Source organism: Rhamphochromis longiceps, linkage group LG10 (assembly GCF_057381845.1).
Source record: "Rhamphochromis longiceps isolate RC_006_pf linkage group LG10, R_longiceps_female_GT1.1, whole genome shotgun sequence".
Taxonomy (NCBI): Eukaryota; Metazoa; Chordata; class Actinopteri; order Cichliformes; family Cichlidae; genus Rhamphochromis; species Rhamphochromis longiceps.
This window is the reverse complement of record NC_140566.1, coordinates 21527995-21596520: the sequence shown is the minus strand read 5'-3', so window position 1 is coordinate 21596520 and position 68526 is coordinate 21527995. Positions and strand designations below refer to the sequence as shown.

General features: G+C 40.6%; 6 protein-coding genes across 7 annotated transcripts; 1 reads left to right on the top strand and 5 right to left on the bottom strand.

Moving 5' to 3' along the window:
* Nucleotides 1–17993: 17993 nt before the first annotated feature.
* On the bottom strand, nucleotides 17994–22238 carry LOC146660878 (uncharacterized). Its single transcript, XM_085419647.1, has 5 exons — nucleotides 21598–22238; nucleotides 21365–21499; nucleotides 20005–20244; nucleotides 19627–19903; nucleotides 17994–18676 (listed from the first exon to the last, which is right to left on the bottom strand). Exons 1-5 carry the CDS (start codon nucleotides 21791–21793, stop codon nucleotides 18436–18438), a joined length of 1089 nt encoding a protein of 362 aa, XP_085275773.1. The 5' UTR covers nucleotides 21794–22238; the 3' UTR covers nucleotides 17994–18435.
* A 1316-nt stretch (nucleotides 22239–23554) lies between these two features.
* On the bottom strand, nucleotides 23555–34461 carry LOC146660877 (clathrin interactor 1-like). Its single transcript, XM_085420915.1, has 12 exons — nucleotides 34220–34461; nucleotides 31681–31785; nucleotides 31467–31563; nucleotides 30944–31052; nucleotides 30519–30695; nucleotides 29963–30131; nucleotides 29453–29669; nucleotides 29287–29368; nucleotides 29134–29211; nucleotides 27235–27557; nucleotides 26883–27066; nucleotides 23555–25853 (listed from the first exon to the last, which is right to left on the bottom strand). Exons 1-12 carry the CDS (start codon nucleotides 34258–34260, stop codon nucleotides 25453–25455), a joined length of 1983 nt encoding a protein of 660 aa, XP_085277041.1. The 5' UTR covers nucleotides 34261–34461; the 3' UTR covers nucleotides 23555–25452.
* A 1643-nt stretch (nucleotides 34462–36104) lies between these two features.
* Nucleotides 36105–42269, top strand: LOC146660876 (pinopsin-like). Its single transcript, XM_085420913.1, has 6 exons — nucleotides 36105–36152; nucleotides 38181–38484; nucleotides 38794–38962; nucleotides 40183–40354; nucleotides 40458–40691; nucleotides 41909–42269. The coding sequence occupies exons 1-6, from the start codon at nucleotides 36105–36107 to the stop codon at nucleotides 42101–42103; spliced, it is 1122 nt and encodes a 373-aa protein (XP_085277039.1). The 3' UTR covers nucleotides 42104–42269.
* Nucleotides 42270–42271: 2 nt separating this feature from the next.
* tpst1l (tyrosylprotein sulfotransferase 1, like) lies at nucleotides 42272–55930 on the bottom strand. Of its 2 annotated transcripts, none has more exons than XM_085420911.1 (6): nucleotides 55672–55930; nucleotides 51155–51833; nucleotides 49836–49994; nucleotides 49429–49682; nucleotides 44230–44431; nucleotides 42272–42801 (listed from the first exon to the last, which is right to left on the bottom strand). In XM_085420911.1, exons 2-6 carry the CDS (start codon nucleotides 51560–51562, stop codon nucleotides 42766–42768), a joined length of 1059 nt encoding a protein of 352 aa, XP_085277037.1. In that variant the 5' UTR covers nucleotides 51563–51833; nucleotides 55672–55930; the 3' UTR covers nucleotides 42272–42765. The 2 variants fall into 2 exon arrangements, with proteins under 2 accessions (XP_085277037.1, XP_085277038.1); XM_085420912.1 differs by having other exon boundaries at nucleotides 51155–51829.
* Nucleotides 55931–57255: 1325 nt separating this feature from the next.
* Nucleotides 57256–61230, bottom strand: crcp (calcitonin gene-related peptide-receptor component protein). The gene is made up of 6 exons (XM_085420914.1): nucleotides 61136–61230; nucleotides 60093–60129; nucleotides 59893–59991; nucleotides 59710–59804; nucleotides 59535–59592; nucleotides 57256–58538 (listed from the first exon to the last, which is right to left on the bottom strand). The coding sequence occupies exons 1-6, from the start codon at nucleotides 61141–61143 to the stop codon at nucleotides 58392–58394; spliced, it is 444 nt and encodes a 147-aa protein (XP_085277040.1). The 5' UTR covers nucleotides 61144–61230; the 3' UTR covers nucleotides 57256–58391.
* Nucleotides 61231–62691: 1461 nt separating this feature from the next.
* LOC146660873 (E3 SUMO-protein ligase ZBED1-like) lies at nucleotides 62692–65003 on the bottom strand. Its single transcript, XM_085420910.1, has 2 exons — nucleotides 63863–65003; nucleotides 62692–63745 (listed from the first exon to the last, which is right to left on the bottom strand). The coding sequence occupies exons 1-2, from the start codon at nucleotides 64930–64932 to the stop codon at nucleotides 63088–63090; spliced, it is 1728 nt and encodes a 575-aa protein (XP_085277036.1). The 5' UTR covers nucleotides 64933–65003; the 3' UTR covers nucleotides 62692–63087.
* Between the last annotated feature and the right edge of the window lie 3523 nt (nucleotides 65004–68526).

Genomic DNA, 68526 nt, shown 5'->3' with positions numbered 1-68526 from the left:
ATAAAATAGTGATTTCATTTAATAATTATAATAAGGTTTGTAAAGCGATACCCACACCGTTGTTAAATCTTATCGTAAATACTTTAAAGTATTCATTAATAAGAACATGCTTACCTTCACTGACGATAGGTAATACCTCAATAAAGGACAAACAATTTAATAATAAGTTCATCTCTAATACCTTTAAGCAAATAGTATTCTGCAACTACAATGTCAATGTCAGACATGACCTTGATAGCATATTGAAAGACAAGTCATTTTCTTTTTACTTAAAATACCCACTTGCGCCTAAAATGAAAGAAACACACTTCAGAATCATATCAGGCATTTATCCAGTTGGAGAATTCCTGCATAAAAGGTTTAATTTTGAGGCCGACTCTTGTGCTTTCTGTTCTTCCGATCCAGAAACACTAGAGCATCTATTTTTCACTTGTCAGTATGTTAATGCTTTCTGGTTTGAAATACACTGTTGGGTTTCACTCAGAATTTCCAATGTACCTGCCTTCACATCTAAGGATATTCTTTACTTTATGGACAATCTGGATTCTGAAATCTCAGATGTTGTCAATTTTGTAATAGTGCTATGTAAGTTTTTCATTCATTTATGTAAGTGGAAGAATGCCTCTCCTATGTTTACCGTCTTCTTGAATTACTTTTGTCAATACTTTAAGTCACTTAAGCTTATTTCAAATATGAACAAAAAAACTGCTGTACTATACTGTAAAATCAAAAAATACTTGCTCTTCTAATTTTCTTGCCTGTGTCAAAAGGTCTATGTTCCTTATTTCTTTACTCTAGAAACTTTTATTTTCTCCCTGTAAAGTTATGATGACTTGCTTCACCATCTTTATAATGTAAATTGTTACAATTCTGGTCTGTTTCCTTGACTTGTTTTGTATATGGAAATTTGTTTCAATAAAAAAAAAAAAAAAAAAAAAAAAAAAACCTAAAAGTGCATGATATCATCTTAAAATCACTAGTAAATATTATCAACATATTTTTACGGCCAACGATTTGTTTCTCTCACATGTGCTATTATCATTCTGCGGATCCATTGGTAATTAATAATTATCAGCCTATTTCTAATCATTATTTGCTCAGCAATATATATATATATATATATATATATATATATATATATATATATATTTTTTTTTAAAGAAATAACTCAATGAAGACCTTTCATCTCACAGTATTAATAAGTGCCAATCAGGTTTCAGAGCCAGAAACAGCTCTGACTAAAGTTATCAATCTGACCTGAAGATCAATAGTGCTTGGTGCAGTGTCTCAATGTTGGAGAATTTTCAGATTTCCAATGTAGCAGAATACATTTTTTCACTGCAGTACTCGCAAGTAAAATAAAATATTTCTTATGATAATTCACATTAATAGAACCTGTGTCACCTAGAATCCATAGTTTGGATCCAGTTCGATTTGGATCCCCATTACCCTTGAGATTATTTCAATGGCCCGTCTCCAGAACTCCTCTATCACTGGGCAATTCCACAGCATGTGCAGGAGATGACCATCTGCCACCTTACATCTCAAACATTTGGGGGAATAATTATTATCAATTTTATGTAACCTATAAGGGGTGTTATATATCCTATGAAATATATTAAATTGCATTTGCCTGTGTTTTGTAGAAATTAACATGGTCTGTGCCTGTTCCAATAAATGGTGCCATTCTACCTCTTCATAGACATGGCCCAGGTCTGTCTCCCATTTTCTTTTTATCGACGCTTTGTTATGGTCAGATAACTTTTCATTGGTAATAGCATATATAGAAGATGCTATTCCTTTTATTGACTTCCATGGTTTGGTGCAAAGATGTGTTTCAAGAGGAGTTTCTTTTGGTATCTCGGGGAATAACCCTTTGGATTTCTCTTTGACCCAATCTCTTATTTGTAGGAATTTGAAGAAACTTTGTCCTGGGAGTTTGAATTTTTCCTTTAGTTGTTGAACGTCAATAAATGTATCATTATTGTATAAGTCGGCAACAGTTCGAATATTTCTGTCCTTCCATCCCCGCAATATTGGGTCAGCAATATGATGAGAGAGATCAGGGTTGCCCCATAGGGGTGTCCTTCTAAGAAAAGAGATATTTATTTTCAGAAGTGAGTGGGATTCGTGCCAGGCACAGAAGGTGTTTAATATTATCAAATTGTTTGTGAGCTTGGATAGACATTTTTTTGTACCTAAAAATAGAACATCTTTTAATAGTATGGGGTTCACCTCATGTTGTTCTATTGGAACCCATCGAACCTCACTCCTCTGCATGTAGCCAGATCCAAATTGATCGATACTGGGAGGCAAGATAATAGTTTGGTACTTTAGCAATCAGAAGTATTGTCTGAAGGCCAAGAAAGATGCCCAATGAATTAATTTTACCAAGTGGATCATTATGGTAACTTGATTGACCTTTGTTATTATTGTTTATTTATTTTTTATTTTATTTATTACAGACTGGACAGACATGACTGGGGGATGGGAAAGGGAGAAAGAAAGGGAGGGAAAGAAAAACAGAGAGGATGAGGGACAGTGAGAGAAGAGAAAAAAGAAGAAAACAAGCAAAAAGAGAGCAAAACAATATGGAGACCACAGCAATAACCTAGACAAGTGTAAGTAACAATAAATACTAAATAGTGAATGTTATTTTGCAGCACGCAAGACCGACAGCGCATGATGTGCTTTGAGGTAGCAGCCAAGAAAGATATAGTTTGTCTGTGATCACCCGTGTGTATACCTGTGTGCACACCTGTGTAGATGAGTGCGCTTGTATTCAAAAGGTTTCTCCATGTGAATTTCTGCTAGAGGTTGTGGGGAGCCATAGCTCTGCCCCCCAGGCCCCAGACATCCAGAAGCCCCCAGAGCACGAGAGCCCAAGGAGGACCATCGGAGGGGCAGCCGCGCCACCCTCCCGGAAAGAGCTGAGGAGAGCCCGAGATGTGGGGTCACCAAGCAGGCACGGTGCAGAAGCCACAGGGAGCTGCAGTGACGTGTCCGTGGGCTCCGCCAGCATCCAGAGCAGACTGAGGCCTGAGACTGAGCACCCTCCCACCCCCCAGAAGGGACCCAACTGAGCCACAGGCACCAGCCCCTGCCAAGCAGGCACCGGTAGTGAACCGGTACATACCTGAGCGCCCAGTCCTGGGCAGCAAGAACCATCAATGCACCGACGTCTGAGGGCACCTGAGCTGTTCCCAGATCGTCTAAGACCCCACCTGACACAGACACACACATACAGTGGGGCAAAAAAGTATTTAGTCAGCCACCGATTGTGCAAGTTCCCCCACCTAAAATGATGACAGAGGTCAGTAATTTGCGCCAGAGGTTGTTGGGGGAAAACTCTGTAAAAAACCCAGGAGAAATAAAGACACAATGAGACAAAGTTACTTTCTTTGCTAAACGTGTACACGGGTGAGCTGCTGAGAACAACTCACATCGTGAACAGAGGCTTGGCACTTTTTATAGGAAAGACAGTGAGAACAGGATAAGAAAATAATAAACAGATAAAATAAACAACTCCCAGCTCTCGTCAGCAGAGAGCTGGGAGAAAGCTGTGAGAGATAAAACAATCTAAAACAATATGTCCCAAAACAATATGTCTGCTGGGAAAGTCTAAAAGGATAATTCTAAACTAATCTAACCATAGACAAAGGGCATCTTTGTACATTTAAAAGAAGGTAAAGAAACATAGAATCATTTTTCCTGTAACATATTCCCTCCTGTTTTAACTTATTTTAAATGTATACAACAATTGTCTGTAAAGGTTATTTATTAAGTATCTTTAGCAATTTTTTAATTGTCAAAATGTCAGCATAGCAGAAATGTAAATCATGTGGGCTAAAGAATGAAACAAATAAAAGAATTAAGGAAAATACAGTAAAAGAAAGTATAAAAGTAATAATGAAGAAAAATAATAAAACTAAAACTACAAAAAATAAAAGAAAATAAAAGAATAAGAAAACCTTATGTTGTACCTGTATAAACTACTAATGTGTTAATCAGTGCATGATCACTTGACAAGTCATTTTTAATCACCACGTCATTTATTAGCAGCTATTACAAGTTCCTCTAACAGAATCGCAACGGGATGCTGTTCTTCTTGAGGCACGGCAACATAAGCAGTCATTGTAGTTGTTATCATCTTTGAAAATCATTACTCTTAGACATGGCAACACACACAACACTAATATGAGCAGTGCTATCATGATGAGACCTAGAAGGACAAACGGCTTTGCTACAGCAGCCAGCCATGAACCGCCGAACAGCCAGTCCAGCCAGTCCAGCCAGCCTTGTGCTGTAGCTGCTCCAGGTGTGTGGTCAGTGACATATTTTTGCAGAACGGTCAAATTCTGCAAAGCTTCATAAATGTCTCCTCCAGCTTCGTATCCATCAGGGATAAACTCCTCCTTGTGATGCTGTTAGCAGGTCTAGTGTCAGTCTGTTCTGCAGCACCATCGTTCTGATGGCCTGCTGTTCTCCTGCCAAGGCCGTTCCCAGGGCCTTAGTTAAGTTGATGTGTCGTAGCAGAGCATATCGGTTGATTTCCACGTGATCCCGCACCTCGGCAACTCCAATGCCGGGGATCAAGTTCTGTAAGAATTTCACTCCTCCTCAGATGCGAAACTCTGGTTCCTTTACTGCTTGGTGCCGTCCGTGCACATCCTGTCTGGTACTGAGTCTTTGTTTGTAGTATCATCCGGTAGATAGGTGAGTAGGCAGCTCCCCCACTGCCCGCGATCCATTGTTCATCACACATACTGGCAGTTGCGCTGCGTTCAGTCTGTTTAGTAGAATTACATCAGGCAGTGGGTCTGAGGCTTGGGGCCAGGTCAGTAGGTAGGTCTGTCCGGAACAGTTCACATTTGTGGGTGATTATGACCTCCAGGTTGCTTTTGCTGGGATGCTGTAGTTGGCCTTGGACCAAAGAGTACCGTAGCCTGGATGTGTTGCCAGGCCCAACAGGCACCAACTGCGATCTTCAGGTATGCTGTATGGCCACAGGCCAGACGTCTGTGAGGATAGGGGCATATGGGTACATGAATAATAAAACTGACTGCTATGCAAGTGAGCTGTAGTGTTCATAAACTGCCACCAGAAGTTAGTGGCGTAGCCATGGGGAAACTTGGTGTACTTTCCTTTGTCATACAGTGTCTGCCTTTTCTTCATATAGCGTGACTTGTTGTCCCTCACGGAAGCAAAGATGAGGAGCCCGGCCAGGGTCAGGGCCGCTGCAGTTATTAGGAGCCACCACCTCATGACAACAGGACACACCCTCCTGTCGTGAGTAGACCCCCCCGGCCAGAAAGGCTGTTCCCTCCACCGGGCGAGATCACAACAGTTGGGCGAGCCTGTGTCGACTGAGTTTAGATGGCCTCACTTACTCGCCTGCAGTGACTCTGATGGATCCAGGATGGTCGTTCCGCAATTTTGCAAGCGGTGGGCGTGGTGAGGAGAACCTGATGTGGTCCCTCCCACCTGGGTGCGCTCCAGTTTTTTCTTTGGAGCACCTTTATCAGAACCCAGTCACCGGGCTGTAATCTGCAAGACACTTGATAGACATCATTACATTCTTCGTTATTTACAATCTCCTCTTTATTTTTCTACAACTTAGACATACATTTTGCTACTGAAATTGTATCTGCCTTTTTCACTGGGTAGATTTCTGGCCACTTTGAGAATACATCTATAACCACTAGGGCGTATTTTTACCCTTGGCATTCATTTAGCTCAATAAAGTCCATATGAATTGTGTGAAAAGGGTGAGGTTTTTGACACGTCATGCACGTTCTGACAAATTGTTTTGCTGAAGTTTCAAAATTTACAGTGTAGAATTTACAGTGTAGAAATGAGAGTTGACAATACAGGTCATTCCCCCCGATGACAAATGCGTACAGCCATGAGTCACTAATGCCGCCATCTTGTGGAGAGATTTTGGCAACACTGGCTTGCCATAACACATCATTAAGTTGTTTGTCAGAACTGCACCGTGTTTTAGCCATTTTGCCTGCTCAGCTGTGCTTGCTGCTTTTTGTTCATTTTGCAACACATCCAGTGGAATCTGATGTGTGTTTACTGCCATCAATGTGATGTTTGTCATTTGTGCCGCCTGTTTTGCTGCTCTGTCAGCAAAGTTATTGCCTGTAGTTATGAAAGAGCCATCAGTTTTGTGTGCTGCACATTTACACAATGCGAGTTGTTGTGGTAAATGTATTACAGTCAGTAGGCGTTGTAGCAGGCTGGCATGCTGAACCGGTTTTCCGGTTGGTCTAATCATTCCTCTGTTTTGCCAAATTTTTTGCAAAATGATGCACAGCAGAGAAAACATACTGGCTGTCTGTATAAATGTTTATTTGTTTATCTTTGTGTATTTCACATGCGCGAATCACAGCTATCAGCTCAGCGCAGAATATGAAGAAGAAAGTGGTTTTGCTTCTATTATCCTACTATCTGTGGTTACTGCGTAACCTACACAATTTCGGCCTGTGCTGTAAGGTCAAATGCTGTTCTCCTAGCTTCCACACTTGCTGATCATAAGGTGGATCTGGGCCTGGAGTTTGTTTAAATCTCAGAATGTTATGATACTCGGTCGGTTTCTGGAAAGTGGATGTGGCGGGTGTCATTTAGCATGCACTCAGCAGTTAATTGTTGTACAGTTGTGTGGCCTGCAGCTGACTGTACAACTAATTTGTCCTTTGAAACCTGTAAGTTCGTAAGTGGCTGCCTCAAAACTGTTTTGCATTATTTCTCTGTGGCCTACTCCTACAATCTCGTGTGAAGTGACCTTCCTCTCCACGGTTGTAGCAGGCGTTGTCTCCATGTTATCTGCTGTTTCTGCGTGGCTGTCTGCAGCCTTGGTGTTTGTGACTTTGCTCGCCTCTCTGTTCCTGATAGCCACCTGCGAATTAGTGTTTTAGTCTATTGTCAACACGTCAGCCTTATTTTTAAGTTACAGAAAGCTTCTTCTTTTTTTGTCTTGGTTTGGGAGAATAGATGCAACACTACATTTTCACTTAAGGCATTTTTAGATAATTTCTAGTTTTTCAAACAAGTCATGGATCTCACACATTTCAAACTTTCAAGTTAGGGTTGTTTCCCATTTATACATATATATATTTAACTTTGCATTGCTCACAGCTCATAGCTCACAGCTCTAAACCTAGGCATTTTTCAATCATATGCCTAATCACTATGTGTCACTGTGACTCTCAAGTATTGTCACAAGTTCGTTTAAATTCGTTTCCAAAACCAACAAAATAATCAAACAAAAACAAAAACATAAACGTGTCAGGACACAAAAGAAAAAAGAAAAAAAATGCTGCCACCCGAACAAGGCAGAAGTCTGCATATGTTGGCTTTTAATAGCATGCAGCTTGTAACATGGTAGACTAATGTGCCTGTGTTAATTCAGCTCCATATTATTGTGTGAAGTTGCACTGGGTTGGGAGTGGTTTTGTGTGTGTCACATTTTTGGTGAGCCAATGGCTGGAATGGGGTTGGACTAATTAGAGGCAAGTGTACTTGATTGCACTGATACACTGGTCTACTTATAGCCCACACTACAAACACTGCTGTGTCGTTTTGTCTCTCTGTGCAGGTATGTAATGTGATGAAATCAGATATGTTTGGGATGGATGGGTTTTGCGCTATGAATTTTATATTAAGTGTGTCGTTTTGTCTTTCTGTGCAGTCCAGGGCCTATTATATGCCACAGCCTAAAGGCAGCAGAGTTGCAGAGGCTTGAGTGACCACTGACTATATGCTTGCAGGGTGGTGGGTCTCCAAGGACAACTTCTAACCCTGTTAAAGGCAACATGTGGAGTGCAACTTGGCCATGTGGCATAGCTGGCTCTGGCCTTGGGACTGTGTGTTTTTATACAATTCATAAGTGGGACACTGGACTGTTTTATTTTTTTATCTCTTGATATATTTTTCGTCAATAAATTATCTTTTAGAATTTTATTGACTGTCATCTTTTTGCCCACGACTGAGACGGTTGGTCAGACCTAGAGTCTTTCTTTGGGTGTGTTACAGCAGCTTCTGCTCTAAAAGAAACAAAAAAGAAAAAGAACATGTGGAACATGCTCATCAGCTTAGCAGTGTCTACATATTTAATTCAGCTTCTCAATCCTGTAGTTGTAGCTGTTGTCTACAGGGTTTTGCTTATTGGTTGTTATTATAGGTGTGCTCTATATCTCAGCAATGTGTCATTCTAGGATGATAGGTTTCAAGCTGGTCAAGTGCCGCTATGCACTTCATTAGTTTAGTTATTCTCTGTATTGTCTTCATCTCACATGTCATTACACTGAGTTTCAGCAAACCTTAAGCTTGATGCAGACTACTGCTTAACAATTATCCACCTTACATCATAACCGACTAAGGTGCCTCTTCATATTAATATTATGTCATTGTTAATATTATCCTCTTTGTCTTATATAACAGCAATAGCATATTATAATATTCTATTAGTGTGTACCACTATACTACTCCTGAGCCAATTTGTTAGTTAGGATCATCTTATTCAGCAAACAAATAATTTAGAATTCATCCAATCTGCGGTCACATTTGTTCTCTCTGTTGCATGGCGGACCAGGCAGTTCTATTATAATATATTATTTATTTTGTATCCATCAAGGGCTTCAGATGACCTGCAGTATCATCCTTTTCCCAGGATGGAGACAGTTACCTTTTCACACACTGTCCTTGGCTGAACAGTGACACAGCCTTAATATACTTTATTTATGTCATTAAAATATTCGTGTGACTTATTTGCTTTATATTCATTTTATACATTGTGGGCATGGTCATCATGCCAACTGTGTTTCATTTCATTGATAATATCACTTTACAGGTTGTTATCCTTGCTATTATTAATTTCAAATACTCTAAAGATAATTTCTACTGTAATTTTCCCTTTGTTTATCTTTATTTCGTACTTTTTATATTTATATCTACTCAGTGGGGTCTGTTTTCAACCCTTTTAAACTACTTCAAACTACTTTGATCTCTAGTTTTCACTTAATAAGGGATTATTATGTTCTTCCTGATATGGGTGTTGCTGCAGATGCGGCTGCAGGAATGAGTGTTGGTTTACTAAAAGGATTGTGGGCACTGCACAGTGTCTCGTCTTCTCTCTCAATTTACAGACTGTTTTGTCCGGCCCCTGGACTTTTCTTTTCTCACCACTGCTCGTCAGCAGGAGTGAGTTTCAATTTCACTTGCTTGATTACCCATCTTATTTATGTATTTACTTATTTTTGTTTAAGTAATATATACACGATACAGCTGCTATCACCTTCGCTGGTATTAGAGACGAGAGTGGTTGTTCACACGCCCTTCGACTTTCGGACTAGTTCCGAAAGCGGTGTGAACTTTACGAGACGGAACTCGACCGTTCTCTCAACTCACCAGCACGTCAGTGAATAGCAGTAAAAGAAAAACACAGTAGGAGCAGCTCAGTCTCTTATTGGACCGTGAAAATTCAGCTTGTTCCGTTAATTAAAACAACACACACACACACACACACAGCTTCGACGCGCGCGCGACCGGAACCCTTATGATAAGGGGAGCTCCCAGAGCTACTTACTCCCTAGACCCAGTCTAGACCCAGCTGGGGGAGCTACCCAGAGCTCCAAAGCTACCAGTCGACGAGCTCCCAGAGCTTCCAGTCGACGAGCTACGCTACCAGTCGACGAGCTCCCAGAGCTACCAGTCGACGAGCTACTTCCGCTATTTTAAATTCCCTGAATTTAAAATGCGCTTTTACGCAAGATTGTGTCAGTGTGTCTGTATCTACCTGGTCAGTGTCGCCGGGTCCGGTCCACCTCGATCGGGTCCCACCACCGTGGGTCACTTTCTAAGACGTTGGCCAAGACCCGAATTTAACGCTCTTGGTCTTTTTCCACACACCTGGTGTGTGGGCTGTCGACAGGCGAACAACGTGGACTGGTCACGGAGATGGGACACGATGGAGGTGCTCCGGCTCCGAAGGACCAAGAAATGTTGGGGGAAAACTCTGTAAAAAACCCAGGAGAAATAAAGACACAATGAGACAAAGTTACTTTCTTTGCTAAACGTGTACACGGGTGAGCTGCTGAGAACAACTCACATCGTGAACAGAGGCTTGGCACTTTTTATAGGAAAGACAGTGAGAACAGGATAAGAAAATAATAAACAGATAAAATAAACAACTCCCAGCTCTCGTCAGCAGAGAGCTGGGAGAAAGCTGTGAGAGATAAAACAATCTAAAACAATATGTCCCAAAACAATATGTCTGCTGGGAAAGTCTAAAAGGATAATTCTAAACTAATCTAACCATAGACAAAGGGCATCTTTGTACATTTAAAAGGAGGTAAAGAAACATAGAATCATTTTTCCTGTAACAGAGGTACACTTCAACTGTGAGAGACAGAATGTGAAAAAAAAAAAAAAAATCCATGAATCCACATGGTAGGATTTGTAAAGAATTTATTCGTAAATCAGGGTGGAAAATAAGTATTTGGTCAATAACAAAAATACAACTCAATACTTTGTAACATAACCTTTGTTGGCAATAACAGAGGTCAAACGTTTACTATGGGTCTTTACCAGGTTTGCACACACAGTAGCTGGTATTTTGGCCCATTCCTCCATGCAGATCTTCTCGAGAGCAGTGATGTTTTGGGGCTGTCGCCGAGCAACACGGACTTTCAACTCCCGCCACAGATTTTCTATGGGGTTGAGGTCTGGAGACTGGCTAGGCCACTCCAGGACTTTCAAATGCTTCTTACGGAGCCACTCCTTTGTTGCCCGGGCGGTGTGTTTTGGATCATTGTCATGTTGGAAGACCCAGCCTCGTTTCATCTTCAAAGTTCTCACTGATGGAAGGAGGTTTTGGCTCAAAATCTCACGATACATGGCCCCATTCATTCTGTCCTTAACACGGATCAGTCGTCCTGTCCCCTTGGCAGAAAAACAGCCCCATAGCATGATGTTTCCACCCCCATGCTTCACAGTAGGTATGGTGTTCTTGGGATGCAACTCAGTATTCTTCTTCCTCCAAACACGACGAGTTGAGTTTATACCAAAAAGTTCTACTTTGGTTTCATCTGACCACATGACATTCTCCCAATCCTCTGCTGTATCATCCATGTGCTCTCTGGCAAACTTCAGACGGGCCTGGACATGCACTGGCTTCAGCAGCGGAACACGTCTGGCACTGCGGGATTTGATTCCCTGCCGTTGTAGTGTGTTACTGATGGTGACCTTTGTTACTTTGGTCCCAGCTCTCTGCAGGTCATTCACCAGGTCCCCCCGTGTGGTTCTGGGATCTTTGCTCACCGTTCTCATGATCATTTTGACCCCACGGGATGAGATCTTGCGTGGAGCCCCAGATCGAGGGAGATTATCAGTGGTCTTGTATGTCTTCCATTTTCTGATGATTGCTCCCACAGTTGATTTGCAGTTGCTAATATATATTGTAATATATCTATATCACTAAAGCACTTCTGGATGGATGCAAACTGCATTTCGTTGCCCTGTACCTGTGCATGTGCAATGACAATAAAGTTGAATTCTATTCTATTCTATTTTTTCACACCAAGCTGCTTGCCTATTGTAGATTCACTCTTCCCAGTCTGGTGCAGGTCTACAATACTTTTCCTGGTGTCCTTCGAAAGCTCTTTGGTCTTGGCCATGGCGGAGTTTGGAGTCTGACTGTTTGAGGCTGTGGACAGGTGTCTTTTATACAGATGATGAGTTCAAACAGGTGCCATTCATACAGGTAACGAGTGGGGGACAGAAAAGCTTCTTACAGAAGACGTTACACGTCTGTGAGAGCCAGAGATTTTCCTTGTTTGAGGTGACCAAATACTTATTTTCCACCCTAATTTACGAATAAATTCTTTACAAATCCTACCATGTGAATTCATGGATTTTTTTTTCACATTCTGTCTCTCACAGTTGAAGTGTACCTCTGGTGCAAATTACTGACCTCTGTCATCATTTTAGGTGGGGGAACTTGCACAATCGGTGGCTGACTAAATACTTTTTTGCCCCACTGTACACAAACATGCATTCCCACCCTCATGCACACATATATAAATACTCGACAATCGCCCAACATGGAGACAAACAGAAATGGACACTGTACTCACACTCCCCACACATACTCTATACCCCAGGAGATGTTATCCTTTTCCCTGGGGAAGAGAAAAACAGTCCTGCAGCACCCGGGAGGCCCAGCATCCCAGACTCCGACCAGAAGGCCCCTGCCCCGACTAGCAAACAGCAAGTCTGCTAGTCTGCAGCATTTAGATCCACCCCAAAAATCGTTCAGTGCTCAGAGAAACTGCACTACCCAAGAGCTGCATCTGAGACCGAAGTGGAGGTTTGGCCATAATACACAGCAGTACCTTCAGCAAGAATCAAACACCTCAAACCAAATGTCAACTATGCTGGTTCAAGGGTGGTGATTTTTTCAAAAAGAGCTTGTTCTGCAGCCACAAGAGATAGTCACCTTGCAGCTGACAAACTCCTCTGCATGACAAAGTTTTCTAGAGTCAAATGTGAGGCTGTTTGTCTGACAGCTAAAGCTACTCCTAAATTAGGCCATGCAACAGGATAATGACCCCAAGTACAGAAGCAAATGTAATACTAAAGAGTATATATTTTCATTATAGTCAACAAAAATTGGGACTAAAATCTGGATTTAGTTACATGGAAACATCTTGTTTATTTTGTGCCATGTACTGTCACATATGCTAAGCCTAATTACACAATGATTGCCTGAGCCTGTTCTTGTTAAATGATGAAAAACTCAAAGGCACTTTTGGGCAGTGGATCTGTGTGAAATCAGCAGCTTGCAAAACTAAATCAAAATGTGTGCTATTGATTCTAAAAATAGAAATCACAATAAAGTTCAACATTTACTAAAACCGCCATTCAATCATCTGAGAATCTTTACTCATGAAATTATAATGGTTAGATGAATTTATATGCAGTGATTTACTGATCAATGATAAAAGGGGAGATTTATGCAATAACGAAGACTGTCATGAAAAGTATTTGGCATCTGATCTCCTGTAACCTGCAGAGCTAAGCTGTTTTACCAGCTCTGCTCTCTGATTTTTCTTTTTTCTTTTATGAAAAAACATAAGTTGTCAAAGTTATTTGTTTGCAAATGTATTTCAGAAATATCGACATACTTTTTTTTAATCAGCAGAAACTTTATGTCAGTAGTGCAAAATCCTGCACTGATCTGACCTAATTTCTTCCTCATCCTGATTCCTGACCTGGGAAGGGAGAGAAATATTTGTTTTTGTTTGTCTTCTTGTTTTATTTAATTCCTTGTGGGATTTGGATCCAACACGTAAAGTATGTATATTATGCACACACACAAACACACACACATTTCTTGTATTCTTGAATAAAGACATTGATTTGACACATTTAATTAGCAGCCAATTGTTTTTATTGTTCAATTATTAATAAAAAAGAAAAGGTGGGGGTGGGGGGATGTAAAGAAGAGCGTAAAGTTGGAAAATTAAGCTGGAACAGAGGTGGGGGAAGAAGAGATGGCATCGACAGTAGTGAAAGAAGGAGTGTTCTTCCTCCAGAAGAAGCGGAAGCGTTTTTTCTTTTTCTCCAGCTGCTTTTCCACGAGCACCTTTTTCTCGAGGATGAGGATTTTCAACTCCTCGATTGTTTCTGTGTTTTGCTTCTGCAGCTTATTGAGAATGTAGAATGTAGACCAATAGTACTTTAAGGTTGGTCAGGTTCTTGACAGGTTGTTGTCATACCTAAAGGGTAAAAGTTTTTATGTTTCAATTAGTAATTTTAGAGCTGCAGAATGAAACCAGGTGTTCCTCAAGGGTCAATTCTGGGTCCAGTACTCTTTACACATCCCAAACCAGACAGGAAAAATGGATGCCCCTCCTTGATCCTGCTTCTGCTGGAGGTTTCTTCCTGTTAGAAGGGAGTTTTTCTTTCTTACTGTTGCAAAGTGCTTGCTCATGGAGGGGTCATCTGATTGTTGTGGTTTTCTGTGTATTATTGTAGGTTCTTGACCTTATAATATAGAGCACCTTGAAGCAAATGCTTTTGTGAATTCGGTGCCTCAAGGCACTTTCAAAAACTGTGAAATCATATAAAACAATATATAAATCAGGTTATGACTATTCCTCTATTTGCAGGATCACCCGAATCATCAGTGGGCCCACACACACACACACACACACACACACACACACACACACACACACACACACACACACACACACACACACACACACACACAGAAATTTTAAATTTTACCATATTTCTGCAATACTGAAGCCACTTCACAGGCTCTCGATGTAGAATTACCTTTAAAATACTTCTATTACTTCATGAAGCAGCTTTCAGTGGTTTGGCTCCCCTCACAACATCTCTAATTTGATCATTGTCTATAACCTGATTAGACTTCTCAGGCTATTGGGTGCAGAGCTTTTACAGTTTTTTACAGATGCTAGGACACATTTCTCAATACTTAGGTCACTTTTGCAAAACTCCTCACACAGTGAGCACAACAGAAGTCTATGTGGGCTAAACTGAGGATCAGTTATCATTGTTTTGGCACAAAATGCATTCAATGACTAAATCTCTCAAATTTCATGAATTATTTTCTCACTCAGACACAACTGCCAAAAATCTTTGTACATACAGGACATTTTGCATATACTTACATACTGTTTTCAAAACTGTTAAACTTATGGCCAAAACAATAACACAATGCAAAACTGAATAAGACAGCAAAATCCAACAGCAATATTTTATTGAAACATATTTTAAATCTAAAAATGCAGTTTAACCAGCCACAGCTGATTCTCATTGTAGATGAACATCTACACAGGTGTTACTCCTTCAATTTTTCAACTCCTTCAATTCTGGCATCCCAGAAGATTATTTCCTAGGTGTATTGCCCTAGATGACATAAGATGTGATGTGGATGGGAACCTGTGGCCAAATGGAGGAGACCGAGTAGATTAGCATTACTATTGTATAGTATCAGTGGATGGTGTGTATACAAATTCTTATATTTTGGGATTACTTAGTGCAAAAAAATAAAAATACATAAACCAATATTACAGTTTTTGCCCGTTGCCTGAACACATTTTGCAAAACTTTGCTCATTGTGCCAAAACCCTAAACACAAGTAAACATGACACAACACTGGGAAATATACCATTCACATCTGCACCAAATTGAAACTCTACTCTCAAAACCTAAACTCTGCTATCAAAACCTAACATTCCTAACAGTCAAAATGTAACTCTGTTGACAAAATGACACATACTTGCATCATATGCAAACACCTACAGAGCAGGGGGAACACACTAGTCTACTTTATATAAAGCACTGCAGTCTTTGATTTCCATTGTTCATTCAGAAGGCATATTTTCAGGAGACACATTTGCAAACAACCAAAAAAGCAAATAGGCCTACTCAATATTGTACATTGCAGTACCATGAATTCAGATAAAGAAAAAAAAAAACAAAAAAAAAACAACCCATAATACAGTAATAGAAAAAACACTATACTGTAAACAAAAAATCATGACAATTGTGCATACGTGGGCTCATGGATCCCGCCGTCTGTTGGGGTCTGGCCACAGGACCTCATCAACATCGCAAGCAATGTCTTCTCCCGCTAGGCACCGGGGAAAATATCCTCTTCCATGTCAAAACCATCCATGGATTGCTGTCACCTGAATGTCGCCGCAGGCCTGTTCCATTGCCTGCAGAAGAGGCATGCAGGCATGTAGTTGGCGGTCATATACACGCCATCTCCAAGCCGAAAATAATTCCTCTATAGGGTTTAAAAATGGTGAGTAAGGGGGCAAGCATACCACTTCAAGTTGACTGTGGTTGGCGAACCAGGCCTGGACCAGAGCAGCCCGATGGAAACTGACATTATCCCATATCACCACAAACCTGGGCTGATCTGGTCTATTCTGTACAACTATATCATGGAGATCTAGAAATGTGAGTATATGTTGGCTATTGTATGGACCTAGTTTTGCATGATGATGCAGAAGCCGTCGAAGGCTTATGGCGGCACACAATGTGATATTTGAGGCTGTGCAGCTCCATCCATGGCCAAGATTCTCTGTAAAAAAAAAAAAAAAAAAAAAAAAAAAAAAGAGAGAACATATTACTGTACTACAGTGCTACACATACAGAACCCTCACCCCATCACACGGGTACCTGTGTAGCTCTCAGAATGTATTCATGTGGTACTGATATGGTACATATTCAGCTCGAAGTCCTTTGACCCTGTCACTGTTCCTCTCAAATGGTACTCTGTAGAGTTGCTTCATGGTGATGCTGTGTTTTCCCAAGATGCGTCTGATGGTGGTGATGCTCACATGGTTTATGTTGTTGAACACTTGCCTGTCTGCAAGTATTTGCTTTCGTAGCTGGTGGAGATGGATAGCATTGTCTGCCCTCACTAGGTCCACAACGGCAAGTTCCTGCCGTTGTGTGAACAGGCGTTGGCGTCCTCCCCCAGAAGGTCTTCGAGTCATTCTAGAGAAATACAACCACATATTGTCATTGGTTTGCTTATTTTTCTTACAGTACTTTACTGTATATACTGTATCATCCACTGTACAACACTGTACTTCAATATAAGTAATCATGGTATGTTTCACAGAAACTACCACTTTGGCTGCAAAAGGAGCATTAGCACCCTGCAATACCCTGTACACTTGATATGGTAACTGTAGAACAGTACTATAAAAACCATCTGAGTAGAGTAGAAGGCAGTGAGATGAAGACAGACCTGTTTTCTAGTCGGAATTTTCTTATTACAGATGCCACTGTGAAACGGCTTAGATGTGGGTGGACTCTCTGCCCAGCTTCCCTCATAGTCAGGCCGTGGTTGATGACATGGTCCACCAAAGTTGCTCTTATATCATCAGAAATATGGGTCCGTGCATGGCCTCTTTGACCTCCTCCTCCTCTTCCTCTTGCTCTCCCTCCATCCATGCTTGCAAAGTTCTTGAAATGGCTAAACTGAGGGCTTTTTGTGGTTGGCTAATTGGTGTTCAGTTTTGCAAGTAAGTGCCTTCAGGTGTATATTTGAGTGGTTGCAATTACCCGATGTGTTTTGTATTTTGGATACATGTGTTTTCTAAATGGCACCCTGAAATTTCATTTTTGAACGAAGTGTCTTATGTATGAAATAGAGTGTAGTATGCAGGACCATGTGTGTTGCATAAAGGAGTAAGTGTGTTGCATAATTGCAACCAGAGTGCAAAGCAGCACTTTTGTTTAAGGTATGGGTACATGTGTTTGAGGTATGGTAACAAAAGCTTCAAGTTGTGTTACTTTAGTATAAGCATGGGTTTATAGTGTTCAAGCTACGAGCAAAAACTGTAACGAATTCTGCATGATGTCTGATTCATTCCAGTAACATATCGTTAGCTTCATAGCATAAGTGCCTAAGTCATTTTTTGGTCAAATTGAGATTTTTGCCTAACTTTACTCCCCTACCACTGCTGCATCATCCTGTCCGTCTGCCTATGTCATTGGCCAAAAATGACTTAGGCAATTATGCTATCAAGCTAACGATATATTGAAATTATAAACAGAGATGTGTCCTTGTTTTACACAAGAAAACACTGTGTAATGCTACATGTTTTTAGTGTTTTTTAGGTCATTGTTTTGTGGGTGACAAAGTGTGTTTGTCGGCTGTCAACCTTTGCTAGTGTTCTGGAAGAATGAGTTTATTTGAGACCTGAATAAAGTGTTTTGGTAGTTGTAGTGCATTTTGAATGTGAAATGAACTGCTTTGCCAAGCTGAAGGTCAGTTAGGAGAATTGTGTGAAGAGTTTTGCGAAAGTGACCTAAGTATTGTGAAATGTGTCCTAGCGGCTGTAAAAAACTAACTGTTTCCAGAATCACATCCAGGTATGCCAAGAGGGCTTTCAGTTATTGTGGTCCCATTCCTTGGAACAAGCTGCCTGACCTGAGGTCCATTATAACAGCTGTGTGTTTATGTGTGACCGTTAAGATTATTTTTTTGTAAAGTGGTTTTACTTTTATTATTTGGAATGCCTTAAGACATTGTAGTTTTTATCTTCTATGTTAAGCACATTGAGCTTTCATGTAATGAAATAGGTATATAATGAAATGTTTCAAGAAGAATTGCTGATTTACTAATTGCAGCAGATTACACTGCTGTTTGAAGCATGTGTGCAGTCAACATCATTCATTCTGTGTTTCTGCTGTTAGTTTACATCAGTAGCAATAAAAAAAAGCACAATTTCTTTTTGTGTTGTGGAGTGCTCTAAATACATGACAACAGCTAAACAAAAAGTAGAATAAAAATGAATAAACTATTAATATGCGAAAAATGTATATTTGATTTGCTCAAATGCAAATCAGCCAGTGTGTGCTGAACATCTCCTAGAACAGTCCAACCACGTCGATGTCCCCCTCAGATTTGTTCGCCTCGTTTCTGTTTGAAGACAGCTGCTGATTGGTGAGGATGCTGGGCTGTGTGTGGCTCTCTAATGTGAATGAACCACTGAGGACTTTCTCAGTGCTGTTAGGCTGCTGCGCTGTTTCCCCGCTGAGGGAGGCTGGAACAATCTGGCCTGTCTGCAGGTGAATGCAGTGGTGAGCCCTCCCTTCTTCCATGGAGCTCCTTGGATTTGGACATATAGAGAAAAGCCATACATAAAGACATGGAAAAGTAATTATTAGAAAATGTGACAGTGAAATAAAATGTCCAGTAACTGCCAACTATGAGAATCTTTACATTCTGTTAAAGCTCTAATATTACATTTATGCACCATCTATTGCCCAAAGAGCCCTGACCTGTCCAGAGCAATGATAACGGACCTGCTGGGTGACCTGGGGTGTCTGGATGAGTAACACTAACTGCAGCTTGTTTGCGAGCAGCTTTTGCACACACTACCATTGTCTCTTACTAGGATGGTAAAAGTGGTGACTGGTTTGGGTGAGGGTGCTTGATCAGGTTGGGCTATGGGGAGTTGCTACATGTCAAAACTACATTCAGACAGATGCAAGGGATCAAACTTCATCTGTCCGTGCGTCTTTTGTTGTGGCTGCTTGGTGTAACACTAATGTACAATATGTTGATTAAAAATAAATAAATTGCCTGACATAAGAACTCCTGACTGATATAAGACTTAATCAAGTCGAAACCCTATAGTGCTGAAAAATGAAGGCAAAAAAATGCATTTCCTTTAGTGGTAACTAGGGGTTGCTTCCAAAAGCAAGTTGATGGCCATAGACAGCCATGTTAAAATATCCAACTAAGCGACATTAAAAAGCATATTTACAGCCTCATAGAAAAACTGGCTTATGATCTAAGGATCGATTTGTGGGAACTTTTTGATAACTCAGGATACAGGAGTTAGCGGCATGGTCGCTTTGATCGACAGGCCTGCTGCCATGATTAACGATTTCCACGTGTCTCCGAGGTCTCAACTCAATAAACGGTGTCACTGAATTGGACTTCTCTGTGACGTTTATGCTGTTGGTGTATTGCCGCAAGATTAATGTGTTCGTGAGTTATGTAGTGCTTAAAAGTCTGAGTTTTCTGTGTCATGAAAGTGGCTCTCTCTTTACCTGGCTAAATCAATATGGTAACTCAGACTGGACACATAGGGGACAGGTAGTAGGTAGTAGGGATTATAGTACACTTTGTAGGAGACAGCGGGTGCCGAAGATATGATGGGGACCGGGCATGTGGGCTGAACTGAACACAGTGTTGTCTTTTCTTGTGGGAAAAAGGGGGGAAAACTAGACTGGTGCTCCCCCCTGTCCTGTGTAGCTTCCTGTCCTGTGTATTTCACTGGGTTGAAATATTCTCTGTGCTTCCTCTTTCTGGGTTGATACCCGTAATCTGGCATGATGAAACAAAGACAAGTGTTAATGGAAAACAGATCCACTTTTACTCTGCAATAAATGTTTACAATCATGTAGTCTAGGGTTTTTGCTTCATACCAGGAAATTGGTGACTATGGATGTTTTTCAGTTTATGAGCCACTTGAAAGTAGGGCTCCTTCTGTTCCTTGCTAAGCTTGGACCACTCCAACCCGAGCTGAATGCTAATGTTTTTAAAACTGCCTCTTGTCATGGTTTTCTGCAGGACCTTGCGGTGTATGCGAGTCCACACCATGAAAGCATTCAGTGGCCGTTTAATGTGTCCAGTTGCGTCTCTGCCAGTCTGCATTTGCTTTATGTCTGTGGGAGACATAAACGTTGTGTAACTATATTACTGGCAATTTTTGTTAATTTTCTCTTGAATTTTTTATAAATATTTTTAGAATGTTTTTTTTTAACCTTTAAACACACTCCCAATAGAGTAAAAGCATACCTGGATAGAAAAACACACAGTCAAACACTTTAATTGATGGACTGGCCTCCCTACACCCGCTTCGGATGTTCACTAGCACCCAGATGTCAGTATTATTGAAGCAGTGTAGGATCATTTGACAGAGAACTAAACAGGCAGCCAACATCCAAAGAGGGCCTTTGGATGTCCATCAAGATGCCTGAACTATTCCCAAAGACTACTTAAAGAAATTATATGAAAAGCTTGGCTATGAGAGTTCAGGCTGTGTTGCAGAATAAAGGTGGTCATACCAAATATCGACTTTTAAGCTCACTGAAATTGTACAAACTCAGTTTTTCCCTTATGTAGTTCCATGTATGTCTGCACGTTTCAATAAATTGCTGCACCTAATTTCCTTTTTTCTGGCAAAATATAATAAAAATGAGGGATGACTAAAGACTTTTGCATCATACTGTAATAACATGCAGAAAGGCCAGGAGTTTGTGATTTTGATTTCATAAATGATTCCTGTTTTCACTTAAAAAGTTAAGATCTTGAAATTCTTCCATACATACCGTTACTTTTCACCTAGTATATCATAATTGAGGTTAATTCCTTGTTGGGTTGTTAATATAGATTCTACCTACCACTATACTTAAAGTGACATTTACATTAATGGATCAATAATTATGATCCAACAATATCATGGACATGGGTCTGTATAATAAATGGTGGTACTTTTACTTTAGATAGTTCAAGTACATTCTGATACTAAAACAGTTTGTATTATTACTTAGTACTTGTATTATTACTGTTTGTAGTATTAGTAATACTTTCACTTAAAAGTTATAAATACTTGTTTCACTACTTTTTAAAACAGTTATTCATTTTTTTTTATTCATAAGAAGACACGCAATACCTTGTGCTGGTCCATCACATTGAAAAAGTCCTGAAAACACTCCTGCATACACGTTTATTTAATACAAATACGATTTAGCAGGCTATGTTAACAGCTACTACGTATGATACCTTCCTCTGTTGGTTGGATGGTAAAACAGACAGCCGGAATATCATCTCCCTGTGTGGGCGAGGTTCGGGCGAAGTGGTCGGGTTCCTCCTTCAAATATCCACCAACTCCACAACCCTGAAACATCCCATTGTTACCTGAAAAGGGATCATTCGTTCACCACCTTTTCTAACCTAGCCCCGTCATAATTTTTGATACTCATTTGGAGGTGGATACTTTTTCTCTCGTAACTTACCTTTTTCAACTGAGGCCAAACTGGTCTTGTTTCTGGGAGTAGTTGGCCCGCTGATCCCGCTCTGGTGTCCCTCTTTTTTGACTGGACAATCCCGAAAGGTCTCTTGACCCGGGCTGACACTTAGCCACGGGTGTCTAGAACTACCTTCTTCAGCCTCTTCTTCCTCTTGTTTTATCCTTTTGGAGTTGGTTTCCATTGTGAGACTGTTGTAGCGATTATTTTTGGAAGAGTCTCTGTGTGTTGTGCGTGTTTTTAATTGCGTGTGAACGAATTCAAAACCGTTAGTTGCCAAACGGGGACGTTACGCAGCGCGAGATCTGAACGTTGAATGCTAATGTGTTTGTAAAATGGGTTTTAAGAGTTTTACAGAGAGAAAGATGATGCGATAATTAAAAATAGCTACTTTTACACCATTCTGCAAGTTATAAGGTTAAAAACTATTTCAAACATGTCTGGAAATGTACAGAACTATGAAAAAGTCTCGAGGGACCCTTGATTCCTTTATTTATTTAATTTTCAGGAAAATTGGAAACAGGTGTAACGAATTACTGCAACATGTGCTAACATGCATGGAAATACCGTTTTAAGGGGGGAAAACAGAGTTTGTACAATTTTAATGAGCTTCAAAGTGAATATTTGGACCGACCGTGCACCTTTATTCTTTGTTACAGACTGAACTCTCTTTTCCGAACTTCTTGAAGGAAATTCAAAGCGCTTCTTTGGATGTTGACTGGCTTTTGTTCTGTTCTCTGTCCATGCGATCCCACACCGTTTCAGTAATGTTGAGGTCTGGGCTCTGGGGAGGCCAATTTATGACTGATATTGCTCTATTATGTTTTTTTTCTATTCAGATATGCTTTTACTGCAGGGACAGTGTTTGAGATCAAAGTCATGTTAAAAAAAATGTAGTTGTTGCCAATCAGATGCTTTACAGATTGTTAGGTGGACCTAAATCTGATGGTACATTTCTGTGTTCATAATTCCCTCAATTCCCTCCTTTCTCTGTACATATTGATGATTTGGACATCAAATTTCAAATTTTGAGTCAACACACCATAACGCCTTCAGGCGACTTTTGTTGTGATTTGGCGCTATATAAATAAAATTGAATTGAATTAAAATCTTTTCTTATAGCACTATGTAAGAACCAGTTCACTTACCACTGAAACCATTTCTGATGAGGCTTCAGTGAACAGTAGACAGATCAATGAAATCCATCTCTGGATATGGTTCTGTCTGAGGTTTTTACTGGATTTTATTAGGCACAACATTTCTTTGGTTCCCAACTTTTCCTCAAATCTTAAGAACTCACCGTTTACCATACTGAGGTATGCCAAGTTGTTGGTTTTTAGCTCTTTGGGAATCACCTTGTTGGTGCAAAAAACAAACAAACAAACAAAAAAAAACATTCTATGTCTGTCAAACTGTTATTGTCAGTATTTTTTTGTCACTTGTCCTTTGCTAAGCTGTCTGCTATGCATAGACACTGGTTCATTTCTTGAGTTAGTTGCCTTTTTATGCTTGAATGATTCATGGGTCAGTGTTCCAAAGTTTTAGAATGATCTGCCCTTGCACGTTAGGCAGGCCTCTTCTCTTTCTGAGCATAAAACTCCTCTTAAGACACATTTATTTGCTAAAGCATTTGGCTGTCTTTTAAGGGGTTGACTCAATTTGACCTTTTTAAAAAAAACAAAAACAAAAAACAACAAAACAAAACAAAAAAACTCTGGTTTTATGTTAAAGTGCTTTATGAATAAAGATGGTATGGTAGTGTTTACTGGCTTAACAAAAACAAAACATAAAAAGCTCAAGAAAAAACAAAACTACTGCTGAAGACTGCTCAAGTTCACCAATGTCCCCCATAGATACCAAATCTAAATACCAAAAATGTGTTTTTAAAAAGACAAAGAGAAACTAGCCTATAATAAGTACACAAAGAAGGAAACTCTCGGTTCATGTTGTCATTTAATTTATTGTTGAATGAATTACAGAAAATATAGGGTACAATCAAATTAAATGAGCTGTACTGAGAAAAAAAATAAAATAAAATCATGATTTCAGTTAACTAAATTACATCATCAGTAGCTCTCCCATATGAACATAAAATTACAACTAATAAAATATTAAACTAATAGCTATGGTGTTATTCTTTTAAGAGTAACAAAATAAAGATTTGGTCTTTTGGAGTGCAGTGCCTCAAAAACATGACAAGAGGTTCTGCTGAGCTGTGTCTGCACATCAAACAGAAAACTACACACACACACACACACACACACACACACACACACACACACACACACACACACACACAAGATCCCCAAACCTTCCATAACCATTTATGATAACTAAGCAGATGAAGTATCAAAAGGTGAGGCCAGATTTTTTCTTAGCAACCAAGAGACCCCCACCCCCAAGTGAAGTGTGAGTTGACAAAAATACTTTCTAAATAAATGTACCAGGCAGCCGTCTCAAAAAATTCAGCATTGTCTCACTCAAACAAAAATGTTGCAGATTGTGTTTTCAGTTTTGTAAATATTGGCCCCGCCCTTTCCCGCAATCAATACATATATGGTGTCCATACGCAAAGCAGAAGAGACCTAACAGAAATATGTAGAAAGAAATGACACAATCACAAGGAGGTCTAAGGGAAAATAGGAGTGGAAAATACTCTGAATAAAATACTGACAGCCTTTTAATGAGGCTTGTAGATGTCAGATGCACCTACAATAAAATATAAATACAGGGCAAGTGCCACTTTTAACAGTAACTGACTGTTATGAACTTTAAATTTCCTCCGAGTATTTTACAGTAGATATATTAGTTTATGTTGTCTTTTGAAGGGCATGTTATTCACATACTGAGCATCCATTATAGAGAAAAGCTACAAGCCTGATAAAAAGAGAAAAAACATGAAAGCAATTAATCCACGCTCATATGGCTCAAGAATAAGTATAAGCATCAAGTGGTACCTCAACATGTTCAGGTTTCTACCCTTTGATGGGCGAGATTAAGAATTGTCTACACTCCAGAGGTACAAGTGCCTCTCTTCTGCAGACGAGTGCAGGTACTGATGCACAAAGAAATAAAAAAAAAATAAAGACTGCTGCAGCTGTCCAAAAAAAGAAAAAAAAAAAAGAAAAAGAAAAAAAATTGTCTGTGTTTTTTTAAAACAACTTCTGTTACATAACACTGTAATATTCGCTTCTTTAACCTGTTGAAATCTGGGCTGGTTCTCAAGTCACTGAGGCAGGATTAGCAGTGCGCTCACACAGCATCAGTGTGAAAGAGATGAAGGAAAAATGTATCTCTTGGCATGATGGAACAGATTCTATTCTGCTACTGAATTTGGTTGAAACCACACAGAACATGATTTCACAGGTATAAAAAGTTAAGGCAGTAATGCCATTTTTATTGGAGTCCACTGCAGTGATTAATTTCTCTGAGCAGATACAGATGGAAGGATTTTGCAGTGTTTCTGTACTGAAGAGAGATACACCGTGAATAATACTGTATATGAAACCGTTAAAGACGAAGACTTTACCCCCTACAAGGAGGTAATGACTAGAGGCTTTGTGATGACACCTTCTCTCCATTTCCGAGAATTTCATACATCTAATTACCGCTGGATGAGGAGCACCAGTGGGTGCTTTCCCCTGCGTCCCCCTGTATCAGCAGACTGGGGTGACGAATGATTACTTCACCAAAGGAAGCAGAAGCAGAAAAAGAGACTCATGCAAGGTTGTCTTCGAGTACAGCAGTCCTTTCATAATTCACTCCCTCATCAAGTCAGACATGCACACCCGCACACAACTCTCTCTCACTCAAACACACACATACGCACACAAACACAAACCTTTATTTCCCAAAACTGCCAAAGTTAGCAAAGGCATCTTGTTTGGGTGGGACCACAGCTGGGGTGATGGAGTGTGGTAGGCCCATCCCTACTGCTGGAACTCCCATTCCAGCCATACTGCCCATCATCACCGGAGCAGACATGCCCATATTCATGTTCATGTTCATTCCCATCATGCTTTGGTTTACAGGAATCCCACCCTGTAAACCTGCGGTCATTGAAGCTGGCATACCTGTGGCCAGGGAGCCAGGCATGCCAGTTGTCATTGTTGCAGGCATGCCCATTGTCATGGGGTTGCCTACCATCATAGGATTAGCTGGTGGTCTTATTGATGCCGCATGGGGCGGAGAGCTGAGGTTCAGTCCTCCGAAGTTCTGGGCCAACAGGTTGACGGGAGGCACGCCTACATGGACACATATGGAGAGTTACTCAATATTCTCTGGTGTACAACTTATAAAGTATTATAACATCTAATAACTGGATCATTAGATGGCCCATTCTAAACAATATACATTACAGCACAAAAGCTTAGGGCAGTTGGCAGAAAATTAAACATCCCTACATACAGAGTAACAATTATTTTCAGCAACAAGGACGACACCTGCAACAGATCCTTGTCTCACAGAGCCATGCTGTCAGTATCACAGGGATAATGAGGAGACAGAAGCAACTATGACACATTCCTGAAGATATCCAGAACAATAACAGCCAGCATCAAAGTAGTGTGAGGTCACTCAAAGGTTAATGAAGCCCAGTTAGGAAGCCTTGAGCTGAGCGTTTCAATGGTTGCCATCTTTGTGTTTTACACCAAATGGGATGAGCACAGCGTGGATCTGACTGAAGACTTACACTATCTGAGTAATAATTTGATTGGTAAGTTGTTAGACTATGAGCATACCTGGGATAAACTGCCTTTCTGACTCTTAGAATGACAAACAACATAAGACAGTTACATGAGGCTTCATGTTTTATTCTGGATGAACCGAAACTATCGACTAAGCCCATAAAGTCATCAGAAATTAGGTTTACTGAGCTCACAGAGTGAGGGAGCTGAGGGCTTTTCCTCCCATTGACTGCTCTAGAACTAAAAGTCAACCCCTGCTGGCCATTAAAAGGAATGCAGACAATTTCTAACCCTTAAAGCCACATGCATCTTTCATACCATCAACAGGAGCAACCTCTCTGGAACGCCAAGTACTTTCAATAAATGAGTGCAAGTCTATGGACGAACACCAACTTTGTAACGTTCTGTTTATTGCACATTAACTCTTCATGCAGGGGATTATTATTTAAAAACATCTTCACTTTACTTAAACTTTTCTACAGTATTGAATATCCAAAAGGTCTTTTGACTTTGCCATTACACTAAATCTGTAATGTGCATCAATTAAAATCCTTATTTGTTTCCTCATACTGTGTAATACACACATACCTTGCTGCTGGATGATATTGTTGAGTGTGGGTGGCGTCTTAGTGGGGTTGAAGCCTGCTGAAAGGAAGTCCAAGCTGATGTTGACAGAGGGGTCAGACCAGGTTGACCCTAATGTTCCCTGACCTCCAACGCCAACCTTCTGCTGTTGTCCTATGGGTGGCTGAGATGACATGGCTCCCAAACTCTGAAAAACAAATAAAAATGTTTTCTTTACACAATACAAAAATAAATATAGTGATATGTATAATAATTGAAAATGTACATTCTCAACTGAAGTGCCCTCCCCCAATTTTTATTTATTTAGTTATTTTATTTCATGAGAAAAATGAGACCACCTTGTTACTGCACCTACCTGTTGAGAACGAGAGAGGGGCATGGTGGGTAAACCACCAGAAGCACCGGGTGTCACCCCTCCCAGAGAGAACGTCAGGCTCTGAGAGGCACTAAGTGTTGTATGTGGACTGGTTATTTGATTGTTAACTCCACTCATCAAGTCCAAAAGCTCAGCAGAAGGTGGAATAGAGGTGGTACTGGAGGTCGGGGCTGTGGGTGACTGAACGCTGCCAAACAAGTCAGCGACAGGTTGGGAGGGACCAGAACTAGATGATGCTGGAGGACTGGCAGAGAAGGCATTCCAGTCCCCAAATTCTCCATTTCCATTGGATGATGCAGCAGCTGCCAATTGGACGGCAAAGGTACGTTTAGTTGTAACATATTGACAGGAGCTGCTCCACTCCTTTACTGCATCCTTCTTTAAAAATGTGTTACTAAATATACATTCTCAAAAAAAGAAAAAAGTCTACATAAAAGTATAGTCCAAAGTTTACATCCACTCAAGGGCACAAATATCACAGTAATTTTGGGCTTATAATGATTTCTTTGACAGTCCGTTTTACCTCGCAATGGGCAGTGGCTGTTAACTAAGAAAAAAGCCCCTGCTCCAAAATCGACACCTTCAAGCTCAAGTGAAATTTCCAGCTGCCTACATGACCAAGCCAAAAGCCTAGAAAAAGGTTTTATGGACATGAAGTACAGATTGGCCATAACAGAAAGAGTTATGTTTGGAGGAGTAAACGTTAGGCTTTCAGACCCAAGAACACTGTACCAACTGTTAAGCATGGTGGTGGTAGCATCATGCTCTGGGGCTGTTTGGGTGGTACATTGCAAAAACTGAACTAAGAGAGGAGGACTACCTGCAAATTCTTCAACTTCACCTCAAATCCATAGATGGATGGTTAAAACATAGACACAGTTGGTTGTTCCAACAAGACAATGATCCCAAACCAAATGTGGGAATTAATGAAGTACAAATACTTCATTACCGTCCTTAAGTGGAATTTTCAGGTATCCATACTTTACTTGAGTATTTGTATTTCTGACAAATGTTTACTTTTATACCAACTTTGCATTATTCAAACATTGCATGAAAATACTGGGTAGTTTTGTGCAGGATAAATAAGTTAGCCTGCAGCAAGCTTACAGCTTGTACCTGTGGTGAATTCTAAGTTGCACTGGTGCACAGTGGCTACGGTGCGGATGTCGGTATTCGGCTACATAAAGCATAATAGATCAATCTACATTTAAGCTGTACAAGCTTCAATTAATTCACTGAATACCAACTGTATATGGTCTAGTTAAAAGATAATCTACAGTATAGTGTCACAGTAGGAAATGTAAAGCCGCCGAGTTAGCATATGAGACATTTGCTTACATATTGTTAAATTCAGTTTTGTAAATCCACAAAGAGCAGCAGGTGAGCTGATCACAGCCTGCAAACTTTAAAAAAATAAATAAATACATAATTAAATATGTAAATAAATCCAGTAAATAAATAATTTACTAGAGCTCACAACAAAAATTGAGTTGTGATTCTTTTTGCCATGCTAAGTGACTACAACAGATCTTAGTGTTCCCCCACCTCCTGAATCCCACAACTGTACTCATTTTTCTGTTTAGGTGTATGAGTTGGGGTGTATGGATATATTTGTGCTTGTGCATATAACTTTTGATCCTGTTTATATTAGAGAAAATTCTAAATTAATTTAACTCGTGCACCCAGCTCCTGTTTTTTTTCCAGTCATTAAAGATGATTGGTTTAAAATAATTTCACCCTGGAAAAAGAACAGTTCAAAGAACAAGAAAAATAAATAAAAATAAAAAAATTACCAAGACATTTATGCCTATGATAAGTGGTAGTAAACGTCAAGAGTATTATTCTACAGTATGAAGCCAGCACTAAAATAAGGTTTACCGGTGGAGGTCGGGAGGCTGGCAGAAGCTGCAGGAGATGAGAAGTCTGCAAAACCACCAATGAGGTTTGAACTGCCACCTGGAGATATCAACACAAAAACTGACTCATACAAAATTCTAGAAAAAAAAAGTGACAAAAGCAGTTTTCATTTACCTGTTGTAGTGCTCTGATTGGATAAAGGGTCGATCACAAGCAGGTCAGCCAGGCCACTGCTGGAAGACTGCCTGCTTGATGGCTAGAGAGAATGCAGGAGGAAAGTGTCCACATGTGCAAGTACACTGAAACTCTAACACATCTGGTAAGGAGCATGTGCAAATACCTTCTCCTCTGGGCTCTTGTCTCCAGTATAGTTGGCTGCAGCACCCAGGTCCAGGGTCTTGTTGGTTGCTGCCACGGTGCGCTTCCGTGTGGTGGTGGTGGTGGTTTCAGTTGCTTGTGTGATCTGAATGCTCTTTGTTGTGACTGTTTCCTCCTCATCCTTGAACTCGAGTGCTTCCTGCCTACCGTTTCTTGATGCTCGGTCCTCCTCATTGTCACTATGGCAACCACAAGAAGGATGTATAAGCGCTCAGGAGATTTTTCTTTGGTTTCGTTGTTATTGTGCTATAACTGTATGTCGGTGCACATTATTGGTTGGATGAGTAATCCAGGTCCCGGTGGTTTAAACATTAAACCATTTGATGTTCAATGTGTGGGTGACCATGCATTCATTTTTGTTTATTTATTATGAGCACTCAGTTGGCTACTGTGATAACATCTTCTGCAGCTTAAACCCCGCAATCATGCACAGATCAGTTTTCATTATTATTATTCCAGAATGCATGTTTACCTAATTCTGTCAGGCGAGTCATCTCGTTCCTTCTTCCTGAACTTGTTCAGAGTGTCATCAATGGTGCTGCCAATCTTATCACTGATCTCTCCGAGCTTCTCACTAAAAGGGAAAGATCCTCTGCTTTTATCCCAGTCTTCATCCCACTTATTCCGATCCAACTCATTAGCTGAAGGGAAAGATGACAGAACTGGAGATGATTCAGTTTCATACGAATCAAACAAAGGATGAACAGTCTTTGGTACCACTAGTATAAACCTAACTGCACATGCATAGTATCTATACTATTTATATGAGATATAGAAGTAGATAGGTGTATAGTATCTACCTAATCAATAAAAGACAAACTCAAATACAAGTTAATGAATTAATTAACAGCAATAAAAAATAAATAAATAAAAAAAAAAAACATAATACAGGTAACGCTGGTTTAACATTTTCATAAATAAAATAAAATCAAGTCTACTGTGCTTTGTACAATCTCCTTACAAATTTTTGGATGGGGAAAGTTATGTTATTAGTTGGGCTGTCAAAGAAAACCCAGCACATTACTTACAGTTCTTAAAGCTGCCCCCTCCTCCGCCCATACTGTCAGAGGAGACGCCAATGTATTTATCCTTGTTCTTCTTGGCCTTCTTCCTCTCTTCTCTTAATCTGTCATCATCCTGGATGAACTCCACCATCTCCTTCACCTTTTGACGCACATTAATACCCTGATCTTTACCACTCTCATCTGGACACAGAAGACACATGCAACACAGAAATGAAAACAAGACAATTACCTGGACAGCTGTGACATTTATTATCAACAGTACTTTGAGCAACACTGTAACCTTTCTTCCAGAGTCAGCCACCCGGGTCAATGTCTTGGAAGCTAAATGCTAGATTTCTTTTAGACATAACCACATCACAGCTCAAATTCACAGAACATTAAGAAGACTTTGGACCACAAAGAACAATTAAATTCATTTAGACACACACCAATGAAGTGGTAGTTTTCTAGAGATCTCAGGTCGTAAATGTGTTCTCTGGCACTGGTGACGACCCTTTCAGAGCCATTCCTGATCAGGTAGGCCAGCAGCAGTAAGGCCTGGTAAAAAAAAAAAAAAGAAAAAAAAAAAAAAAAGAGAGATAGAAGTAAGCGAAAACAGGATGAAAATTTTATTTTTTCTTAAATAAAAATTAAGAGTCAGATTTGGTTGATGTTAGTGAGAAATAATGTTTCCTAAAAATGCTCAAATTCAGAGTGTGTTAAAGTTCCCTTTCCTCTTTCTAAAAATCTTAAACACAAACTAATCTCCACAGCTGCGTGACTGAGGCTTAAGTTCATTTTCTTCATATGAAGTCTGACAGCAGACAGTGTTCAAAAATATAAGTAAACCAGTATGTCAGATTTAAAACAAACAAACAAACAAACAAACAAACAAACAAAAAAAACCACCTATAGGACATGAGACCAAAATTGCCTCAGTCAGGTTTGTACACAACAATAATCCAACAGTACCTTGTAGACTCGTCTCCAGTTCTTTTTGTTGTCCTTCAGCATCCTGGTCCACAGCATGTTCATCACCTCTGGGAACTGCTCATACATGAAGGTAGATCTACAAATACAAAAAACAATAAACAGCATTAAAAAGCTTAGAAACCAAATGCAGGCAAGTCATTTACACAGATTACACTACACATACGCTCACTCTCTGAGTGAATACATGACCTACTTGGCTATTTCTCCCATTAGTTGTCCAGAGGGTCCCCAGGGGTCATCATTGGTGGCCTCTCTCACCTTGGACTCGATTTCTGAGTAGTTCATCACCACATTGGTGCTGTTGACACAAATATATGGCACATCATCTTCATGAGCAATTGATAAATCATTTTCAAGCACAGGTGAATCAACAAAAAGAAACAAGAACAACAAATTAAATGGCTAAAGTCATGCATATATTCATGCAGGATACAAGAGAGTTAAATAGAATGAAACAAATGTTTCTCTGATAACAAGAATCCCAGTTCACTGAATAATGAATGAACTTTGTAAAAGCCTGACCGCTGCACTTCAGATTCTCGAGACAAAAAGGGAGATGTGGGAAAGTAAAGTTTGTGTGTGTGTGTGTGTGTGTGTGTGTGTGTGTGTGTGTGTGTGTGTGTGTGTGTGCGTGAAGAAAAAAAAAAAAAAAAAAAGGCAAAACAATGCCTGTTTCCTGCCCTCTTTGTATTTCAGGGCTCACCTGCTGCTGTGGTTGTTTGAACTGTTGTGCTTGTGTGCATGTGTGTATGTTGCATTTTTAATGGACACAGCTTGGTTTTGCAAATAAACACAGACAAAGAACATCAGCTTAAAGCACCACTCATTCTCTTCCTTATCATAGTCTTTATTTCCTGCTTCCTGATCTTCAACACTCTTATCGCTTCTCGATTCCTAAGCAGCTGCTTGTTTTCTCTTCTTCTTCTTTTTTTTTTTTTAACCTTTCCTCTATCTCTGCCTTCATAGCTCAGCCACTTTCCCAGCTAGAGGAAGATTCAGCTGTAATATTGTCAGTAGATGCGATACAGACAGACAGCAAGAGTTATAGGTCACCCTGACTTTTAAAAGGAAAGCCACAACTGCCAGCTCTATTGAGGCAGATCAATAAAGGCCATTCACTATGCCCAGCCAGGTACAACCAACAGCTGGTGGGAGCTGTTGTCCATCTCTCCATCTAAAGCTCTGCTGAAATTTCTGCCTAGGCTGCTTCTTTATATCTGCTCTTCTTAAAATCTTCTTAAAAATTAGAATTATCCAGATGCCACTTTGGCCTTGACATTTAGCTCCTTTTGTATAATTTTTAACCTTATGAGACAATTTTTTGACAATTGTATTTACTTTATTTAGGCTGGTTTATTATAGGTTCTGTTTAGATCTGCGATCCATCTCAAATCACTGTGGGCCTTCAGCTTGACCACAGATTTACCTCCAATTTTATCATCTACTGTTTGGAGATAATAATGGTTGAATGTGAAATCTTACCTTCACATTTGAAAGACTTTTGAAATATGTCTTGTAAAGTATAATAGTCAACCCAATCCACCATGTTTTTCTTCCCTCACTTTGAAATTAGTATTTACCAACAAATATATCAAAAACTATTAAATATAAACAGCTGAAGTTTTCACTATCTTACCATAAAATAACGGATCAGGATAATTTTTTTTGGGATGGATATATAAAAGATATCCAAGTATTGGCTAATTAAGATATAGAGATAAAATTCGAGCTTTCGTGTAATTTAAGCCAAATTAGCGGTGGTTGAGCAGAAAATGTTCTGAAAATATGATGATTTGAGAATAAGCCAAAGATGAATGAAAGGACCTTTTCAAAAAAGTTGGTTTACTCTCTGACCTACATAATCTCAGTAAACTTGAAACTCAATTTTCGTTTACAGATTTGAGGCAGTGTGGGTAACTCGCTAAAGCTAACCCAGTTTCTTTGTGAGACCTGAGGTGACAGGAAGCTGTTGTTCTTGCAGTGCAGAGACTGTACACATTATGCAGCACATTGTGCATACAACAATAGACACCACAAAGAAGCATGCGTAATCTACTGTTCAAACAGTACAATGTGGCAGGCTGCAGCACCAGCATTAGGTCCTGGATCATGTCGTTTTAGTGGCTAACAAGCTTTGTTGTTTGGACCACGGGGACATGGGCCTCCTCAGACTGATGTAGCTTCTCGAGGCAATGGAAAAATTTACTGCCCACATACATTTATTCGACCAGTTACATGCCCATGATTACTGCTTAGCTTTCTCTATATATTATATTGAATCATGAAGGCCCATTAAGGATAGCGGGCACTACTGTAGGGTGGGACAGGGCGTGATTCTGCAGCAGCACGCATAGAAACATTCATAACATACCCGACCTGGGCTTAGCGATGCTAGCAAAATTAGCTAATAGGATAGCATTTTCTCTGGATGTGAGACAAATACATCTCCGGTTTATAGCACCGCGCTTTTCCCCTCCTGACTTTAGTTATTTTTAAGCAACGTGGGTAGAGACAGAGCTTTAAAAAAGAAACAAAAAAAAACACATCTATATTTAAAGCATCAATGTTAGAGATTGGCAGCTAGCCAGCTAGTCGACGCTAACAGCTGAGGGCTACCGCCGTGACGTCACAGCACTAAAAGCTGCTGATGCTGCCCGGCACGAGCCGCCCGGCTAACCGCTTAGCTCAGAAGCCACTTAGCGGTTTAACTCCACCTGCTCATCGGTACTCACGCTTTGTCCACCAGCTCTCTGACTTTCCACATGTTCAGCATCTCCGCGCACAGCTGCGGGCTTCGCCGCCTCGATACTACGTCGCCCCCGTGTCTCTACACCCCCCCCGCCGCGAGCCAGAGGTGGGTGTCCGGTTACCGACGACACTCTTCCCCCCCAGTCACTCCTCGATCAGCTCCGGTTGTAAGCGACCGCTGCAGTTATAACGGACCGGCCCCAGTTGCTACGGAAACGTCGTTCTCTGTCGACGTCACCGGCGCGTCGGGATCCACGCATCGCTTGCGGATTGAATCACGTGCTTTTTATGTCAAACGAGAACGGAAGACTCGTTTTATTTGTTTGCTTTTGTTTTTCTGCATATAGTAAACAGACAGTGCCTTGCTATAGGACACTTCAGCCTGGGGATGTTTGGCCTGTGCGGGATAATTCGGGTTTAGCTGATGGTATAAATAATGTATTTCTCATTTATTCGTATTTTCATATGTTAAACGGCATTTTTATATAAGAAAAAACGAGTCAAGTATTTTTTTTATTAGTAAGTAATTTATTCAAAATTGTGTATTCCTTTTTGATGAAAAAACACAAAAATATTCAGTTATTTAATGTCTTATGAATTATATCTTTATAAGTAAGAGAACTATATGTATAATAACACATATATTATATACTATCTATAACTATATAGATGTAAAGTTTTACCACTTTGTATTTCATATATACTGTTAAACAAAATAAGAAAATAGATGAATATACTGTTATTGTGGTCACTTTAATATAAATTCAGTTTTTACTTTTCTGAATTTTACATATTTTTAGTTTACCTTGTTATAGAATAGAATAGAATAGAATAGAATAGAATGCTATTATTTGTCATTTTACCTGTGTTCAGTGAAATTTGGAGTATCTCTGTGAGCAGTGCATACAGTTAAAATGAAAATAAATAAATAACTAAAATATAAAAATTAGAAAAAATGCATGCACAATACACACCAGAATTACAAGAACTATACACATATCCATTTCACAGTCTTTGGTCATATTAGAAAGTGTATGATTATCTAACATTTGTATTTTCTTTTATTTATGCTATTTTTTTCTTTGTAGTGTTAATTTTTTTTTATCTTATAAAGGTATCTGTTTTGTCATATTGTGAGTATTAATTTATTCAATTAAAAAAAACACCTTTTCTCTTTTATACTTTTTGTTTTATGTTTGTTGTTTTTAACTTCATTCTAAAAGCTGTAATAACAATTTCCCCTGCGTTGGGATGAATAAAGCGTGTACCTGGGTGCTTGTGTAGAACAACATAAATTCAAATAAGCATAATTAGAAATAGACAAAAGTGATGTTTTCCACATCCCATATATCAGGTAATACACTAAAGAGCATGAACAGAATCTACATGGAGAAAAAGAAACACTTTAAACTGGGAGCACTGGACCAAAATCACAATATCCTTTACAAATCTGTAAACAGCTCCAGTGAGTTACAAAATACAAGTCTGACTGGAAAGGACTACAGAAGACACACTATAACTACAAGTAAAACTACACGTCCAACAACACTGTGTTTAACTGACACAGAGAATACCACCACCAGGAAAGACAAGGATAGGCTCTTCCCGTCATCACTGCAAATTATATCCAGTGTTGGGGAGTAACGGAATACATGTACCGCCGTTACGTATTTAAAATACAAAATATGAGTAACTGTATTCCGTTACAGTTACCGTTTAAAAAGGTGGTATTCAGAATACAGTTACTTTGTTGAAATAAATGGATTACACTGCGGTACTTTCCCGTTTCATTTTGTCGCGGGTCAGGACTGTTTGGGTTTTGTTTGACAGCTACGTTCTGTTGTTCCAGGCGGCAGCGTTACGGTTGCCATGGTTACAGGGCGACGCGCTCTCTCTCTGCGACTGTGTGTTTCCTGGGTGAGAGAGCGCCTTTTCGTTGTTGTTGTTGTTGTGCTAAGCTAACAGGCAGAATGCTACAAGCATAGCTCTAAAGAATGTAGCATCATGGGCAGTGTAGTCCGTGTTGCAGGGAGAATGGACTGCCATACCCGTTATGGGTCTGTGAGCGCGAGGAGGGAGAAAAAGGGGAGTAGAAAGGTACGAGTTGTCATCGAGCAAAAACGGGAGCTGGAAGCATGTAAATATAATAATAACCACTTCAGCCAAGAAGAGTGCCTTACGAGCCCAGTTGTAAGTAAGCTATTAAGACTCGACTGTACACCGTGTTCGTGTTTTCCTCCGAAAACAATAAGTTCCGTTGGAGCAGCCTTTCAACGCCTGCCTCTGTCTTTCGCAAGAAAAATTGACCCACACAACAAAGTAAAGCTATTTTTCGGCTACGAGCCGACAGGGACCCCGCCGTATTAGTCAGAGGTCCCTTTACTACAGTTCGGAGTCGCGGACCTTCAGTAATAGTAATAAATCACACAGCAATAGTACATTCACGTTGTTGTAAAAAGCACGATAATATATTAAGTAATCCAAAGTATTCAGAATACGTTACTGTCATTGAGTAACGTAACAGAATACGTTACAGAATACATTTTGGGGCATGTATTCTGTATTCTGTAATGGAATACATTTTAAAAGTAACCTTCCCAACACTGATTATATCATTTTATAAACAAATATAAAAATGTAATAGTTAATTAAATTAGCCTGATTCAAATAACAATATAAGCATTTCTGTAGAGTTAAGGTTTGTTTTATCTATAGTCTGAAGACCCGAAGATGACGTTTTAACGGAACTTTCATCCATTAGAAAATGCTCCCTCCAGTGGTTAAAGTGTAGTACTGCATCAAAGTGATCTTATAGGCCTAAGTTCGACTTTTGAGTGAGAGCTGTTGGCTTGAATTATTCCATAACTAATAATGTCAGCTCTAAATTAGTTTAAAAATGATGTAAATATTATTTAATTAAAGTACACAGCATCCTGTATGATTTTTTTTATATTTACAGGAGAAAAATAATGTTTAAATCTGTCAGCTGATCTCCCGCCCGCAGATCTCCTGTCATTTCTTCATTCTTCCGTCCAGAATGATGTCCACTTTCAACCCTCACCCTTCATCACTTCCTAGCGCCACTTCTTTTCCACAGCAGCCCTGCTCCACATCCTGCTGCAGAGCATCACAGAAGCTTGTAACCCAGCATCCAGGTCTTAGTGTTAGCCCAGCTTGTCTCCATACTTTGCTCCAGAATCATTTCTGCATGCTTAGCCTTTAGTTCCAGTTCCTTCGGGAGTAACCTTTCTTCTGCTGCCAGTCACCTGCCTGCCCTCATCTTCTCCCCTGTTCACCAGTTTTTTCCACCGCCTGGCCGCCTTCTGCACAGCCTCTTCAAACCTCCCCAGTTTTTGCATTTTCCTTGGATTCTCCTCCAAGAGTTCTCCCACTGACAGGCTTCACTTGAATTTTTTGGACCCGAGTGTGTTCCTGGCTCAGCATCTGAGTGAGCCAAAGCTTATATTATTGATAAGCTGGCAGAGATATTTAGGTCCCCAATCTGGTTCTTAACAAAGTATTAGCCTCTAACAGAACAAAATAAAGACATCTCTTCTTTTGATTGATTCGTTGCCTTTCATAGAAGTGCTCTTCACTTTTTAATCTACCAAAAAAAAAAAGAATAGGAAAACGGGCCCATCTTAGTATTTCCTTGTTTAGTTTAAGTTCTTCTTTGACAGTATTCAGTGTTTTCATTTGAAGAAATAATAAACTGGCAGCAACTCATACAACTCATATCCATAATGTATGAGAAAAAGACAAATCTCCCCCCCAACTCCCCCATTCTGCCCACTCCCCTTGAGTATTTAAGCTTTTGCAGACATCTTGTAGATGTATTTCCTACTAATGCCTCCAATGAATTCAGTTTAACTACTTCTCTAAGAGGATACCTCCATACGCCTTTGCTTTGTCTTTCTACTCATTGCCATGGTGACCCACCCACAGCACAACAACCTCAGCACAGAGCACATCTCCGGTGCCCTGAGCCAAGCAGGTCACACCGCGGCAGCCGTCTTTCTTGGGTTCGTCCTGGTTCTGGGGTTCTTCGGCAACTTTCTGGTGCTCCTGGTGTTCTCACGTTTTTCTGGGCTGAGGACTCCGGCCAACCTGCTTCTCGTCAACATCAGCATCAGCGACATGCTCGTTTGCATCTTTGGCACATCCCTCAGTTTTTCCGCCAGCGTACGTGGCAGGTGGCTGACAGGTTCCTACGGGTGCAAGTGGTATGGCTTCTCCAATGCTCTCTTCGGTGAGTGAGGTTAATGAAGCCCAGTTTTACTCTGGGAAAGGAGAGCGTAGCATAAAAGGCAGTTTTTGAACACTATTGTAGTTTATATTTTTTATTCTTCACTATTCCATTAAAAAACTAACGAAGATCCAAATAAGAAAAAACCCACAACGAGGCTTCTTTGGATCCTGTTGGGTATAGTTTGTAAAATGTTTTTATAAAATTATTTTATCTTGAAATGTTTCTGCTACTCTGGTTATGAAAAATAAGAATGCATCAGCATCCTGTTTGATCACTGCTGCTCTTTCACCTGACGTCTCTCTATGGCAGGGATCGTGTCTCTAGTGTCTCTGGCTCTCCTGTCCTTTGAACGCTACTCTGTGCTGCTCTGCAAGCAGCAGTCGGACTCCTGTCAGTACCGCAGGGCCTGGCTCGCCGTCGCAGCCTCCTGGCTCTATTCGCTGGTGTGGACAGTGCCGCCACTGCTGGGCTGGAGCAGGTCAGCCAACCTGAAATATTCCAGACCTCAGAGAAAAGTCTGTGATTTACAAAATAATGAACCACTACAGCTGGCAGAAATAGAGGCAGAGTGATAATCAGAAGGTTGGTGGTTCAATTTCTGGCTGCTCTAGTCTGTGTGCCAATGTATCCTTCAAGATACTGAACCCTGTTTCCCGATGTCATCAGAGTGAATATTATATTAAAGGGCTTTGAGTGCTCAAGTAGAGCTGAAAAACACTAAATAAGAACCAGTCTGTTCACTGCTTTAACAATGAGATCAAAGGCTGAGAAATGTTAGGTCATTAGAGAGCTCTGGCTCATTGTAGTTCACTGTTTAAATGCCTAAAGATGATTAAAGACACAAGCTCTCTCATGACTTGAGCACACTTTTTTGTTGCAGCTGTGTGTCTCTAATATATGTTTCTCTCTGGTTAAGCAAGTGACGTGTATAACTGAGAATATTTGCATTGAATTGAACATTTGGGTAACAGGAAGCTGATTTTTCATCTTTCATTTTTAAATTTTTTAAAAATTTATTTTTAGGTTTTTTATATTAAAGGTCAGCTGTGGTCTGGCATGGATATAAACTGCAACTTAAGTTCTCGGTCCAGGCAGCTACCTCAGTAGCCACAAATTCTGAGTTTTGCTTTCAATCCATATCCGTGTGATTTTATTTCACACAAAAGCAGCTCCATGTTTTCATTCTTTGACTGAGTGGATTTATGTATGTCATGCTGGACTTTAGTGCAGTGCCTTCACTTCCCTTTAAGCCAGTTTATTTCTGATTGACTGTCATTTATTAAAAACAGGTTTAAACACTGAGCTGGTGGGACTTTACGGTCAGGGCTGTGTGCCTGAGATGACAACATTAAGGATATCGGCTCGTTTTGGCTCACAGAGAGTATTTGCACATATGCTGACCTCATTATTTGGAAACTTGGCCGTGTTTTATATGCATCCAACACTCTAACAGTACAGATATGTCAGGAAAGCCAAAAAAGGACATCTTTAAAAAAATGAAAACATTAAATCAACCTCATTAAAACTGGCATTTTTCTTGTTTTTCACAACAGAAGTATTTAAAATGTGTACATATTTTAAAAAACAAGATATTTTCCTGCTCTGTGCAACCCTTTTGTCTATTTGAGAGCTGCTTGTTTCTGTTTTGTTTGATGAAGGAAGACAGTAACTTACTGTTCATCCTGTGTTGCGGTGCAGCTATGGGCTGGAGGGTCCTGGCACCACCTGCTCGGTCCAGTGGCACCAGCGCACAGCCACGGCTCGCTCTTATGTCAGCTGTCTGTTCGTCTTCTGCCTCCTCCTGCCGCTGGTGCTCATGTTCTTCTGCTACGGGAAGATCCTCCTCGCTGTACGAGCAGTGGCGAGGCAGGTAAGCTCGTAGCTTCACCTTTGACCTCTGCGTAATGTTTGAAATCTGGCTCTCACCTCTGTGCATCTGCCGGTGTGTTTAAAAGAAGTGTGGGTGTCTGCAGGTCACAGGGATTAACTCAACCTACCCTGACTGGAGAGAAGGCCGTGTCCTTCTGATGGTGGTCACCATGGTGACAGGCTACCTATTGTGCTGGATGCCATACGGAGTTGTGGCGATGCTGGCTTCATTTGGAAGGCTGGGCTTAGTGCCGCCTGCCGCCAGTTTAATCCCCTCACTGTTGGCAAAAACCAGCACCGTCATCAACCCCTTTATTTACGTGGTGCTGAACAGCCAGGTAAGAAAACAGGAAAAACTCCTCCAGATTAAAATGACACCAACTTTCATCAGCAGCAACTCCGATACCTGACTATTTGAAATCATTTTCATTAAAAACAAAAATAAAAATATTCATTGGAAAACATTTTAAAATGCAAACACCTCCAATCATAAAGTGATGGACATGGTCAGCAGCAATATTCAGGGAGGCTGTATCATTTAAACAGTGCCCAGTTGATACTAAGGGGCCCAAAGCGTGCTGAGAAAATATCCCCCACATCATTACACCAACACTAACTGGCCTGAAATGTTGATACAAGGCAGGCTGGATTCATGCTTTCATGTTTACATCAAATTTCCTATTTCCAGTTTTCTGTTCTTCAATTTTAGTGAGTGCATGTGAACTGTTGCTTCGGTTTCCTGTTCTTAGATGACAGTAGTGACACTCAGTAGCTCATCTGCTTCAAGGTTTGACGAGATGCACTTCTACATTCAATTGATGAAACGATTCAAATTGCTGCACCTTTAGACTGCTTCCAATCTTTCTTCTCTGACCTCTGACATCAACAAGGCATTTTCACCCAGAGGAGTGAAGCTCAGGGACCTCCTGTTTTTGGCCCATTCACTGTAAACCGTGCAGATGGTTGGGCAGGAAAATCCCAGCAGATCAGCAGTTTCTGAAATACTCAGACTAGCCTATCTGGCTAGTCACTTTTTTTCTTCATTCTGATCCTCGGTTTGAACTTCACCAAGTTGTCTTGATCATGTCTACATGCCTAAATGCATTGTTCTGCCTTCAAGGTTAGTATACAAACTAAAAGCAGGTGTGAAAACATTTAAGTTAACTGAAAATAAAATGAAAACTAACTGAAACTTGCAACTAAAATAAAAATGTGGAACCCCTGAGAAGATGTCCTCCAGGTGATAATAATTAGAAGTACCGAAACTAACAGTGAAACTAGTAAAAATTTATATAAAATTGAATTAAGCACAACAAATCCACAGTAGTTGAACTAAAATAAAACCCTCATACAATAAAGCCCCCATACTGGAAAAATAATTAGACAAAATTCCTGTTCCCATTTGGACTTATTGTCCAAATGTTTTCTGAAAGTCTAAAATCCCCCTCATAGCGTGTGTAAGAGATGGTCTGAAGTTCTTTTTTCCCCTAAAGATTATCATGTGGTTAATATCAGGCATGCATGGATTTTCCTTCTACCTCTCTTTCCCTCTCAGTTCTCCAGGTGTCTCCTGCACATGATCGGGTGCAGCTCACAAGCTCCGCCCACCCCAGAAAACCTCTCACAGCCCAGCAGCAGGGAGATGTGGCATCACGCTCCCAGCATGCCAACACGGGAACAAAATACAGTAACGCCCCAGTTCACGTCCAGAGGGCAGCAGGTCCAGCGTGGTGCTAGTGGCTCAGTGTGAAGCACAGAAGATAACGACTGTCCTGCTTTATAAACATGCTCTGTATTTATAATTAACGAGTCAGTTCTCCGTCGTTCCTTTAAATGGTGCTATGTCAATTCGGCGCCACCGGGTGGCGCTATGGAGAACATTAAACTAGTAAACAAATAGGTGGACCACAGCAAGAGGTGACATTTATTTTCTTTTTAATAATGCTCAACAATTTACCACAATTAGAAATTGTTCCAGTTCTGAAATTCCTGAATGGGCAACAGCAAAATAATTTATTAAGAAAATAAACATACGTCTTCAAAAAATATACAGTCGTTATGCTTCACGAACACCGAGCTCCCAGCGAGTGAGGGATTGGTCTGAAGACAGATTCACATTGTGATGATGAGGTCATAACAGCTGACATGATGGTCGAGCTGAAACACAGATTCGACCTGGAGGGGTGGAACGATGAGTGGCGAAGAAGCAGAACTTCCCTGAGCAGGTAGTCCACTCCAGACCTGCATCTTAAACACTCCGCCAGTGTACAGACACGGACACCGCACACGAGTCTTACGAACGACTCAGAAACACACATGGAACACTTAAATCTTTCCCGCCAGGTGTAGCTCCTCCAGAACTTGAAATCTGTCGTTGCGGCGCATCCATATCGCTGAACATCACAGCCATGCTTAGCTGGGGTGAGGAACATCTGCTGATTTTTCTTTCTATGGAAAGAAAAGACAGAGTCATTCACAGGTCACAGAATAACAGGAGAAATTATCGAGGCTGATTTATGGTTGCAAACTGATTCACTCTGGCAGCTACGTGAAGTTCTCTGCACCGCTGGATGTCACTTGGTGAAACATAATATCTGATTAGAGTGCTGCATGTTAACATGCAGGTGCAGCAGTGGATGTGCACCAACATCTGGGCTGCAGCAGCTGTCGAGAAACAAGAACTGCGGCTCCTTCAGACTGTTTATCATGGCACTGAAGATTAAGGTCAAAGACCTGTTAAGGAAGTAGAGGACTGTTTGTTACACACTTCCTGCTCGCTGGCTCATCAGTGTGCATAACAAGGAATGAATTATTGCCAGCTTTTGTAATGTAATTAGCTGCTATAGTATCATATGGCTGCAATCTGACTCTGAACTGAGGAGGTTGAAGCAACATTTGTGTTCTTGGATTTTGCTACGCCAAGTACTGTTGACTGGTTTCACTTACCCTAATGTGGGCAATCAGGATAAGCGGTTATCAGAGACATGAACAAGTCTACTTGATTCTGATGGATTACAACTACAAGAGTGTTTTTTACTCTCTCAGCTGTAGACTCAGTGGTGTTTAAAGCTGCGTACACACACAAACCACAAGCAGCTACGGGTGAAATAACCACAGGTGACAGGAAGTGAGCAGGACAAGATAAACTTTTCTCAACTTCCACCTGAGCGACTGAAGCGACTACAAGTGAGAGTGAAGAATACAGCTGATTGACATTTGACTTGTCACTGATTTCATAGCCGTTGGTCTCTAATCTTGAGCCTAACCTGCTACGGAACAGGTTTTTAGAAAATGTTAACATGTGAACCTTCCTTGTAATACTGAAAACCCAAGGTTAAGTCTGAAGTTAGGTTGATAAGGCCAAATCCTACTTTGCAGTACAGATCTCTGGGCTGTGGGGCATTTGTGAAACAGCCAAACAGAGCACGCCTACATGCAACACCACATGTAAAATTAGGCAAGCTAGCACACAGCAAGGTGTAAAAAGACTATATAATGAAAAAGGATACATCTCTCCTGATCATGGGAAATGCAATCATTCACGTTAGTGAAAACAAGCAGGAAGAAGCTGATGTTTTCCTGTTAACAGAAACATATACAAACAAACTGCAGGACTCCCTTGAATCCTTCTACTCAAGGGCAAATCTTTGTTTTTTTTAAGGTTTCTCTTGAGAGGAAAAGCTGGCTCGTTAGTTTCACCCATTCTTGAATTTAAAAAAGCAGAGCCAACTTTTCTAATTTAGGTAGTTATTGTTCATCTGCATGTCCTTTTGGTGGTACAATAAAATCTCCTTCCACTGTTTCATATGGTAAATTCATCATGTTAGGGTTTGGATGTCTAAGTGGCAAAAACACTTTTAACGCTTTTAAACTCACGTGTGAGTAGTTGAACTCAGGTGCCAGGGGCTCCGTTTTTGTGTAGTCGGGAGGGTTGGCATGGGGGTTGTAGCCCAGGCGAGCCAGCATGGGAGCGATTTCAGCCATGTCGTTGACCACGTCAGGGGGAATTTGCCCCACCCACTTGGACAGTGCCTCCGTATTCACTGGCTTCATCACCTGGTCTGTCGAACGCTCCACCCTGCAGAGAGCCAAACACCCACGTCATGTATGCGAGTGCGCAAGTTTTATACAAAGAGAAATTAGTTCTGCTCATTCATTTGATCTCTTTACAACCAAGGCGTGCCCCTTCACAGCAGCCTCAATGGGAAATAATAATTCATAAGTTACTGGCCACCAAAGAAAGATAAATAAAAGGGTTAAATACAAAAATAAAATATTAAAGAATAAAATAAATGCATTTTTTCTGTGTGCATTTGTGTCATAATCATGATTGGCAAGAATAAAACAGTTTAGTTCTTTAGCGTATTATTAATTTGCTTTTATTTTGTGTATCGACAGAAAATAATAAAGAGCGTCACAAAGAATTGCAGATGAGAACAGAGAGTAACTCGGAGGAAACTAGTCATTTTAAATCTTCCATATAACTCCCTCTGATTTAATTAATGTGTGCACCCTGTTCCACATTTCCTACTTTAAGCATTTGGGTGACTAACACTGCGCCGGCCGTTGCACAACTTCTCAAAGTGAGGGTGCTAATTCTCCCAGAATGTGGCCTAATTCCTTCAAATGCGCGCCAAGTTTCAGTTTAGCAGCCAAACTCCCACCAAATCCCCCGAGCTTCTGGCCTGCAGAGAAATGCTCTACTTGAGGCACAACAAACAAGTGGAGCAACACAAATTAAAAAGTCTTTCTGTGGGAGTCCTGTAAGCTTTACTTAACCCTGAAAGGTTTGGCTGATTTAAAATGAAGATTTTCGGCATCCTGCACGACGTGATTAGTATTTTTTTTTTCTCATGGTGGGTTTGCCTGTTTTGAGTTGCATTTTTAGACTTGTGCTTACTGCTTACAGTCCTGATTTGCATGAGAACAAAACATCTGAGGTAAAACCCACAGGGTCAATCGCATTTGGTGAAATTCCCTTAAGACTAAACCTGAAACTGTTAGGGGAAAAATTCTGCAGCAGTTTTTTTTATAATAATATAAATGTATTAATCAATAATGAAAACAAACACAAAAACATACACTTGAACTTAAAGTGATTTTTTTTGCTAAATGTCACATTACATGACAAAACACATGAGTTTCAACTTTAGAAGACACGAAGGTCTCACAGTCATGTGACTTCCTGTGGTTTAAGACTTGTTTTGAGTGAACACCTCACACATATCATTCTTCACACATATTTTCACACCGTTGTGCACCCTGCTATATCTGACACTGTCATCTTAAGAAACAGAAAATCTGTTGGAATACAAAACATAAAAAAACCCTGCAGGACTGAGGAGGATCCCAGTGAATTAGCTGAGATCACTCCGCACTTTAAACCCTCGGTGCAGACAGAATGAGTAAAAATCAAATTTTTTCCAGGTGCAACAGTTTCACTTTATTTCTCACTAATGCAGATGGAGTACTATCATATAGAAATGGATGAAGAAAAATGCGGCCATATAAAATAACTTATTCATTACATTATGGAAGACTTTATTTTAATTGCACTGTTGTTAATGAGGACAGACATACGTGTTGGCACCACTGCAGAGTAAACAGTCCAACTGGTGCCTTTCTTAATCTTGGACCATCATTTAACCTTCAAGCTGTGCTGCTTATTTACCATAAGCACATCTGAGAAGGCCTTATCATTCAATAAAGCATGTTGCAGTGTAAGAACATTTACTTTTACTAATGATTTGCTCTGTATTTTATTACAATGAAACTTTTATATGTTCATATACAGTTACTGAATAAATATCAAAGATGAGTAAGCAAAAATGTGGTCAGCACATGGAGTGTGTGAGCGAGACGTGTGAGAAGTGGGAATCTCAGCTGGCTTTCAGAAACCTGAAAAAAACAACACTTTCTATCGTGAAATATAGCTGCCCCTCAAAGCCAGCGGGGCGTGAATTCACAGGATGAGTAAACCGTTTAAATTCAGCATCATGCATGTGCACAGCATATATGGCCTAACAATAATAACAGGAACACAGCCTATTAACTGCAAGCTAACTGCATATTCAGCAAATCTGTTTCTTTCATGCAAACCAATTAAAAAACTTCCCTAGACCTCCTCTAGACTGGATATGGCCGGATGTGTGTTGACCATTCACTTCATGCGCATTGGAGAATTTTTACCATCCTCCAGCAGAGACTGCATGAAAATTTGTGGGATTACTCCTGAGTCAAATTTGACGGTCTGATTTTCACTTTTGAAACAACTGAAACACTTTTGGTTTCTCAAGTTGTGAAACATCAAATTTTGCAAAACTAGTAAAATGGGGAAACCTCAGTTAGTTCAGTTTTGAATAAGTCGAGTGAATTAGGGCACTTTTAAAAACAACAAGGGTTGAACAAAATGCTGTGAACCAAAGCGGTATAAAATGCAACAGGAAAATAGAGAAAAACAGAAGACAAACAAGAAGCAAAACAAAAGAAAGGTGAAAACTCAGTCACATTTAAACGCAGCTGCAAATGGCTGAATAAACTGAGTATTCAGCATACTCCTCTCACAAGGGACAACGTCTCTCTTTGTCTGTCTGGGTGCTGCAGCTCTCTGCTCTGAACAGAGTAGAGGGGGCAAGACAATGCTCTGTCCAAAGGCACTAAATCCAGCAAAGAACATTACAACTTCTCAACAACAGTATGAACTTACAGTGCGTCACATCACACACAGTTTCATCCATTTTCTTCGGCTTCAATTCAGGTTTTTATGTGTAGGCTAGGGGGCTGGTGTTTATCCTACCTACCATAAGGTGAGAATGGGCAAGCAGTCTGTCACAAAACCATTCACACTCATGTTCACACCTATGTGCAATTTTAGAATTACCAGTCAAGCTAACCCCACTGACTGCATATCCTTGGACTGTGAGGAGGAAGCCGGAGTACTTGGAGACACCCCTGCAGACACGGGGATAACATTTGAACATAGGGCCTTCTTGCTGCAAGGCAAAAATGCTAACCACTGCACAATCGAGTTCTCAGTCTAAATTTTCATCTAAAACGCCTCCTACACCCCTTCTGGATTTCCAACTTGGAAAGCTGGAAGAAAGCTAGCAGTAGACACAACCGGTAATAAAACTTGAATCTGCACTGCCTATGTTGTGCGTTTTTGATCACTGATCAGGCTCTGTTCATGTACGTGTTTGCAGCGGTATTTTTAAGTGTGAAAACAAGTATTGTGCTCTCTTGCTAGTGATGCATGAATCGTTCAACCTCACTAAGAAGCAAAGCAAATCCCGTTTTCACTCACTGTCCTGCCTTTACTACTGGAATGTGCTCAGATGACATCTCAGTTCAGAGCTACCTGGAAGGCGGCAATTAAGTGATGACCTCTGCTGTGAGAGAGAGCGATGTCAGGAGATAAGCCTTCCAGCTAGGGTGTGTGTTTAACATTAGCGTACAGCCCAACAGAAGATACCCTCTTACATGCTACTTGATGCAACCAGACTACAAGGCTGATCCAGCAGATCATTACATAACTAGCCCTATCTCTCTGTGCTCTTTTTCCCCCCTCATTTAAAAGTGTAAACAACAAACAGAAACTTCTGTTAAACTATTTTTTACACTTAACAGAAATAAAATCATTTCTAAACAGAACTGAAGGTGAAAATGCAAAGTATGCATGTGCATTAAAACCATGTCATGGTTGAAATGTAATGTAATCTAAACTTCTTCAGTGCATGCACACATTGCATGCAAATACATTAGGACTGCTGCTACTTTTAAAGGTTAAAAATAAACCACTGTGGGTACCGGTATCTTATCATGTGGAGAGTTTCAGTGTAGTGTGCTATTTATTATGCTGAGGTTTTGAGATACCCGCTTCTAAAACGTTTGCCACAACAGAAGCTTTCATTTGAAAAGACACTTGAATCAAAGGCAGATATATAAAGGACGGCCCATCTGAAAACTTTATAACATTAAACAAACAAGTATCACTAAAGCTAGCACATATTTCATATACCGTATTTCCCGGACTACAAAGCGCACCTGAATATTAGCCGCACAAGCTAAAATCAGGGGAAAATCCTGTTTTGTACATACATTAGCCGCACCTGACTAAAAGCCGCAGGTGTTTCAATGTTGACTTATCATATGTAAGAGAATATGCACAAAGGGAATTGTCAGGAAAGAGATGGCTGTTTGGAGACACACCCCTTTTATTAATATTTTGAAAAACAAGTTATGGGTACATATTTGCATAACTTTTTAGGTATATGTACAAGTAGCGGTAATTACAAGTACGAAACATGTACTGTGCTTCATAAATGAGTAACAAATGTAGTACATAACAATAACCTACAGCACACCAGAAAAATAGATTCAGACTACCTTTTAGGCTCAGGTGCAGTGACACGGCTTTAACAAGCAGAAAAGTCAGTCATTCACCACCATCTTCCTGCGCACTAAAACCACCAAAGTCCTCTTCTCCAGTGTCGGATACGAACAGGCTCAGGATGGCTTCGTCATCCACTCTCCGCTTCTCTCCTTCGTTGTCACTTACAAAACCAAAGAAATCCTCGTTGTCAGTGTCAGAGTCAAACACCCTCTGAAGGGCCGTGGCGGTGTCCTCCTCTCCATCATGCAGCAGTCCAGCCCTTCGAAATCCGTTGGTGATCATGGATGTTTTCACACTTTTCCACGCTGTCAGAATCCACCGGTGGAGTTGAGCATAACTTGCTTTTCGCAAGCTTATCGCCGCTCGTCATCCACGACTCCCGCTGAACGCGTAGCGTTAATTTGAAGTTTGTTTTTCGCGCTACTTGTACGGCACTATGTTGCCTGGCGGATGGACACGTGACCAACATACCACTCTTGAACCCAGATACTGTGTGTCTGATCACATGCCCTTCCGCCAGGCAACGTAGTGCCGTACAATAGCGGAACAAACAAAACAAATCGTCTTACGATATGACAAAAATCATGGACAATCCATAGAAAAGCCGCACCTGACTAAAAGCCGCAGGGTTCAAAGCTTGTGCAAAAAGTAGCGGCTTATAGCCCGACAATTACGGTACTCACTTTGATAGAGACACACCACCAGCCTTTCCAATCAGCTCTTCGTGGTGCAGCACCGATGGGTCCCACTGCAAATCCAGAAAGTGCAGCAACTTTCTCATTTCCTCCTCTGGGTGGAGGACAAGCTGCTCATAACGGATGGGCTGACACCTAGCGTATCCGACCGCCTGGCACTGGCTGAACATGGTCTCCACCGCACTGCTCCACTTTGTTAGGCAGTCCCTGTAGCTGGTCAGGTCAAAACCGGAGATGGTCACCTATGAAATGAGGCACAGTGTGAAGGTCACCACAGGAATCCCGACAGGGAAAACTCAGCGAGATGGCATGGGTTTTTTTGCATCTCTTGTGGCTGCTCGAACAGCCAACCTGAGAGGACGCTGTAGCATGAAGGAGAAAACAGACAAACGCACCTTGCGTGATATCATTGAGTGCACAGTTGCCCGTCCATCTCGTAGCATGAGCACAAACTTTGCTTTCGGGAAGATGTGAGCCAAATAAGACAGAGACTTCAGTGCAAACGGGTCCTTGTTGCAAAGGCGAGGCGCAGGCTCCCCGTGACCAACTATCACCTGGAACACACACACACACACCCCGAATAAAGTCAATTATCATCATCTCAATATACAGAAATAATAACTGCATCAATATAAGGACTCACAAATGTCAGCAAACCCCTGCAGGCAGATCACTGAAACTATTGGAATGAATGTCATCAATCAAAAAACTTGAAGTTGGAAAAATTTGAACAACAAACATGTTTGAAATTGACCACAACAAAGAGTGCGGACCCAGGACATTTTATTTGTTTCTATCACCTGGCGCCACATATGAAACTCAGCCACGAGGTAATTAATACGTAATGCACTAGCTCAAACATAAATGCTGGCAACAACGTCAACCACTTCTTTAGATCGCGTCGCAGCTCTACAAAGATTCCCAGCAGAAGTGTAAATCGCGCTTAATGGCAACTCACCGCTGTATTATTGTACTAAACAATAAGGTGCTGCCACTTAGACAAAATTTCCACATCAGCGCTTTTATAGGGGAAGAAGTTAAAACTGTAAACATTTATTCCAGGAAGTTTCATATTATTTCATATTTCTTATTAAACTGCTGCAACAAAGGTCTGAGCTTTTTTACTGGTGTATCGTTAAAATGAAGGTAAAAACCAACACAACTGAATTAACTTCCCACTTTTTTTTTTCCATACACCATTTCTGCTCATTGGGAACTTCTTCCTGTCTCCTTCCTGGAGTTTGTATTGTTTATTGTTCATGGGGTCTCTAAGCTCCTCTTTTCTATTTCATCTAACCCTATACCAGCTGTGACAGATGTGTGCTCCTCCCTGAGCCTGGTTCTGCTCAGAACTTATATCTGACTGTTAGGGAGAGAAAGAGAGCGAAAACCTAACTCACAACATAAAGCAGGTTCAGACTGCTGTTGCTGTAAAGTGGTCCTATATAGCTAATTAAAGCAAAAAAAGGAACGTTTTACAATATCCTGCAGGTTAATCTGGGCAAGCTAAAGATTTTCAATGCTGAAGAACTAAAAGATGAACTACAGATTCAAAAATATGGAAATTTGTCTTCCAATATTGGCATTTCTCTGGGGATTTATTGGGCTATACATGTGAATACAAACATGTGACCCTGTCTCTCTCACACACTCCTCACCATTAAAAAACATGAAGATGTGTTTCAGTATCGCAAAAGCAGCCTGAGAAACCCACCTCCAACAGGAACGCTCGCACAGCTGAGTCCAACACGTGGTCAGTGACGCCGGCCTCATCCAGTCGTATTCTCTCCTTCACTGAGCGGCTCCAAGTGGCCCTCATGGTCAAGAGGCGGGGAATCACTCGGGTCTCTTCTCCACACCGCACGGCATTGTGGGCGTCCAGCATGACGCGCATCAGTGTCGTGCCGCTCCTGGGGAAGCCCCCAATGAAGATAATGGGTGTGTCTTCTGGGAAGTGATCAGTCAGGGATAAGCTCTGATTGCCTGAGCCCAGAGTGAGCTCCATCCAGCGGCGCCGATGGCTTTTCGGAGGGCAGTCTACCCCGCTCATCCCCAGGTAGAGAAGGGAGACGGAGCAGAGGAGCACGCAGCCCAGCAGCAGGTTCGATCTGGTGCTCCTCATTGTTGGGGAGGTGTGTGTTTGGGAGTTAGGAGGACATAAAATTAATTCAGGGTCAGCTGAGGAGACTGGAGGGACTCACTTCAGTTTAACTTAGCCAGTTTGACAGTCAGCTTTTAGGATGAATGCTGGAAGTGATCCTGAAGGAATCCTGGAGGATGGTGTCTGGGAAGGCTCCTCACTTTTTTGCAGTTCTTTGGACCCGTTATCGGTGAACAGGATCCAGGTGTGTCGCACTCCACAACCAGCTGTGCGTTTTATCCATGCTTCCTACCTAAGACAAGAGAGGAACATGTCATAAAACTCAGAAAAAGCTGCATAAGAATCAGCTTATGACCAAAGACACTGTGTTTCTCAATGACGGTAAAGCACTTCACTATTAGAGTACTTTCCCAGCCTCATTTTCCAGCTTCTGAGTATTAAAAAGCATGATTATCATGTTACAAATTTCCAATAAATAACTCTCAACATTAGCCCAGAGTGAGTTATCATCTGCTAGCAGTGTGCGAATGGTGGCCGTCGTTTTTGCCAAGAACACTTGCGCGCGCGAGCACGCACACACACACACACACACACACACACACACACACACACACACACACACACACACACACACACACACACACACACACACACACACACACACACACACACACACACACAGGCTTTCAGAGGAGCTGAAATGCATCCAGTTTTTCTCCTCAAAGCATCTATTTTGCATCACTCCTCCGGGGAGCCGCCGACTGCTAAAGCCATATCAAAGTTCACTGCGGCACGCAACGCAGACACACTCTCAGGCAATGTTTCTGAAGCCACTAATTACAGCTCCCTCATGCTTTTATTCTCACTGACAGTTTCTGCCACGCTGAAACGCAAATCAATTTGTTAAAGCTCACATTACTATTGACCAATTCAGACATCCTGCAACTTCCCCATTTATCTTCTGCAATGTGCATACGAGGAGTTTCACAAGTCGGTGTTTAATTCCTCTTACTGGCACTCTAAAACAGCAAAGCATGTATAAAGCACCGAGCCACTACTTACTTAAGTAAATGCTTGAATTAATGCAACTGAAACTGCAGCATCTTGCAAAAGTGTATCTGAAATATTCCTCCATTTCTCAGGGGCATTTTGGCATCTTGCTTGTTCTGTCTGGGTGTGGAGGGATCCCGAACATCTGGATGGCATGTGGGGGAGCAGTACCCTCTGTGGGTTGGATGAAACCGCCTGAAAAAATGTTCTCTCTGGCAAAACTAAAAGTAAAAACAGCTGTAAACGAGGACATTGGGGTTGGGCTGTGATGGTTTGGTGCTGTCTTAAACTATCCTAAGTCTAGTAGCACCCGAACGATTTTTACATGTAATTCTAATTTAATTTGATGCAGAGATTAAGCCACTTGGAGCCTGCAGAGAATTAGGGCAAAGTACTGAGTCTTGATGCTTTTTTTCGCCCCTTTTTCCTCAACAGATTTAAAAGCCTGGATCAGACATGTTACAGAAAAAGAAGCATATTTTCCAATTTAAACACTCCAGTGTTTTAGTTCTCCCATTGCCAGTTAAACAGACATGTATGGATAGTTTTTGTTTTACATACAGATTCAGTTGAAACAGAGAAGGGAAGGAAATCCTCTCGAATGAGAAACATTAGTTTCTGATTATTTGATGGCACCTGAAGTGCTGAAAATCTACTGGATATTTTATTTTTAGAGGGAGCAAAACACTAGGAACACTTAATTTGTATATTTTTTAATGCTTAGTAAACCACAAACAAAAGTCAGTTCTCCTTTACTGCACTTCAGTGGAAGTAATAACAAATATCTGAAAACTCAGGCAAACCTTTCTGCATGGGTAAGCATGTGTTTAGAAAGAATGGTTAAATTGGTTTCTGCAAACACAACATATCTGAAAACTGTCTTTTCACAAACACACCTAAAATAATAAGAGGAATGAACCGTGATCACAGTCCATCTGCAGAATCTGCAGTTCAGGTGGGTTGCAAGAAAGCAACACCTTTGAAACCTTTGAGCAGAAGACTGTCATGAAACCTCCAAACAAATATATAAACTGACTTCCTGCCAAAGATAAAAATCTTGACAGTTATGTTTTAAAGTTTCAGTTTGCAGTTCTCACCACTGAATATCCATGTTCATTCGTTTTTATGTTTACTTTATTTATACGATTTACCGTAATGACAGGCTTTCCTCAGTGAAGTGAATGCTCACCTCAGGTCTCTATATTTGTTTTATTCCTCATTTATTAACGGTGTTTGAATTTTTAGCCCCGCTCACCTGTTCTTACACACACAATGCTTCTGGTTTACAACAGTGAACACACTCTCACCACACACTTTGTTAGGCATACCTGTTCAACTGCTTGTTAACACGAATATCTAATCATCCAAACACATGGCAGTGACTCAGTTGGATGTTGTTCCCAGACAGGCTGATCTGAGTATTTCAGAAACTGCTGATCTACGGGGCTGTTTTTGCACACAGTCATCTCCAGTGTTTACAGTGAAGGGTCCAAAAATAAAAGAGCAAATACCCAGTGAGGGGCAGTTCTCTGTGAGAAAACGCCTTGTGGATACCAGAGGTCAGATGAGAGAATAACCAGTATGCAATAGAGCATCTCTGAAAGCAAAACACGTGAACTGGGAAGCAGATGGGTTACAGCAGCAGAAGACCGTACTGGGTGCCACTCCTGTAGACTAAGAACAGTAAACTGAGGCTAAAGTGCACACAGGCTCACGAAAACTGGACAACTGTCACTTGCTTGCTGTGACGGTAGGGTCAGAATCTGTTGTAAGCAATATAAAAGCATGTTCATGAAAGCACCCATTGTGCCTTGTATTGACAGTTCAGGCTGATGCTGGTGTAATAATGTCGGAGATATTTTGTTACCAACTAACCATCATTTAAGCACCACAGCCTACCTTGAGTATTACTGCTGACCATGCCTATCTCTTTATGACTGCACTGCGCTCTTTGCTTTTGATGGCTATTTCCAACAGAAAGCAACACTTTCTGGTTTCCTGACATGACAATAATTTCACTGTACCCGTATGTGCTCCACAGTCACCAGATCTCAGTGCAGTAGAGCACCTTTGTAAGGGAACAGGAGATTTGCATCATGGACGTGCAGCCAAAAATAATGTCAATAATGACCAAAATCTCTGAGGAATGTTTCATGGAATCTGTGCTATGAAAAATCAAGACAGTTTTAAACCAAACAGGGATCCAACCCAATACTAGAAAGATGTACCCAATAAAGTGTCCAATGTGTGTCTCTCACAGGAAACATGTGGCTCTAAAACTAATGAGCGGATCTATGGGTACATCCCTTCTGAAACCCAAAATGATTAGCTGACAGAAAAGCAGCTGAAACAACAGTTTTACTGTCATTAAACAAGGAAGAAGTGTACAAAGTCTACTAAATCACTGTATATCCGTCCTATATCTGGAAGACATTTATCCTGCCATATAAAATGCCACGTTAACCCTAGCTTTAGTAAGGAAATAGTCCTTACTGTCACACAAAAACATACCCTTTGCTCCACATTTAGTTTGTAAGGATGTGCCCTCCTACTCTGTGCTGCATTGTTTCCTCTCGGTGTCAACAAATGTGAAATGACGGTCTCAAAGGCTTATGCTGAGTTGCAGCTGCTTCATCCTGAATTGAGGCTCTCTCTCGTTATTTATTTATTTTTGCCGAGTTGCACAAAAATATGTTGGCCCAGCTGGCTGCTGGTGGGTGTATTTGAAACAGGTCACCGCTGTCACTGCAGTGCGCGTGCTTGTATAAATAGGATTACTGCACGGCAGCAGAGCGCAGGCCCAGCAGCCACAAACATCTGGTCTCCCTGCACCCCGAAGCAGGAAGGCAAAAAATCCGCCAGGTGAGTGAGTCAGTGCCCCGCTGGCGTTCACACACACACACACACACACACACACACACGGGACACCTACGGCTCTCCATAAACGACAGCCAGACTGTCACGGCGCGTTTTCACCGCCTGCACCTGGTATGGATGGGCTAATTCGGTTCCATTTAGATAGCTATCCTAGCTGGAAATGTCTTAACCGTGAAAAAGAAGAAAAAATGGTGTTCACTCACCAGCCGAAATACGAAGAAGAAACACACACACATGGACCTTAAGCCAGAGGCAGACAGCTGCTCTGTCTCCCCCCACCTTCTCAACACACACACATCGGTGTTTACTCTCATCTATGGGCGAAGGTCACCGCCGTGGTGTCTACACCATTTCCTAACTTCGTGAGAAGTCGAGCTGTATCTAACATTCACACAGAGAGCGAGAGAGAGAGATAGGGGAGCAGACGATACGAGCGCAGGCTGGCAGAGAAAGCTGGGCGCTGATTGGACGAGCACAGCTCTCAATTCTAAAACGCATCTGCTTGGACGATTCTGATTGGTGGAGGCGTTAAAGGGCAATTTCGTCGACATAAGAGAAGCCGAGCGAAGCAAAGCAGTTGCACCGGAGGCAAGAATTACTTTACCTTATCGATTTGTATGCTCTCAGTAAAAAGCCCACCGGGGAAATTTAATCACAGCGCGCGATTTAAAGGAGGTTAAAGCCGCCTCATTTAATTTACCCATCATTTCATTAGGAGCAGGTTTTTGGCTACCCTTAACATCGCCTTTATGATAGATTGCGGCCTCTGTGGACGACCATGTGTGACCAAATTACAAGTAAAGCTGCCAACATGCAATAAATAAAATATTCAGTATCGACTCAGTCCATGGATAAGTCATGAGAGACATGAATAATAAATGAAATAACTAGTGAGGTGATGAAAAAATAAATAAAGGAAAAGAATTATATGCTTTTGCTTTATACGCTGACACTCTCTGGCCACTTCATTAGAAAGCCAGTAAGTGGACATCAAGTCAAACAATTTAGGCATGTAGATATAGTCAAGATAACCTGCTAGAGTTCAAAGGGAGCCTCAAAAGGAAAGAACCATTTCATTACAGCAATTATGGTGATTATTGTTGGTGCTGGTCTAATGACCTGCTAGGATTTTCCCACACAAGCATCTTTAGGGTTTACAGAGAATGGTCCGAAAAAGAGGAAATATCCAGCGAGCAGCAGTTCTCTGTGTAAAAATGCCTCGTTAATGTCTGAAGAGAATGGCCTGACTGCTTTGAGGACACATAAGAACAAAGGTTTGCAGAAGAGCATCTCTGAAAGCGCAACCAAATCTTGAAGCAGGTGGCCTACAGTAGCAGAAGACCACACTGGGTGCCACTCACTGTCATCTTAGAACAGGAAACTGAGGCTCATTAAAACTAAGCAACAGGAAATTGGAATTACACTTGGTTTCATGAACACAACACTGAGATCACTGCACTCAATTGGCCTCCAGACTCACCAGATCTCAATCCAGTAGAGCACCTTTGGGGTGTGGTGGAGCAGAGTCTCATCATGGATGTGCATCTGAAAAATCTGCAGCAACTGTGTGATGCTGTCATGTCAATGTGGACATGGCATCTCAGAGGGATGCCGTGAAGAATTAAAATCACATTGCCAAGTAAATACTGAGTCTAAAGCACATCCCTGTTTTTGTAAATGCACTGTGACTCATTTTAACACCACATCCTATTTCATATGTAGACTTTTTCCCCTTTTTACTTCTCCCCTATTTAAATCTGAAAAAAAAATTCCCTCACACAAGCGTAGTCCTCTAATGGAAAACTTTAATTACAATAATATGTCAATCTTTTCCCCCAATGATGCCAAAGATATGTTGCCTACTTCCACTTTTACTGTGTTCTTACCAGTCTTGACTGCAGAACAAAATTAATATAGTACAGTAAAACTGTCGGATTTGGTAGTTCGTTATCGTAAGAATGAAAGTAACAGCGATAACTGTGATTGTCATATAGAAATTAATAAAGTGTTCCTCCTGTTTACATTTACAAGCATGACCGATTTGGCTGGGTTGGGGGGCTTGGCGCGCTCAGATGTGCTGTCCAAAAAATCAGTGTTCACTTCACTTAGGCGTCCCGCCTCGGCAAGGTACTTGGCAAGCACAGGAAACTGATGTGATATGTCAACAGGAAGCCCAAAAGCAGAAATGTACATGACTCTAACCAGCACATCCTTCCTCTACTACAACAGAAAGTTGAGAAAAAAAAAAAACTGGAGTTGATCCAGGGCCTGTGGTTAAAGAGTTTGTGCTGCAAACCTGTAGTTTATATCCCGTGTGACCTCTGCACGGTTACAGAAACACATCTCTGTGAAACATGTCCTGCAGTACTGACAACTACAGCCCTGCAGCCATACCTGAAAGCAGACATAGTGGCTGCAACTTTTCTGTGTGATCCAAAATTACAAACAACCGCTGCATATTTCAGCTGTTACATCTCTTTGTAATGCAAAGGGAAAAAAAGTGTCAGCATGTTTTAAAAATCATTGCTTCGCAAACTGAATAAGAGTTGAGTGACAACCTCCTGGCTTATATTGTTCTTTGTTATTACACAGGCCAATCTAATCATACGGTTTGATCTTACATTTATGCTGCACCAGCTTAAGTTTAATCGCACAACTGTCTAACATTGCAGCTTTGGAAATCAGAGTCCAATAATTCCTATTGTGACACACTACCCTGTTTGATTTAACGCAGCTATGTAGTATGAATGCACATAGAGAAACAATCAGTATATCTTCTTCTGCTTATGTAACAGGTCAACTTGATGTGAATTATCAAGCTGTCAGGCAGCATGTGTCCCATCATGCACAGTTCAATTAGTCGTGCAAATAATCACAGTCCATCCAGTTCTGCAGTTATCTCCAGTTCTGGCCCGTCATGGTGTCATGACTGTTCGCCGCCGTCATCCATCTCTGTGTCTGCTGGAGCTGCGTTTTCTTGCTCTGGGTCTCCCGGTAGGACATCTGTGACTGTCTGGATAAGCTCCTCAATCTGCTCCTCTGATAGTCGCTCTTCACTCTCTTCTACCATCTGAACACAGAAAGAAACTTCAGACAGTGCAACACTAAAGCCTCCTGATGTGATTTCATCTTCTGTTTTCAGTTCGTTTTTGCTTTATGTCTTTGTTCTCAAGCTTTTGATCATATCACATGATTTCCATCAGTAGATACAGTTTGCCAGCTTTCATGGAAGTGTCGATGCTTGAATGTCCAACAGGGGCAACTAGTCCCTGAAGTGCTCAGATAAAACTGGGAAGAGATCTGTAAAATATCTACATATTACTGAAAACTGTTGAACTCTACAAGCTGATGAAAACCATGTGATATGAGATTAAAAGCACCAGACTCAACAGCGTCACTTTATCAGTGCATTCTTCAGCACATTTAGCGTCGGCAAAGAAGAACTCAAACTACATTTTTATACAGTCTGAATGAGCCCAGACTGCTGCAGGGACACTCCAATCTACTAACTTTAACGTGCAAGGTGGGTTTTTTTTGGTGGTGTTATTTTCATCTGTGATTTACAGCTCCACTGACAGATTCTGAGTTGAAATGACCCACAAATCTGCATGTTTGACATCATTTTTGTTTTTTCTTCAATAATGGAGCCTTAAAAGTGGCCATTAGCAGAGGTTAGGTTAGTAGTCCTATGTAAAAACAACACAAAACAAAACAAAAACAGTGTTTCTGTCCCGTCTGTGGAAGCCAGGCTCATCTGTTCCTACTTAAGTGAGCCATCACACAGTTCATTTGTATTATTCAAACAATTTGAAGGTGCATTTGCTTTGCTTGTTGTTGCCTTCACAAATGTAGGTGTCCATGCCGCCTGCCTGCCCGGCAAGATTAAGACAATACTCCATCAGCCTTTTACAGCTCGGGCGTATAAAGCAGAATACCAGCACACCTATTCTTTAAGTCACTCTGAGAGTACAGAGTCATTTCTAATTAAATGAGAACAATGTAATAAATAATAATGTAATAAAAACACTGTAGATATGAAGATGCAATTTAATTTAAAAACACTCACAAGCTGGATTTCCACTGCAGTCAGAGGCCGGTGGTTCAGTAGCTGTAGTTTTTCTGCCCTGTTTGGGAGGAAAAACAGTTCTCATCTAAAAAGAGCTGTGCATCTTATGCTGACTGTAAAGTTCTATTGAAAGCATCAAGGCTGGAAGTTAGTGTGATGGCCTGATCTTACTGACTTTGTGAGTTTGTGCGGCACCATGGTGGTGAGAAACTCCTTGACAATCTCAGGGCTCTGTCTGCTGCAGGGCGTCTTCGATAGGTACTTCAGCGTCTGGTGGAAGTACAAACCAAACTGTGGCTGTGCTTTTGAAAACGGGTAAACATGACAGGCACGAGAAACGCAGAGGATGTTTTCTGACCTCATACATGATGGTGTTGAGGTTCTGCTGCCCGGCGCTGTGTTTGTGCTTCCCGCTGTCCTTTCTCTGCTCCTTCAGGTCTGTGAGGAGTTTGAACACCTGAGGAACACACAGGTAAACAAAAGTGTCATCGGCCTGATGAGTTATTCTTTGAACTGACCACAGAAAATAAAGAAGAAAGTGAGAAAATATGACCTTACCTCATAGTTGCTGAGCATTGCAGCATTAGCATTTTTCCTGAGAATAAAAAAAAAAAAAGTAAGCATTTGTTTTTGAGGGTTATCTCAGTGGAGGCTGTGGTGTTTAAAATATGTTTATACAAGGTAGAACAGATCCAGGCTTTCATGTTTTTTTATGCCAAATTCTGACCCTACCATCTAAACATTACAGCAGAAATTGAGACTCATCAGACCAAGCAACATTACTCCAGTCTTCAGGTGTCTAATTTTGGTTATTCTATATGAACAGTAGCATTAGTTTTCTGTTCTTAGTTGACAGGAGTGGCACCCAGTGTGGTCTTCTGCTGCTGCTGTGACTCGTCTACTTCAAAGTTCAACTCGCGATGCTCTTCTGCATGTCTTGGTTTCCTAAATATACTGGGTTGTAACCATCTGATTTACCGATTTTAGATATTTGAATTGATAAAGTGGCCACAGAGTATTTGTGTAGCACATTTGTAAACAATATAAAATATGGGCTACCATAGCAATGGGATTGCAACTATTAATATACTAAGATTATTTGTTCAAACGAGCCAGTTTAGTGCTAAGTGTCAAAATCTCAGCATTATCATCATTATTATTATTATTAGTAGTAGTAGTAGCAGTAGTAGTAAATAATGCATCAAACAAAAAGAAAACATCTCCTCGCGTGAGAGAACCTGGCATCTGTTTTCACGTGTAATTTATAAATAAATAAAAAAATAAAAAACAATTTCGATCAAAGCACAAAAATCTGGATCAGTAAAGTGCTGACAAATGCACTTGTTATTATGTTCTCATTAACGTTCTGCTGCGTTTACTTAATTTATTTGTTTATTGTTTATTTCAGATTAACTGGAAAATGTGACTACAGCCCTCACACGGGTCCCAATAACTGAACCGGAAACTAAAAGACAGCGAGGCAGATTCTGCACTTTTAACCACAGCGTTTAGCCTCAGGTGAAACAAAACGTTATAAAAATATCAGTTAAAATTATGCAGATATAAAAATGAAATCCATTTTAACTCAAAAACGGTCTTACACTTCCATTTCGCCTGGCACGTCGCTCCGTTACAAATGTGTCCGTGTGGGAATGCTAGTCCGCCTTAAACGTTCCGCCGCTAGGTAACCTCGATGGAAGTTGGAGGGCAGAGGCCAACCTGGTAAAGGAAATTAGTACCTGGGGTATCAGGTTACTGTATGAAAAATAAAAAAACTTTCATCTGTATCTTTTTTTCTTTAATTGTTGAAATCTCCCATTCCGTCACTGTTTTGCTTTATGCTGCCCTCTGCTGTTCAGACTATTTATGATTTTATAAATGCTGTTTATTCCTAATGTGAACATGTGAAGCAGCAGTCTTACAAAAACTTATTAACATCCAGATTAAAAACAGATATGGCCATCTGTCTCAGCACGATCTTTCTGAAAGTCTAGGAGGAGGGGCTAATGCATATGACAATGTAACTCCAGACACCTTTCTGGACGGACAGAGATTATTCTGCAGGGCATCACTCCTACTCTATGGGGGACCACAAGAGCCACATGCGTCGAAATAAAGAATTCTGTGCTTAAATAATGAATTGTACAAAAAATTATGCATTTGTAAAATCATTGTATTTATCCAAACATCAGTAAATTATTACATTATAATGTAATAATTTAATTTAAAATAAAAACACAATTTTTAAATAAAAATATCCATCAAAATATACTTCTGATCAAAAATGAATTTCACAAAAAAATTTAATTTTCAAAAAAAGCCTGATTTCCACAAACATTTTCAAATTCCAAATTTTAAAAACAGGTCTTAAAAATCGTTTATAAAAACAATTTAAAAAAAGTGAAATATGTAAATGGATTCAACAATCAAAGCTATATTTCCCAACAGCACAAATTAGCTATGTTTTTGTAAGCTGCTGTGCTCTTCACAAATAAAGCTTGAAGCAGCTCAGACTATTAGAATCAGGACTGAGGCCTGTTACATTTCTACAGTGTTAGAGCAAAGGCTGCAACCTACAGCCTTTAACTCGTGATTAAAATGCTGACAGTGAACACATCAGTCCAGATGTTAGCACATTACTTTATGATACTGAGAGTTAAAACAACTGAGACAAGGTGATTAAAATAGTAACTGTCAGTTCTCTCGTTCCTTATATGATTACCCTCTGCTAAGACTGGAGATGAAACTACTGATTTGAGCTCATTTGATTTAATATGCGGGTGCACACATTCATTCTCAACTGGACATAAATGATGATCAAGAACAATGTTTAGTTTTATTATTTACATGATGTCTGTGTTTATTAATGCAAGTAAATGAAGTAAATTGAAAGTAAATACTCAAAAGTTGGATGTATGATGGACATCGGTACAATTTAAGCATTCACAGCACCTACAATATCTACACCTGTGTGGTGGCAAATGTACAGATCTCTCTCATATATATCTCTATCTATTGTGTCAGTCGCTTAAATTATCGTGACTAAATACTCATGATAAATCGCAAATTAATCTTTTTTTTTAATCTGTTCTAAAGGAACTTTAGGATACTCTTCATGTTTCTAATACCTTAAACAGTATGGGAGTGGACAAACTACTATACTTGCTTTATGCAAATATGTGTTTATTGTTAATCGCAACAATTCAAAACAATGAAAAATACAATGAGAAATCCAGAATACTGTTCAACAAAGCCTCAAAAGGTACTGAATACTCAAAATTATGCCAAAAAGAATCATATACTCCCACACAATGTAACTGTTTAATTTACCATTAGAGTGGGATCAAAACAAGGAATGCAGTTAGGTATGAATAAAACAATTTGGCTATACTTCTTTTTGCTCTCCAGTTTTTTTTAAGCAGAGGCTGAGCAACCCAAGCTTCTTCCTCCTTTTTTCCTAATAAAACATGAACATGGAAACAGCACATAGGAGAAACAAAGAATAATAAAAAAAAAAAAAACCCTAGAACATACAGTACATGGGTTGTCACTATTACTTTGCACTAACCCAATTGCTCAAACAGACATGCATCTTAACATTTTGAGATGACAGGGCAGCTCGCTTGTTCTGAAAAACATGCCCAGAAAGTGAAAATAACCTCTCACATGGTATGGATGTGGCAGGTGTTGCCAAGTACATGCGTGCAAGGTAGGCCATCTCACTGTGTGCCCCTTCATGCTTGGACCACCATTTCTGGGGACAGTCCTCTATGTCAATAGTTGGCTCTGCCCTGTATCGCTCCACACATTTCTCAATATAGTCCTCCTCTTCATCAGATGAAGACTCTGAGGCAAACATGAGAGCTGATCTTTTCTTAGATGGCTCATATGTTGCTGGTTGTTCAGGCTGTGCAGGCCTCTGCCTCTCCCTGAGCAACGCACTGATCAAGCGCCACACCTCAGCCCTGTCAGCTCTGCTTAGACACTTAAGACCCTTAAACCTAGGATCCAGTGCTGTTGCAACCCTGAGCCACATGATGTTAGTTTTTTCCTTGTGCTTCTCCATTTCTCCTTTAAAGGTCTCCTTGAAGTTAACCATGTAAGCTGGGTCATACTCAGAGACCTCCATCACTCGCGACAGGTGACACAAAGCTGGCAACACCACTGAGCAGGAAACAAACTTCTCCCCTCCCAAAAGTTCAGTTATATACCTGCAGTAATAGAGAAACATACGTCATTAAGAATTTGTTACATTCAATCACAAAAGGTCAAAATACATTATACACACACTCTCTATGTCAGAAGTGGTAAAAGTATTAATAAATTACCTGCAGTGTTCAAGGACCGCCTCCAGCTTCTTCAGTTTCTCCACTTCAGCTGTTGTTGGCATTGTGACATTAGTTGGATGTAGTGCCAGTGCATCTCTCAGTGGTTCTTGATTTCTCAGAACATGCTTGATCATCTCCAGGGTACTGTTCCATTTTGTTGATACGTCCTGTGTAAGTGACTCCTTTTTATGAAAATGTGCAATTTGCTGTTGTTCGAGCTCCAGTGCGTTCGGTGGGCTATGGTTGAAATGGCCTATGACCTTTCTGCATTTTGCCAATGCGCTGTTAAATGGACTGTTCTGTAGAGAAACTGTGATGGCTCGATGGAGGCTGTGTGCGATGCAAGGCATATGCTCTACAGGTAGCTGACTGGCCGCTGCAACCATGTTGCATGCACCGTGAGTGGTCAGCGTGCTGACTTTATGTTCAATCCCCCACTGTCTAGCTACCTGCAGAAACTGCTCGGCGCACGTGTCGGCGAAGTGCTGCTCCTCTGTCTCCATAACAGTCAGAACATGCGACTTCAGTTCCCACTGTGGTGAAAAATAATGTGCTGTTATTCCAAGGTAACTGTGATTACTTCGAAAAGTCCAATAGTCTCCGGTGAGCGCAACCGTATTGGTCTGCCCCAAAGTCTCCTCGACTTTGGCTTTCTCATCTTCATATAAGTTGTGGATCTTAGCTATAGTGGTGGCTCTCGAAGGCAATTCATACGTGCAGTCGTTGGACGCTATGCGAATTATTTCAAGTAGCCCCTCATCCTCCACAATGTCAATCGGCCTCCAAGCTGTAGCCACCCATTTTGCTATGGCTGTTGAAAGTTTGTTGGTTGTAGAATTGTCCATACGTCTCCTTTGAAAGCTATCCAGCATGGTCTGCATCTGGCGAGGGAGATTCTCTGCTTCAGCTGTGTGCTTGGCTAGCAAATGGTATTTGAGACTGGACGTGCTACGGTGATAGCGCAGTTCACATCGACAGTAAATACAAACTACTTTGGTCTTGTCAAGAGATCCATCTGGCATTGCTTTAAAATTGAACTTGCCGTTCAAAATACGCCCTTTTTTGTCCATTTCTGCTCACTAGCGATGGCTCGCTTGAAGCTGAAGCTCCGGTGAGTCCACAACACGCTGGTTCTCGACGCTTGATTCGTTTGGTCAGAGTCACGTGATCAGTGACGTCCGACGCTTCGTAACTGATACGATTCGCGAGATTTGTGGAGTGTTTTGGTTGTGAGAGATAGCAAACCACTGATCGTTTTATTAAGAGATATCGAGCCAGCGAGGAAGAGAGGTTCTGTCGTGTAGGAGTATTTTGAATTGATTTTGGTCAATCGGGTGGCTTTGTCAGCTTTCTGTTCTTGTTTTTCGCTTATGTTTTCTGTTCAAATGTTAACAAAACAAAAATCTGCTTTTCATAATATAAATATCGTTAAATAACTTTAGAAAGACTTCCATTTGACTCTTTAAATTTAAAATAAACTAATAAACTAATCTTAAAATGTTATTCTACAAAATGTGCTGCAATTTAATTTGTTTATTCTTCAGGTGATAGTCTGTGGGACCCAGGAAGACTGAATCTAACCAACATGCATTGCAGTTTCTGTGCACTCCAGCCTCTTCTGTTCCATGTGAGAGGAATTTCTTTTGGGCAAGACAAAAAAGAAACAGACTCGGTCATCACACAGTGAAACAAATTCTCTTGTTAAATAATAATGAAAAAACGCTACATTAAAGGCATCACGTTTTTGCTTTACAAGTTCATAAGCATTTTCCTTTTCCTGTTCACAATCAATTCTACCCCCCCTCCCCCACAGGTCATAAATAAGTATACGATAATTGGCCTAATATCATATTATTTATAAACATACCTGTCCAGCTGTCCAGTGATTAATTGCACAAGTACATGGAGAGAGGAACTCACAGCACAAACATACTCCATAATGTGTTGCACATTATTACAATTATTTTTCATCTTTTGTATTTACCAACATCAAGATGTCACCAGCAAATACCACCATGGCGCATGTTTAAACAAGGAAAGTTTATTGATCAAAACTATTCATTTAACGAATAAACATAACTTCTTTTTTCAACCCCCCAAAAATACATGTTCAAAGCAACACAATGGTGGCCTAATATCAGACTGAATTGTGAACTCCACTCTGTGGAGTCGGCAGTCATAATGAAGCAGTTCGTTTTATTTTGTAGATTCAAGCTGCTTGTTATATTTTTGGCCACCAGATGTCACCAGAGTAAGTAAAATTTTATTTATATAACACATTTCTAGATAAAAAGATCACAAAGTGCTTCACAAAGTATAAAACAAAAACAGACAAAAGTTAACAAAATGCAATTCTACAAAGATGTGTTTTTAGTTGTTTTTTAAAAGTGATCACTGAGTCCGCAGATCTTAAGTTCTGAGGAGTGGACTGTATTGAAAAGCCTCGAATAATAAACCCTTTTAAACAAGCTTCAATGCTTCAGAAAGCTTAATTTGGCAATCACTACTACAAAACAGTCACAGCAATATAAAAAAAAAAAAAATTCCCATCTCGCCCCTGTGGGCGGTCTGTCCTTTCAAGCTTGGGTCCTCTACCAGAGGCCCAGGGGCTTGAGGGTCCTGCGCAGTATCTTCTCGCTGTTCCTAAGACTGCGCTCTTCTGGACAGAGATCTCCAATGTTGTTTCTGGGATCTGCTGAAGCCACTGGGACCACTGTTACCTTCACCCTCCACATTTTCTTGAGCTCTTCTCTGAGCCGTTGGTATTTCTCGAGCTTCTCGTGTTCCTTCTTCCTGATGTTGCTGTCAATCGAAACCGCTACATCTATCACTACGACTGTCTTCTTCTGTTTGTCTACCACCACTATGTTCAGTTGGTTAGCCATCACCATGTCAGGGTTCCCTGGCCACTGAGAGTACACCTTGGCTCGTTCTGTAGAGAACAGCTAGTTTCTTCTCGTGCCTTCAATCTCTGTGGTGTACCTCTTCGAGTGGCTGGCCAAGGCTGTGAGTCTTTGCTTGGCAGTTTCCAAGGCCTCAGGTACAGAACCAACTTACCTGGATGATCGAGCGTGCATTTAGAAACTATTGATTTACGTTAATAAGCGAGTGCACACATTTCTGTCCTCTTATCACTTAGATTTCTGAATCTTAAGAGTGAATCAATTTACAGAAGGAACTGCACACCTAGTCATCAAATGTTTGGTAAAGCAGCATGAGTACTGTAAAATGTAGTAGTTTCCTGTTAAAAATCACACAAGCATCACACCACATCTGGCATATATACTTCTATTTTATACAGTACACAGTTGAAATTATAAACTATATATTCCAGTCATCCACTTATCAGCAATTCTTGAGTAAATGCATGTCACTGATAAATCACTGCAAGTGTTTTTAACAAACTGTTTCTTGTTTTTGTAGAACTCATCAGCAGCTGTATTTAAATGTCTTGTTCAATTTTCCCAACCTGGAAGCCAAGCTTCTGAGTCTTATCCCATGTAGGTGGCTCTTCTATGTTGTGCCGCTTCTTTCCAAGATCCAAGCTTTTTCACTTGTGTTTTCTTTGTCTAATATTTTAATTTGTTTAATGATTTGAAACACATTTTCACACCACTGTAAGTACGTAGAAATTCAGTTCAAAAACTATGAACACAATCCAATATCCACAAAACAAATATGTAAGACTGCTTTCTTCCATTTGCGCAACATCTCTAAAATTAGAAATATCCTGTCTCAGAGTGATGCTGAAAAACTAATGATAGGGACTAGAAAGAGAGAGCAGATTTCTCCTGTTTTGGCTTCCCTTCATTGGCTTCCTGTTAAATCCAGAATTGAATTCAAAATCCTGCTCCTCACATACAAGGTCTTAAATAATCAGGCCCCATCTTATCTTAATGACCTTGTAGTACTATATCACCCTATTAGAGCACTTCGCTCTCGCTCTGCAGGCCTACTTGTTGTTCCTAGAGTATTTAAAAGTAGAATGGGAGGGAGAGCCTTCAGTTTTCAGGCCCCTCTTCTATCGAACCAGCTTCCAGTTTGGATTCGGGAGACAGACACTATCTCTACTTTTAAGATTAGGCTTAAAACTTTCCTCTTTGCTAAAGCATATAGTTAGGGCTGGACCAGGTGACCCTGAATCCTCCCTTAGTTATGCTGCAATAGACGTAGGCTGCCGGGGATTCCCATGATGCATTGAGTTTTTCCTTTCCAGTCACCTTTCTCACTCACTATCTATTAACAGACCTCTCTGCATCGAATCATATCTGTTATTAATCTCTGTCTCTCTTCCACAGCATGTCTTTATCCTCTCTTCCTTCTCTCTAACTACAAAACAACCCCAAGAGATGCGGTTAAATCCCCTCTCCAAGTCCAAAACACCCGATATATATCGACCAGTTGGCCTTACTTGGACAACCATTCTTCCATAGCATTAACAACAGACAAAAATGAATGGCCTGTATTTATATAGCGCTTTTACTTAGTGCCGATGGACCCAAAAGCGCTTTACACTACATTCAGTCATCCACCCATTCACACACACGTTCACACATTGAATTAAATTAAGATTTAAATTGTTTAAACTGCTACTTTCAGCTGCAGAAACTATTAGAAATTTTAGTTATTGTGGACTTTCTAGTGAAAAACACCATCAGGCAACA

Bases quoted from the DNA above. Each gene is read 5' to 3' on its own strand.
- LOC146660878 (XM_085419647.1), bottom strand. From the start codon at position 21,793: ATGGAAACCAACTCCAAAAGGATAAAACAAGAGGAAGAAGAGGCTGAA. The intron at 21,500-21,597 runs GTAAGTTACGAG...ATCCCTTTTCAG, and splicing joins TTTGGCCTCAGTTGAAAAAG to GTAACAATGGGATGTTTCAG. The intron at 18,677-19,626 runs GTAAAGAGAGAG...TCCAAATCCAAG, and splicing joins TACCATATTGATTTAGCCAG to GAGCTCCATGGAAGAAGGGA.
- LOC146660877 (XM_085420915.1), bottom strand. From the start codon at position 34,260: ATGCTGAACATGTGGAAAGTCAGAGAGCTGGTGGACAAAGC. The intron at 30,696-30,943 runs GTGTGTGTCTAA...TTCTGTGTCCAG, and splicing joins AGAAAACTACCACTTCATTG to ATGAGAGTGGTAAAGATCAG. The intron at 29,369-29,452 runs GTATTTGCACAT...CATTCTCTCTAG, and splicing joins ACAAGAGCCCAGAGGAGAAG to CCATCAAGCAGGCAGTCTTC.
- LOC146660876 (XM_085420913.1), top strand. From the start codon at position 36,105: ATGGTTACAGGGCGACGCGCTCTCTCTCTGCGACTGTGTGTTTCCTGG. The intron at 40,355-40,457 runs GTAAGCTCGTAG...GGGTGTCTGCAG, and splicing joins TACGAGCAGTGGCGAGGCAG to GTCACAGGGATTAACTCAAC. The intron at 40,692-41,908 runs GTAAGAAAACAG...TTTCCCTCTCAG, and splicing joins ACGTGGTGCTGAACAGCCAG to TTCTCCAGGTGTCTCCTGCA.
- tpst1l (XM_085420911.1), bottom strand. From the start codon at position 51,562: ATGAGGAGCACCAGATCGAACCTGCTGCTGGGCTGCGTGCTCCTCTGC. The intron at 49,995-51,154 runs GTGGGTTTCTCA...TGTGTGTTCCAG, and splicing joins TGCGAGCGTTCCTGTTGGAG to GTGATAGTTGGTCACGGGGA. The intron at 42,802-44,229 runs GTGAGTTTAAAA...TTCTTTCCATAG, and splicing joins CTGAGTTCAACTACTCACAC to AAAGAAAAATCAGCAGATGT.
- crcp (XM_085420914.1), bottom strand. The intron at 59,805-59,892 runs GTCAGAAAACAT...TACTTCCACCAG, and splicing joins TCAACACCATCATGTATGAG to ACGCTGAAGTACCTATCGAA. The intron at 58,539-59,534 runs GTGAGTGTTTTT...TTCTGTGTTCAG, and splicing joins CTGCAGTGGAAATCCAGCTT to ATGGTAGAAGAGAGTGAAGA.
- LOC146660873 (XM_085420910.1), bottom strand. From the start codon at position 64,932: ATGGACAAAAAAGGGCGTATTTTGAACGGCAAGTTCAATTTTAAAGCA. The intron at 63,746-63,862 runs GTAATTTATTAA...CTATTACTGCAG, and splicing joins GCGGTCCTTGAACACTGCAG to GTATATAACTGAACTTTTGG.